Source organism: Coptis chinensis, chromosome 4 (assembly GCF_015680905.1).
Source record: "Coptis chinensis isolate HL-2020 chromosome 4, ASM1568090v1, whole genome shotgun sequence".
Taxonomy (NCBI): Eukaryota; Viridiplantae; Streptophyta; class Magnoliopsida; order Ranunculales; family Ranunculaceae; genus Coptis; species Coptis chinensis.
Window position 1 is genome coordinate 30,690,595 of NC_141459.1, and position 72,089 is coordinate 30,762,683.

At 38.2% G+C, this 72,089-nt stretch overlaps 1 long non-coding RNA gene across 2 annotated transcripts; it reads right to left on the reverse strand.

The window, feature by feature from the left end:
• Window positions 1–22,591: 22,591 nt before the first annotated feature.
• On the reverse strand, window positions 22,592–26,479 carry LOC147503154 (uncharacterized). 2 transcript variants are annotated; one of them, XR_015220132.1, is made up of 8 exons: window positions 26,246–26,479; window positions 26,086–26,156; window positions 25,254–25,355; window positions 24,241–24,303; window positions 23,501–23,692; window positions 23,221–23,284; window positions 23,046–23,144; window positions 22,592–22,947 (listed from the first exon to the last, which is right to left on the reverse strand). It is a non-coding gene; the product is annotated as an uncharacterized LOC147503154 (long non-coding RNA). The 2 variants fall into 2 exon arrangements; XR_015220133.1 differs by having other exon boundaries at window positions 25,250–25,355.
• Window positions 26,480–72,089: the final 45,610 nt, after the last annotated feature.

Below are 72,089 nucleotides of genomic sequence, written 5' to 3' on the forward strand. Positions count from 1 at the left end.
AAAGTCTCTCGAATTTCAGCAAAATTCTCATCAGGTTTATTCTTTGCCAAGCGTGCAGGAAACGGTGCTTTAGGGAGGAATTTGGCAAAGGGATCCGCTTGCTTGTTTCCTAAATTCTGAGATGTTGACTTTGTTGTATTTGGTGAATCCTCCGTAGGTTCATTATTGGAAATAGATTCATTTGAACCGTCGGATTCCTTTGGTTGATCATCTGGCATATATATTTGATTGTCTACAGTTTTTCCAGATCGAAGAATAGTGATTGCGTGCACCTCACCTTGGTTGGGAGTACTTGTACCAGGTGCATTGGTGAGTTCAAAGGCAATGTTTGCTAGCTTAGGGTTTGGAAGTGCTTGTCTAGGAAACACGCCTTTCTGACTGTTTTCTTACGCCAATTGTTGAAGTGATTGTTGGATAGACGTTAAAATTTGAGATTGTTGGTTCATGTAAGCTAAGAAAGTCTCACTTGTCCTATCCATAACGAGTGGCGCAGGTTGTGCAACAGGTACTAGATCACGATTATTGCTGAGAAGTTGTTGATTATAGTTGGGATTTGGATTGGCTGGAACAAGGCCACGGTTGGTTTGATAGTTAGCATCCGAAGTATTTTGAAATTGATTCTGACTTTGTTGGTATTATTGATTATTTCCTTGGCGGTATGGAATAAAGTTGTTGGTTGGTCGAACAGGTAGATTAGCGAAACCTGGAGGAGCCCCCAGCTGTTGGTTATTCTGGCGCCAAGCGAAATTCGGATGTTGTCGCCAAGGTGCATTAGGAATGTTGAATGCACATGCCTCTTCTGATGGTTGAGAAGGGGAGGCATATAACAAGGGACAATAAGCATCAGGATGGTCAAGACTGAGACAAAGAACACATGGGGATGTATCAACGTTCATGACCTGTTTTGGGAGTTGATCGTTTACTTGAACTGCAAGGGCATCTACTTTTTAAGTTAGGGATTCTATCAAATTTTTTTAATTTGGGATCGAGTTTTACCTCAAAAATAGATGTAGCCTTTGTTACAGTATCCTTTGATGATCTAGACGGCTCAGTGTTACCCTAGTGTGTACCTTTTTTCGCTTGTTTTTCAAGAAAAGTATATGCTTCAGTAGCTCCTTTGTCCATGAAGTAACCGTCGTTTATTATATAAAGAGTTTCTTTTTGATGATCAGAAAGTCCATTAAAGAAGGAACTAACAAGGACGGCTTTGTCCAGTTGGTGATGAGGACATTCTAAAAGAAGATCAGTAAAGCGACTCCATGCTTCCGTAAACGATTCATGAGGATTTTGACGAAAGAATTGAATTTTCTGAAGCATTTCAGTAGTTTTCTTTTGAGTGTAAAATTGAAGCATGAAAACTTGAACAAGTTTATTCCATGTGTCTATGGATTGTGGCTGTTGTCCTGCAAGCCAAATTGACGTTTTTTCTGCTAAGGTGAATGGAAATAGCCGAAGCAAGAGTTGTTCCATAGAGACAAATTTGATGGTGAAATGTTGTGGCCACTTGTTGAAGCCTACGAAGATGATTATGCGGTTTTAAGTGATCCAAACCATGATACCACGGGTAACAAACTAAAAACGTTTGGTGGGATAATGAAAATCACCGACAATGTCCTCAAGTTTGATCTGAGGAAGAAGGTCCTTCCCGTAATGCAAATATAGAAGTCCAACAGGGGGCTTCTCGGTGAGTGGAGGATCGTCGGCCATAATTGCAGAAGTTAATGGCGACGAAGGAACTTGATGAAGGTAATTAACAAAAGGAGAACAATTTTTAGGTGAGAACTTACGCAGTTGCTTATTGTATTTTTTTCGACGATAGGTATGTTCAAATTCTTTAATGGAACCAGACCTTAATCTCATGCAAGCATAAAATTAGATCTAATTGACAGAAGGAACTTATTATTACTTGAATTTTATGATTCTCTTAAAGATTTTGGAGTTGAACAACGTAGGCCTAAGCTACTGCTAATGTAGCAGTGAAGCGAGGAATACGTGTGTATAAATCAACGGCCAGGTTACAAGAGAGATATGAGGGAGGCTTTCCGTGCAAGCATGATTCTAATTAAGTAACCTCAATCTTTTAAGTTTCCTAGACACCGTTGGAATATGATTAAGATTTATGAAATTAAATTTATGCAAGGTCGTTCTTAATTTTTTTTTTTTTTTTTTTAAGATTTATGCAAGTGTGAAATTACAAGCATTCAAATATGATCTACTCATACGATACTAGATGCAGTAGCATCTGAGGATACTCTACTCATATGTATAGCTATACGAATAGGCAAAGTTGTATCATCGATAAATACTTCCATACATACAGGCAAATATACATCAGTAATACGTATATGTACTCTAATTTGTAGATCGATATTACGTAGACGTATATCAACAGTAACAGGAAAATTTGAATCACTCATACGTATCTAAATACAATAGCATGCGAATATAGTATACGTACGCATATAAATACGACAATGCTAAAACTAAACATGCAACGTATTATACATAAACTAAAATACGACTCTTGTATTGCATAATAAATCGATTTTGGCAATACTCAAGTAGTTTCACCCCGTAAGGTTTAGAAACAACTTATCCAACTCAGATTTTAACCATCGTTAGAATGTTCTCCTCTTTCTTGACAAAATCGAAGTATTATACAAGACGTGTACTTATACGTAGAGTAATACTAAACATGCAACAATAGACATTTATATGTAGAAAGACAGATAACCATGCAAAACAGTACCATTTATATGTATATATACATTAAGATGCAATTCATGCCCAGTTAATCGTATATAAATATTTACAGGTATATGAACATGATTCATGCATATTTCTAGGCTAACACGTAAATAATAATCCATAAACTAGCACATAATAACAACATACATGGCATTCATGCAAAAACAATAAAAAATTGGAACCTGTTGCTTCCCGCAAGTCTGCCAAAGAAATGAAACAGACGTTTCAATCCGTCGACGTAATTAATCCCAGGAGATATTCAAATTTTATGTCACAATTCCAGAGAGTTAGGCCTGGATATGGATCGGGGATTTATCGATGGATCTTTGGAGGTAGAAAGGGGAGCAAGAAAAGAGAAAATACACCCGCGGACGAGGGTTACACCTGCGGACGCGAGTCCAGTACCGAGCACGCGTGTCGATTATGCCACAATGAGTTCAAATTTTCACAGAAACCTTAGAATTTTGTGTAGTTTACTTTCCCGGTCCTAACTTTTTGTCCCTGGAAGAACAACAAAAAATTCGAGAGAGGTCAGGTCTTTTTCGCGGCAAAAATCAAGAAATAAAACAAAAACGTAGAAACCGCAAAAATGAAGGAAAGATAAGAGTGGGGTTCCCCTTTTGAGCAATTTCCAATCTGTAGCACCAGTCCTTGGTCTTTAGAATGGCAGCAACGCCATTTTGATATTTGCCTTTTGCTACGTTAGAGATTTGAATCTCTTCTTTGGCGAAAGTGCGAATTCAAAGATATTTTTCCTTACGATCTTCGTGTTCATATAAAATTGGAGTAGGGATTCGAACCAACCTAAATTTCTAAGACCACTTACAACTTGGTTTTTACTCTTTTAGGGAACTAGTGAGTAAGTTTAGCTATGGTTATATTAATACTACATACTTGGTTTCTTTACTACACAAAAATTAAAAGTTACGTAATCATGCAACTAAGACACAATAAAATTTTACTAAAACAAAAGTGGAGAGTTAATTCTCCTCATGTGAAGATAACTTTTGTTATTTGATTTTTGTAAGTGTATTTTTATCTTCCTAGAACTCATAGACAAGTCCTACTAAAAGAAAACTTGATCCCTAACATATATGACTCATCTCTAAGCTCATACATGCTAGCATGTGGAACCAAAGCAATGACTTATCTCTAAGCTCATCACTTGATCCCTAACTAGACTCTACACCAACTATCGTTTTGGGATAGGATGTAGGTCTAGTTGTTCTTCCTAAACAACTTACTAAACCAAAATAACAAGAATTTTCCCTCACATGAGTATTATTAACTCCCCACAAAGGGAAGGTTTAACTCATGATTCTTGGGCTAAAACTAAAACAAGTGTGGAATGTAAAAAGAGATAGAGCAAAAAGAAGAAGCTATCTATTTATAAACTCACTTACATGAAGAAGAGAGAATTTTTCAAGAGGAACACAAGGTTTCCTCCATTAAAACTATTACAAGCTATTTTTTTTCAAAACTAAAAACTAAATAAAAACTAAGGCTAAGGAACTAAAATAATACATGGTAAAGGAAAAGAAGTCAAGGGAGTAAATGGATTGTCCCCCCCTTGTTTTGTTTTCTTCTCCATATGAGAGAAATCTCATTTCCTCCCATGTGAAACACCAAACCACATTTACTTCATTTTTATCCACCACATTAAAACAAAGTGACACCTTGCCTTTTTTTTCACTATTAACACCTAATCTAATTAATTACATGCAAGGTGTCAACTTTGTACCAATAATTTGGCATTTTTGTCTTGACATGCTCCATGATTGATGACTCATCAAATCTTGCAGGCCCGCATAGTGGGTCAACGTGCAGTCCAGTGGCGGTCCGGTCTTTTGGCAATTTTACAACTTCCCACTTATGCGTAGAGTTCATCGCCTTGATTGTCTGAGCAGCTCACTTGTCGCATTCGGAGTCCTGGTTCAGGAGGTAGGAGCTTCGGAAGTTTGATGCTTCTGTGCGGATTTGTTGGGCTTTACATGGCTGATTTGGAAGAATTCATATATACGTCGTTCCCCATGCTTTAACGCAGGTTTAACCAATATTTTCATGTTTACTGCAAATACCTGCAAAAGTACGAAAATATATTTATTTCATGATTATTAAACACATAATTAACCAAATTTATGTCTCAATGGGGTTTCATATTACAGTTTTGGGTGCTTATCACACTACATGAATACAATGCTTCTTACACTGCACAACCCGACCTAGGACATCGCAATGTCAGGTCGTACAACAAGGGCAGAGTCTACAACGACTCAACTACAACCACGTAATGGTTAATTATCAATCAATTCAAACAAGGTCCCCCAAAAGGACCCTAAATCAACTTAACATCAACACCAAGGTTAAGTATGATTCAACTGTAATTACCACTCTAAGGCCAATTATCAGACAAATACAATCTAAGGGACCCCCAAAGGGACCCCAAGTCAACTTACGACCTCAAAAAGGGTTTAAATTAGACTCAACTATAATGGTCATTCAAAGGTTTATTATATCAATAAGAGGTTCCCCCTAAAGGAACGACTCACCGCATATACCTAAGGACCTGACAAAGCCTAGGAGCCAACTATGCAAATATATCAGGTCGTATACAAACGTTCTACGACCTGTTACAATCAGACGACCTAGCAAAGTCAAACAGCACATTAGTACTATTACTATACAACACAGGTCATCAAAAGCAATAATAGCAATCACATGCATGCTTCAAGCCAATTTCAACAAGTAAGTAATTTAAATATTTCTACTTAAGTACAAGTTCGGTTAGATATTGAGGCCCCCAGGTTATCCCAGGAAAATGACCTCAATATCCCCATCATAAAAATATATATATATATAAGAGAGTATCAGTATCAAAAACAAAGAAGTGTTTAAATATTGTTCAAAAAGCCCTCAACCCAAGATCAAACACAAGACGTTCAAGATCACAAAACATGAGAAACTTGCTCTATGTTCAAAGGATCCAACACACAGTCCTCTGCAGCAATAGAACTGCTAGCAGGATCAACAACCACTTCAGGCACATCCAAGACAGCAACAATAGGAGGAACAACTGGAGGAACGGCTGGAGCAGCACCTAGATCGGTTGGCAGGTCAGATCGTCTACTAGCATCTGCACCATTATCTTCAGCAGAAACACTATTGCAGCCCCGTGTTCAACTGACATCTTCAGGAGCTCATACTTACGATCTAGCTCCAGATAATCATCTACTAGAACGTAAGTATCACCACCCTCCACCAAATCAACCAGGTTGTTATATTTAGTTTCAGCTCGTTTAGCAACGGCCAACACCTTCTTGCATTCGGCAACCCACTACTGAACCTCCATCTTTGTAGAGTCAAGAGATGGTTGCAACAGAGCCACGTTCCCACCCAGCTTTTGCACCTGAGTCCTCATCCCTGCGACCTCCGCCCTCTCCACCTGTTGCTAGGCGACCAGCTTGTTATAAGCCTTTTTGCTGGCATCCAACTCCTTTTTGTACAGATTGGAGATAGATGTCATATCCCTCAACTTCCTGTACATGGCCAGAACCTGACAAATAACAAATTAAGATTAGATCAGATCTATATTGACAAAACCCAAAGAAAACAAGCTCAGAACGGAATAGCGCTCACATAGCACACTGACCGATCCATCTCCTTCAGGTTCACCTCCAGACTCTTACCATCCAGCTTACGCCTATCTCCATCAAGAACAATGCTCTCCATCAACCCTCCAGCAACCAATGTGGACTTGAAACTGCAATCCCCATTTTTCACAAACTTCCCTAGACAGCTAACAGGGTCCTTATACATGACGAACCTGTCCAGAACGTCATCTTCACTCTTGTCACTTGGGGTCGCACTCCCCGACCTTGCACTAATGAGCAGTAGGCTCACCATCACCAACCTTCTTCTTACCACGGGCCTCAGCTACCCCAGCGTCAATAGCCAAATCAATCAAATTCATCTTCTTCAAAGGTACTCGACCTGAAGAAGTATGACCTTCCACAATACTAGGTCATTCCTCCGACTTAGTTCGGACTTCTTAGCCCCCTCCGACTCCACCACTTCAGAGCACCTCTTCAGAATAGGCCTCCAGAACGAAGTAGGAGCATCACCCTCTCCACCAGCACTTCCACCAGCAGCAACACCACCAACACTTCCAGCACCCGCATCTCAAGAGGAGAAGCAGTTGGATGCAGAACGATCTGCATCACCAAAGGAGAAGCGGTTGGATGCAGAACATCCTCCATTCCCCAGCTCAGAACGTTGGGATGCCAAATGATTCACATCACTCCACCTTAGAGCGTCTGGATGCAGAACGGCTTTCAGCAGCTCCTCTAGCCGTCTTAACTGCCCCAGAGCGGCTATCACCAGCCCCTCCAGCCCTTTTCACTCCAAAGACAGGTGCTTTCTTTTGGCTCTCCCTCTCCATGGCAGAATCCGAGCTAGAATCAGAAAGAGCAACCACAGCCTTTCGATCCCTCGCCTTTTGCTCCAGCTTCTTACGGTTAATCTTCTCTCCTCCACGCCTCTTAAAATAATGAGCTACATCCCCCAACAAAACTCGTTTATCCTCCAAACTCAAACAAGCAAACCTTTCAATAACACCGGCCTTGGTATGAAAATGAATAGAAATCTCTGCAAAAACAAAACAAATAAATCAGAACATCCAAATAACAATATACCATACACACATTACGACCTAAAACCAACGACCTACCAGGCAATCGTACAACACAATTTTCAATTTCCAAACGAGGAGGACAATATCTACCCACAACCAACAACGGCCTACGCCCCCAATCCTCTTTACTCACCCCCACGATAACAGGAGATTTCCCCTTACCGACCTGAAAACTGAAATTCAGAGCACCCGATCTCCTCACAACAAAATGCTCCAACATATCTAATAAACAGATGTTATAGCCCCTGTCATTCAGCAAACCCAACACATGAAAAATCCTCCAACTATTCCCTACGAACTGACAAGGGGCTTTTCCCAAAAAATTCAACACCTCCACAGTAAAACGAGAAAAAGGCAACCTCATCCCAGCCTTCAACTGTCCATAGCAAACAACTACTCCTCCACCCTAAGGAACGTAGTCACTATGAAACATATTCCTCTCCCCCCTCAGGTCGTACATGGCCAGGTCGGCCTTCACCCAGTCAAACTCCTCCCTTAGAGAAGCATAACAATCTTCCAACCTAGGTCTCCTCGCATCCTCAGCCCTCGTCTCCAACAGCGGAGACGACGAGGCCTCATCACCATTACGAGACCAAACTTCAACACCTTCCTCTTCATCACTTACTGCTCTCTCTCTCTCTCCATTCATCAACTTCAATCTCACCACTCAAACCATATCACTAGTCATAGACATTGCAAAATCAAAGAAAGATTAAAAGGTCAAGTTTTTAAGTTGACAAACACGAACCTGATAGCAAAAGAAGAGAAACTTTCTTTCTTTCTTTTCTTTCTTTCTGTCTTTCGCTCTGTTTTTTCTTTTTCCTTTGCTTGAAAAGTGAACAAACAAAAATGTTTTACAAATCAAAACCCTTCAGCCACCAAAACCTCGAGACTACAAAAACGTTTCGTGTTCCCAAACACCTAAATCATTACTTGCCCACAAATCGCCGTAATTTCGGGCCCACGAATCCAGCCCAACAGTTCCCGCACATTTTCCAAAACCTAAATTCAAAACAAACAGCTATCAGACACGTGCTGTCAAACTTTACTTTTTAACCGTTCTTTATTCCATGCAACAGCTATCCAAAGAACGAATAAAAAATAAAAGGAGTTGTGTAAGTACTCTCCGTTCCACACTACAGTGCACGTGTTCACATACCAGGTCGTCCACCTTCAACTTGTCCCACACCATCAGACCATACTCCACAACACCCAGGTCATCCAACATCATCAGTTACAGCCATTTATGGAAGCAAACCAACTAGCGCAATCTTGGAGCTCAATTAATGCCACAATCATGGAGACATTAACTTTGTAACAACAAAGTAATGGGGAATCATCAAGATAGCACACAAGGTGGATCTACACTTCATAACGGCCTTGAGCAAATAAGGAAAGTTAGCTCAAACAGCTATAAGTAAAGAGAGATTAACTACATAAGGCTTGATTCAAGTTTACCCTAAGAAACTTGATACGTAGGCAACTCTAATCCCAAGAAGAGTGTAGCCATTCTCTACCACACGAATCATCAGGTCGTTGTCTAGTAAATACAACATCTACAAGCACCCATACCTCTTATCATCAAAGAATTAAAAACATCATCTATTTAAATGAACAAACAAAAAACCAAAAACAAAAACATCAAACATCAACGGTATTTTAACGGTTTTAGAGGGTTACTATTATTGTGTAGATATGCCAGGAAAATGTTTTTAAGTGTTGTAGAAGGTTTATGTAAATTTGATGATCTAAGAAATTGAGAGAAAACCTTCGTAAACAATTTATTGTCTTCGACTAACGTTCGTGTTTATATTCCTTTTGTTTTGGCATTTTTCAAGGAAGTATTAGCGGGTTGAAAATGAAAATTGAAAACAATAGAGAAATGAGCGGGTGACATATCTTTTTTATGTTCTATTGAACTTTTAATGTCTCATCGTATCCGATTGTGTCATCTTTTTACCAAAATCTTGCAGTTAATACAAGTTTGTATTTTTTTTTTAAATGATATTGGAGTTGGGCAGACCCCACCTGTATTAAGGCCTCAAATAAGTTGATATTACATCATCCTCTACAATAATACTTAATTAGAACATTACAAAAGGAGGAATGAAACAAATGTAATCATCAGACGAAAAGGAGAGCTTAGCGAAATGACTAGTAGCTCTATTAACCTCTTTGTACATGTAAGTACCCTCCATTCTCAAATCAATCACTACAACACACTAGGTCGTATATGCACAACTCGTATATCACTAGATCATACTACGCCACAAAGACGTAACCACGACCCAAACTCAGGTTGTCCAAATATCAAATGCAGCCATATATGGAAACAAATGATCTACCGTAATCCTGAAGTTCAGTCAACACACCAATGAAGAAGGCATTTATTTTGTAACAACATAAATAATGGTGAATCATCAAGGGAGCACAAATTATGAATCTACACTTGACAACGGCTTGGAGCAAATAAGGAAAGTCAGATCACACACCTATAAGTAGAAAGAGATGAACTACGTAAGACTTGATTCAAGTTAACCCAAGAAACTTGATACGTGGGAAACTTGATACACAATCAATCTCAACATCAGGTTATAGGTAGAAACCTATACATCTATATTGGTGCCGTCTACCGGTTCGTCTTCTTGAGAAAAAGTATTCACACCATTTTCTTAAGCCCACAAAACTTGGTAAAACCACCATGGAAGAACAACTTAAAGCATTAGTCGATCAAGTGAAGACTCTCCAAGATTCTTTTACAACCCTTTAGCAAGAGAATCAAACTCTGCGCGAACAAACAACGTCCAACACCAATAACATGGATCCCGACGCCATTGATCACAACGGCGTTGCAGCACTCATAACCACCACCAATCAACGCCTTGACGACTTCTCCCAGCGCTTGGAGAAATCAAGTGAAAAGGCCAGTGCAGCCCAGATCATCCAGAAGATGCTCCAATCTTGTATAGCATCACCATTCACCGCTGAAATCCGGGACAAGCATCCTCCCAATGATTTCATCCAGCCAAAGTTCCCAATGTACGATGGCAGCTCATGTCCAGGCCAGCACGTAACTCATTTCAGCCAAATCCTGATGCTCTATAGATCTCCAGACTTCGACTACCTGAGATGCAGACTTTTTCCAGCCAGCCTAAAAGACGGAGCATTAGACTAGTTCTATACGCTAGCACCTAATTCAATCCACAACTTTGACAAGCTAGCCAAAACATTCGCAGCAGAGTTCATCCATAACAGGAAAAAACAAGCCGACCTAGACTCATTGTTCCAATTGAATCAAGCACACGGCGAAACTATTCAGGCTTTCTTAGGCCGCTTCAAAAAGGAATTGTTATCAATGGAGCCAGGCCTCAATGATAGCTTTGCAACCTCAGCATTCACCAACGCCCTCCTCGACGATTTTAAACTAGCAGGGTCACTCATGTGGAATAAGGCAGATCGCCTAGATGACCTGTACCTCAAAGTCGAGAAGTACATAAAGTAGGAAGAATGGATAACCTAGTTCAAGGGCAAAGAGGTCCTCGTAGTAAGCGATAAAAGGGGACCCAAAGAAAGCAATCAGTACTCATGCAACAACAAGGGCACCAACTCTTAAAAGCCATCTTACACCAAGAGAGAATTCTCCAACTTCTCTAGGACGCCAGGCCACATCCTGAAAAAGATAAAGATAGCCCCTTACTTTAAGCCAAACATCAACAAGGTCATAGAAATCCCAGGACGCCCATACTGCCACTTCCACAAACTCCACCACCATGACACAGATGAATATTAGAGCCTTAAGCACTACCTCCAAGACTTGGTCGAAGAGAGAAAGCTGAAAGAATTCCTGCCAGAAAATGACCTCATGCATAAACTGAATGCCAACCGCAATAAAAGCAGGAGTCATAGTCATGAACGACCTGCACACAGAAGGAGCAGAAGCAAAATAGCCCAACGATCTAAATCTCCAGGTCGGTCAAGGCACAATAGGCAACAACACTACTATAATCATGAAGAGGGAAAGGTAATCCACATGATTACAAACACCTCCAGTAATGAGACCTCCAGTAGTGAAAAGCGCCAGCAGCGTAGGAACACTGCAAGAGATCTACTACCTATCCTACAAAGCCAAGATGATCACTCCTGCCAGCTCTCGATCTACGACCGAGATATCATTCACCGAGGAAGATGTCGACAAGGTGTGCCTACCCCATAATGATGCTTTAGTAGTGCACGTCAAGAACAACGGATGAACAGTCAAGGGGATCCTAATCGATCCAGGTAGCTCTTGTGACATCCTCTTCTACCAAACATACAAGGATATGCACCTACCAGACTCAGTGATGATAGATTCAAATGCACCACTCTACGGGTTCAATAGAGACCGCACAGATGCAATTGGAGACGTCATCCTACTAGCTCCATTGGAGAAAATGATGACATGGTTAGGACCTCAACACACTTCAGTGTGATAGATGCTAAGTCATCATACACGGCCATCTTAGGACGCATGTGGATTCACAAGATGCAAGCAGTTCCATCAACCTTACACCAAGTCATGTGGTTCCCCAGACTTCGAGGAATCATGGAACTCAGAAGCAACCAACTAGAAGCTCACCGATGCAATCAAGTAATCACAACAACCAAGGCCAAAACTCAGGTTGCCAAGTCAAAGGACATTCTGAAGCCACAAGATCCTCAAACTTCAAGCCTTCCAGCATCAGCAACAAGCAAAAGTCAAACCAGGTGAGAAAATAAATTTGGGCACAAATGAATTTGTTTATATAAGGACTGATTTAGACCCCAAGCTCAAGGAGCAACTTGTCAATTTTTTTACCTCTCAATAAAGATGTGTTTGCTTGGTTGTATATTGATATGCCAGGAATCGAACCTTAGGTCGTGATAAGAGCCCAAAACTGTAGTTTTAACCTCTTAACAATAACACCTTTAGACCAATTATGTGAGTAATAAATAAAAGTTAATGCTGATTATATGCTTTTATGTATTTCAGGCATTGGAGTCAATTATGTGCAGAAATGTATCACTTTGGTGAGATAAAGGAGCAAGGGTTGGTTGCTAAGAAGTTCTGTGATTAAAGGCCAAGATTCAAGGAGAAAAAGCATTTAAAAAGCCCGGTCAAAGCTAAAAAGTCAAAGTCAACGCATGCCGAAACAGCGCACAAAAGTCAACAGAACTTCGAAGACCGTATCTTTGGACTCAGACTTCAGAATTAGGCATACCTTATGTCAAAATGACCGGCTCGGAAAGAGCTTTCCAATGGTCCAAACCTTGACCCAATTAGAGGAGTAGAATTGGACGAAAAGTCTGTTAAAGCAAAATCCAGCTGAAAAGGCCTCTATGAATTGAAGAAATTTGGTTTTGGGCTCGATATTCTGACCCAAAATATGGCTCCTCAGCCCATGCACGAAAATGTGGATCTTGTCTCCTCCATTTGAATGGAGAAGACTTAACTCTTAAGATATACTTAGTTTAGGTAGCAATTAGTCATTAGAGCATAATTCTAGATCTAGTTTTACATTCAATTAATTAGTTTTCAATTATTATTTTAGATCTAGTTTTTACTTTTTCAATTAATTAGTGTTAGAACAAGTAGATTATTATTTTAGAATCAAATATTAGTTCATAATAAAGTATTCATTTTCATCTCAATTTAGTTTATTAATTAAATTCTTATTAGTTTTAGAATTGTCAAATTCATATCTTAGTTGTTAATCATTTCTTAGTGTTAATTTAGTTTTGAATTATTGAATTGAAACTTTATATTAGTAAAGTTAGAATCTTTATATGATGTATAGTTTAAATTCATATGGAAATGATAGTTTGATGAATCAAGGCTAAACCTCCATTCTGAGGGGTTTGATGAAGCCTTGATGAAAACTTGATTGTGTAGTGTAGAAATAGTTGTAAGAGTCTATTCCACTCTAGAAGGTAGTTGATTCGACATGAGAATGGGTTGAACTTCCTCACATGCTAGTCATTAGTTAGTAGAGATTGCTATGAATGATTAGGGATTAGAACTACTAATTCTTATCGTAAAAATGTAAGAATTGGATTATAACAATTTATGTTAGGCTATTAAGTTGGATTCAAGGTGGAATCAAATTTCCCTAATTCTTTATCTAGATTCAAACCGTAGTATTAGTTGATAATTTATCGTATCTTAATAGCATAATTTGCATCGTAGTATAATTCCCACCATTACTCTCATTAAACTTTGGATAGACTGATAATATTAGAAAACATTGAATACTAAATAACTAGGAGTGGAACGAATCTTTTACTCTATCTCTATTTCGATAGAATCGAGAGTAGAAATCTTTGATAAATATAGTACAAGTTCAGTTTTAGTTTTATTTGCGTTTGAATTTCATCGTTTATTCGTAGGTAAAACTATTCATTTTACGTTTATCAAATGGCGCTCCTGCCATCTTAGTTCCCTTTAGTATTATTTTCTTTAGAATTGTTAGTCTTCCAAAGTCTCATAGCCCCCACCCGTGTTTGATTCTAGCTGTGGTTGTTTGTTTCAGAATTGAATTTTTCCTCGCAGGAATACACGGAGTGCGACCCGCGCCTTGCCAAGGCAAAACTCTAGCTCCCCCCGAGCTGAAGCGCCTGGAACTTGAGTTTTTACCCTGCAAAACTTGAAGGCAAAACTTCGAAGCCCGTGTCACTGAACTTGAGTTTTTACCTGAGCGAGACCTATGCCCTCTACTCTGAACCACCCGATTTCCACAGGTTAGTTCAAACTTTCATTACTTCAAGTTATTCAGTGTTTCTAACTCGTTATACACACTAAGCACGCGTATACAAGATGTTATTCATAAGCGAAGTAAGGAGGCATTCATGTACTTCTTTCTTCCACACCTCGCATCTCCTGTTAGAGATTCATACTAGCATATCAAGATTGTTTGGAGTGTTGTCGTGTTTAGTTAAGATTGGTCTTAGCCTTGCATGAGATTAAGGTCAGGCCAAAGAAAAACACCTAACGTAATCAACCGGTAACGTCAACAAACACGCCTTTCTAGTATACCACTCACTACACCTCTAGCTAGCATACCGCACACCACACCTGAAATAATGGTTGAAAAAAGAGAGTCTCCTCTCTCTGACTTTTACAAAGCCTTGAATGATAGCCTTAAATCTTGCATCATTTTATCAGACCCAGTGGGGGGTTTCCGAATCCCCCCAAATATATTTAATTTGTTACCCATTTTTCATGGGTTAGACCATGAAAAACCTTATCAGCACATGCGTAGGATTGACCAAGTCCTTACTACATTCCACCATCCTACGGGTTGGTGCTGAACAAATCAAGCTGAGGGTGTTTCCTTTCACCTTAGCCGATAAGGCGGCGTCTTGGTTAACTGCCCAAACGCCTAATTCTGTGGACTCGTGGGCTAAACTTGTTCAACTATTTATGGAACATTTTTACCCACCACTGAAGACTGATGAAATGCTTTCCAAGATTCATTTCTTTCGACAAAATCCTCATGAATCATTTTCAGAGGCTTGGAATCATTTCACCGATCTTCTTATAGAGTGTCAACACCATAACCTCGCAAAAGACACGTTAGTTCGTGCCTTTTTCAAGGGACTGTTACACCACCACAAAGAGGTGCTTGACATAATGAATGGGGGTAATTTTCTCAGTAAGGGAGCCTCAGAGGCTTATAAATTTTTAGAATATCAAACTAAACATAATAATAACTGGGGGGTAGTGACGATATCTCTCATTCCGCTAGTTCTTCCACAACAGTAAGGACACTGGTATGATTGAGATGAAACCGGATCTTGAACTTAAAAATTTAATTGAATCTCTCACTAGAAAGGTAGAGGCTATTTCTGTTCAACAAAAGCCTATTCCCATCATGAATGTCAACTCTAATCCATGTAATTTATGTTTAAGTCCAGAGCATCCCGACTCCTATTGTCCTCTCACCTATGAACAACAACAATCACAACAAGATAATGTTTATTCCATTAATAGCGAGCCTAACGCAGCTTGGCGACAAAACCCCAACTTCGATTGGCGAAATAATCAATAACCTCCAAGGTTGTTTAACCCAAATGTTAGGCCAACAAACAATTACAACCAAGCTTAACCGAGGCAAGGGTAAGGACAAGGACAAGGAAATTATAATAATTATAACAATAATAATTATAATGCTAATAGAGGAATTGTACCGGTAAATAATAACTATCAAAATCCACCCATTAATAATCAATGTGACATAGTTACTATCACACAACCTATAGCTAATACTCCTCCACAACTGGATCATTTCGATGCCTTTATGCAAACCCAATAACAAATTTTACAAGCTATCCAACTTTCCTTACAGCAGTTAGCACAAGAGAAAGTACAACCCAAAGGTGTGTTTCCAGGTCAAGCGATACCTAATCCTAAAACAACAAACACAGTCTTTGAGGTAAATGGTAATACTAGTAAGGACAATGAAAATGTAGGTGAGCTAAATTCCATCACCACTCTCCGTTCAGGCAGAGTGGTTGATAACAAAGTAACTATGCCTATAGTTACCCAACCAATGGTCCCTACACTAGATATTGTACTAGATACCGACGTAGAAACTGAAGATCCTAGAGGTACCAGTTAAACCACAACCTAAGAAATAGGAAGCCAAGGTTAGACATTCAGTTGACCCATACGCTAAATATAGAGAGAAACAACCGTTTCCTCAGAGATTACCTATGTTAAATAAGGATACAAATTTTGAGGAGACTAGGGAAGTTTTTAAAAATCTAACGATAAACTTACCTTTTCTTGAAGCAATTAAAAAGTTACCTCACCATGCTAAGTTTCTCAAAGAGTTGTGCACTACTAGGCGTAAGACAAAGATTCCTAAAAATGTCTTTTTAACTGAACAGTTTCCAACTTTAATGGAACACAATGGAATCGTTAAGTACAAGGACCCTGGTCGTCCTACGGTACAATACACTTTAGGGGATACTCACACGACCACTGCTTTATTAAACCTAGGGGCGAGTGTTAACTTACTCCCTTATTATTTATATAAAAAAATAGGTTTACAGGAAATGCAACCTACAACAATGACGTTGCAATTAGCTAATAGGTTTATCAAGTATCATATGGGTGTAGTGGAAAACGTGCTTGTTAAGGTTCAGGATTTCTACTATCTTGCTAATTTTGTTATTCTCGATACAGAAGTAGCTAACGACTCTGTTCCGATCATTTTAGGGCACCTTTTCTTGGCAACTGCCAACGCACTTATAAACTGCCGGGATGGTTCGATGTCCTTGTCCTTTGGCCATCTTTTTATTGAGGTCAATGTTTTTAAAATGAGCAAACATGTTCCTGATACGAATATCGATGGAGAGGTTAGCATGATCGAGAGTTTAGCTCATGATTATTTCAAAACCACGTTTCCGGATGATCAGATGCACAAATTTCTTTCCTTTAGAAGTTCCAACTTCGACGCAAACTCCCTAGACGTCGAGGAAGATTTCCTTCGACTCTTTTGCAACTCTTCTTTGCCACCTCACGAGTCCCACCCTTCCAACATTCTTTCATCCCTTGACACTATGACAGAAGATGAATTTTTCACCCTCTATCCCAGTGATTCTTTTGACCCACCTATTGAGGAATGTCTTGCATATCTCAAAGCTTCTGATGATCTAGACTTGAGAGCTCTAGCTGACACTCATTCATCTTCCTTCACCAATTTTTCCCACCTTCCACCTTTTCAACGGAACCTGGAGTTTGCGCTTGACCCTCTTGCTTCTTCTGTGCTTAATGATTTTTTAAATCCTCCTAATACAGAAATAATTTCCAAAGGAAAGGCACTTGACACCTTCATTTTCTGAATTGAGACAGTTCCCACCTACACCATCAATGAAGTTTGTGTTAAACCCACATTCTCATTTCTTCCATTTCTTACTTCTAAAACTTATCCATATCCAACATATCTTCCACAAACATCCATTTTCTCATGATCCTTCACTTGGACACCCTCTCGGTCAACAATGAAGAAGATGGTGCATGCTCGGTTACGTTCTAGGTCTATCAGATCTCGCTTTCATTTCACTAAGTTGCGTCGTAGAAAATCTTGGTGCTTGATTCTGTTTGGAGGTGCATTTCATGGTAATTATTTATGGAACGATCCACAACTCTTTAGGTTGTTGATATATGGAAAATTGCAGGGTATATATTTATATATCCAGTTATTTGTTAAAGTCTCAGGAATCTGACTTTAAAAGACCCACTTTTAAAACAAATTTTCTAAACTCTGTTGTCTAAAATTTGTTTGGGGGTGAGGTGTCCATTTTTTCGTCCTTGATTGTTAAACTTTCCATTTATGTTGTTTAGACCGTTTAATCGTATTTCGATTAGGGTTGACATTATCTATGAATTTAGATTTCATTCGTTTGCATAACTTAAGTTACGCACGCACTTCGAGGCATTTTCTATCTTCTTATATGTCACCGACGGTTGGAATAGAGTATTTTATGGATCATTGGATTGGAAATTCTTTCCTAATCATTTTCATATCTCATTCACACAAATCGGACCGGTAACGAAGCGGCAATTTTAGTTTGAAGTTGTGCGAAAAATCAACGAATTTCAAAAATCGAATTGGGCTTAGGCCTAATCTCACACGCACATGCGTCTCTATATTCAACCCAAAAACAGAATCACGGTTTCTTCCCCACTGCCATTAACAAAGCTTTACAAACCCTAAACAAAAATAAAAAAAGAAAACCTAACTATACCCACGCCCAACAATTTAAAATAACCCTAAATCTTCTCCAAACTATTCCCACCACCATCTCCATCAATTTCACCCACCAAAAACATAAGAATATCCAAAAAATCGAACTGCCACAGCCACCACCGCGCCTCCCCCCATTAGTTTTAGTGAGTTGATTTAAAATTCCATCCCCACATTGCTTTTGAACCCTCAAATCCACCCCAAAACTTCAATGGCTTTAAGATGAAGAATTTTGCCGAAACAAGCTTTTACTTTCGCCCGCTTTACGCCGTTTTTTCGTGACGAGATGATTAGGAGGAATTAGAATAGGTTGTGGTACTCGACGAATGATTTCTACCACTCCGATTTTGTCGAACAATTCTATAAGAAGAGAGAGTTGGATGGTCAGAAAATTTTCATGAAAGTGGCTGGGACTAGGAAAGAATTATCGAGAGAGAAGTTGGTTGAGATTTTAAGCATTACGCCTGAACGCCACCTCGAAGCCATCGTGCAGGAATCCCAGTATACTGGAGTTCCTGCATTGATAGAAGACACTGTCATGGAGGGTCAATACAATCCGAATTCTCATTGTGCTTGACAGTCATCTCTGCGAACCAACCAACTGGTTGTAGTGCAGTGGATTAGTAAGAACGTCATTGGGAAGGAGAAAGTGAGTGACATCAGTTTGACATGTCTGCACGTTCTCTAGATATTGTTGATAGGGTTATATACTAAAAGCATTACTTTTGTATTAACTCTAATTCTTTATATTTTGAATGAGAATCATATGGGCTAATGTTATGCATATTATATATGTTATTAGTTATATGCATGTGTCTAATACTTTATGTTGTAGATGATATGGTGTGAACGCACAGAAGATCATATCATCAGTACTTTATAAAGTATAAGTAATCGTTCACAACCTAGATGGATTTGGACAAACCATTAGTACGGTTGTAGTATAATCTGGTATTAGTCTATCTTGACTATAGGGTTACACTAGTACACTTTGTGTGTATTAAACAGGACCAAGTGAGGTTGTTTCTTCTTATACTGACTATATAAGAAAACAAACACCTCTGTTATTATGGATGCTTGTCCTCTTAATTCGGATATAATAACACGCGCTTATGTGCATTGTATATTACTTTAAATCATCAATGAGTGAGATTCATTTGTGAATCAACAAACTCGATGAATTGGGTAATGACATTGTATGTAAGGTGTGCTGTTGATTATAGAAGGAATCTGTGCCCCGCAGGAAGTCGGGTTAATGATGTCCCCTTGAGGAGCTCAAAAAGATTGTCATGTAAATCCTGCAGGTGGATTTATTCTGACATGATAATGAGGTTGAGTGGTACTACTCAAGGACATAAGAAGTTGATTAATGTAGTTGTCAGTAACTTGACTTAATTAACGGACATTCGATATGTTAAACACAGGGAGATTAATGAGCATATAATATGGATCCCATAAACATTGACACGTAATTTGGGATTAGGGTGGTAGTGTAACAATGGCCTTTAGTGGAATAAGTCATTTGTTGACGGACTTGGGCCGTGTGTTCTGGGCGAACATGGGAAGCCCAAGCCCGTCAGGAGGCCCAACCCTAATTTCTCCTCATGGTCCCTGTTGTAGCCTATAAATAGAATACTCTTTCTCTCTGGCCGAAATTAACCTATTCAATATTCATTGTTCTGAAAAAGAGGCAAGAAAAGTAGATCTGAATTTGTTTCTGATCTTGAGAGAAAGAAAGGGGTTGGTAGATCGTTGTCCACACAACGTCCAATCTATTCTAAAGGAATACAACATAAGATCAAGGGGTTGATTTTGGATTTGATAAAGCTTTGATTCTCAGAGTTATCTAAATCGGATTCAAAGGTATGTTTCCAATCACAAATCGTTGACACCCATTAATTCTGCTGCGCGTGGTGTTCGCGGTTTGTAGAAATATTCGTTCTGAAATAACGGTTCCTACAATTGCAAGAGAAGAGGTATGAATTCTGTATCTTTGAGTTTTTGATAAATATGATTAGAGGAGTTGGGAAGAGTATTGCACCATTTCCTGCTTTAATTATGAAGATAATGTTGTCTTGGGGAACCAAGAACTGAGTGGAGTATGTTGAAATTGCATGCAAATAAAATTATTTATACAGAGTGTATCCAAAAGACTTGGATATTGCCGGAGGATAGGGTGGTTGATTCGGATGAGGAAATATAGGACATGACATGTTTGGATGAAGAGGCCTTGGAGAGGTGTACATCTGATTCAGAACACATGTTAGTGCTACATACTGGCGTGCGTTGCATTTATGGTATTTGTAAAGATGTACGGGATAGGCAGATTATAATTCGAAATAAACAAAAGAACCTTCAGACGAGTTTTGAAATCCTCGAAAAGGGTCAGGATGATCTCTTGTATAACATGGAGACACTCCTTCAGCGTCACAATGCGCATTATACAGAGATGAAGGCAGAGATGAAAGCAGCAATGGAAGCACAACGCCTGTTCCAAGTAGAGATTCTATGACGCATGCCACCCCTGGAGGGTTCTGTTTCAAATGAGTCTGAGAGGCATGAGCGTCGTCGTCAAAGGATGGATGGCTCTGGCCCTTTTTTATCTCAGGCCCTATCACAATCCCAGGCCTAATCTCCATCTCAGGGTCCATCTTCATCACGTGGCTAGTTGTTAAAAAAAAATTTGTTGTTTCGATGTTATTTAGTTGTTTTATTGTTTTTAGTAGTTTGGATGTTAAGTTGTTAAATTTAGTAGCTAACTTTGAATTCGGTAGTTAATTATTATTTGAATTTCTATTTTAATTTAATTTGGTTCGTGTCTAAGCATGACGATGATTTTGGTGTTAATCCCACCTTCCCGAATTGTTTGGGGGTGGTATTATTTCTTTTAGCATTGTTTTTATATGATCCACAATTTTAGCAGTAATTTTGCGATGATTGTTGGGAATGTTGTCGATATTGGCATAACTATGATTAGATATTGTGGTAGGATAAAATTTCAAAGAGTTAGGAAGTTACTATTCTAAATTCAATCTAAAAGATATTAGGTTTGTTTTAGAATCAAGAATATGGGTTGTTTTCGTTTTCGGTTTCGGAAATATTTTGTTTCTGACAATTGCCTTAAAACTTTTTGGCAACTTGCTGATTCGTTTTGGAAGCTCACAACCTATATAAACTTCTTTCATTCTACACTCACAACCCATACTACATCCCACTTTCAACTATCACCTTTCGCTTCCAAGTTTTCGCTTTTTCTTCGCTTTTTCAACTATCACCTGCGCCTCTGTAGAGTGCCACCTGCGCTTGCCCACCTGTAACTCAAAAATTCACCTGAGCGCGACCCGCGCCCATCCCAAGCAAAAAGTGAGCGTGCCCTGCGCCTAAGTGCCTGGAACTCAAAATTCACCAAGGCGCATCCCACGCCCTATCCAGGCATAGTTTGAGCGCCCCCTGCGCTTTGACATCCGTAGGCACGAAAAATTCCAATTTTTTGTGGGTTGTTCCAAGATCGTTCCAGCTGTTTTAGAGAGTAGTTTTGTGATGACATCACCTCGTATCATACCGGAATAGTCTTTTGAAGACTTGTTCCAAAGTGACGCTTATGGTGCTTGGTTTCGCGAGATTATAATACACGTAGGCTGGGAACCGCTAACGGTAAGACCTGATGAACTTTATTCTCCCGTACTTACATCTTATTTTTATGATAATTGTAAGTTCTTTGATAGACAAGATGGAGAACAAGTGTTTTCCATCACCATCGGGAATGAACTGATGGAAATTTCCAGGTTCTTGCTAGGACTTGTTATGCCCGTTGAAATACAATACTCATGGGCCTATTTGGTAGATAATATATACATGTATAACTATGAGGATTTGCATGAGCATTACGGGGCTGGAATCTTTAGGATTGAGGACCAAGGGGATTATAACGTCGCCCTTGGTAGCCTATCTATGAACGTGGGCACTGTTATGTTTTGGATCATGCTAAACATTAGAGGGGAATAGCGTTACTACTACAGAATGACACTTATACCACTGTTTTTAAGTGTGGTATAAATATATTTACCACTGTTATACAACCGTGACAATAGGTGGTGTGGTATATAATAATAACAAAACTGTGGTATATATGTTTAACAGATACCACGGTTTTTCAAAGAACCGTGGTTTGTATGCCCATTATATACCACGGTTGTCAACAGAACCGTGACATATAAGCTATTGAAACCGTGGTTTATATTAGTGTATGTGTTATAATACCGTGGTATATAGTTATACTAAACACTACGGTTTATGCCAAACCGTGGTATATATATATATATATATATATATATATATATATATTATTTTTTTAATAATAATGCTAGTAACAGTTTTCCACTTAAAAACCGAACCTGCATAACAAAATTTACACAGCCTGCCTACATACAACATTTCCATCTTCCCAACAAATTCCAAAATGTACAATAAACTATCAAACATTGCAAAAAAAGATAATAATAATAATAATAAACTTCCATTAATTTTTTGAGTGCACTAAGAAAACAAACTTCAAATTCCTTTTCATAAATTAAAAAGGTAAGACTCATAAATTAAACTGGAGTGGTCCGAACATAGCTAAAACTCATCCTCATTCGCTTCCGACTGAAACACCCCATTTTCCTGGATGAACTGAATAATATCGAGTCGAACACCGTCAAGTTCATCTGGCGTGTATGTCTCCTTCAGTTCTAAATTTGTCATCTGGATGAGTCAAAGCACAACATGTGGAGTTACTATATATATAAGAATAAGGCGAAGTCTTTGAGCCAAATAAAGTGTTCGTCAAAACTTTCGAATACCTTATTTTCAAATAATCTAGTTGAACATCCTTCTACTATTTCCCTCATAAACTTCATTGTATAATACCCACACTCTGTGCCACCTGGTTGATATGGGCCCTAACATATAGACTCACAACATATGTAAACATATACTTTTCAAAGAAAAAGACAATAATGTGTAGGATTTGTTTACCTTGATCTTGTCCCACTTCAGCGGAACTCGTTTCCCATCAACCCTTTGCAATGTGAGGACCGCACTTCACAATAAGATAAATGCAAAACATTTAATTCACAATCGCTAGTGGGAAGTCTAATTGGAGACGTCTTTAGTACTTCATTTAATTTAATCCTTTATGTACCTTCACTATGGTACTACTTTTACTTGTCTCTTCCTAAATTTTTGAAAATTCAAAATTACCAGGCATTAAAATCATAGCGAATCGGAAATTAAAAAATTGCATATAAGTGTGAACCTGTCGGGCAGTTAGCACGAGAGAAATGGTCCGAACGTAGGCAGCAGTGATGTCGATGCCAGAGATATGAATGCTGAATATGAAAATCTGGTACTTGGAAAAAGTAGGGTAAGTTGCAGTACTGTGAGCCTCAACAGGAGCATACTTTGGATGTAACTCCACCTTAACCAGATTCATTTACCAGAATAAGTACTGCTTCAAGAAAAAGGGAACTTTTGTTGTTATACTTCGAAATAGGAATCCCTCTAGTGTTAGTGATCATCGCTAGAGCCTTCTAGTGTTGGTCAAAACAACGCATTCTAAGGACGTACTTCCATTTCACCCGCTTAAGTGTGTGAACTGTTTGGTCGTAGGTCAGAACATATTTGTGTATATTGATTAGAGTCTCTCTATAAATTAGGTCGGTGAAGTTCTAGGAGCATGTGGGTACTGGAGAAGGAGAGCATTTATGATCTATTTAGGGGGGCAATAAGCAATCCAATCAGTGCACCCCTGCAAGTTGAGTTGGATGCTACCACCGGTTAACTAAAAAGCGGTAAGTTTTGCCAAAAATGTAGTATTTTTCCTTATTCAAGTGAAGAGACACTAACCAGCATTCATAATCATAACAAATACACCCTAGGTCAAAACAAATACACCCAAATCTGTCCAACAAAATAGTAAGGCCAATCACTATATAAGCACTAACAACTGATTTAGGACTACCCCTATAGAAAAGAAATTTGAGTAACTCAGCTCACCCCTAATCTTTCTTTAAGGCCTTACTGCAAGCAACTATCAACTAACCATCATGCTCACAATCCCTGTAAGAAAGGTACTCAATATCAAAATAAGTAATTAATCATTCAAAATAAGAAAGGTACTCAATAACAATGTCGAATGAGTAAGTACCTAAGTATGGTGACACCTTTTACCAATTTCCATAACACTGAAAAAAACACACTACTTCCATTTACCAATGATTCTTCTTTTAATAAAACCCATGACTATGTTTTCCATTTATTATTCATTACTGCAAGGCATGTTTTAATTGCCCATTTTAGCTATAATTATTACATATTAAAACAAGTCATTAATAAACTATAAACATATTTTACTCACTGTTACACTAAGACACCCTTAGGACATGGTTTGAATGATCTTAACATTAAGCTAAAACAAAAACAGGTCAAAATTATCCCAAACAAACAAATCAAACTCACAAATGAACCAACTTTAATTCTTTCAAAGAAAAAAATGTCAACCATACATGCCCTTTTAACCCCAAATTGAAAAACATAAAGTTTGTGCTATTACACATAATTTGGTGATAAATATTAGTAGTCGGATTTAAAGTACTAACTTAGCAACGCGGAAGAAATCGAAACATAAAAAGACAGGACATTCTACTTAATTGAAGCACACATATTTTATGGATTTAAGAGCGATGAAGCAATAAATCATTAAGGCACAAAATCAGGGCATTGATATGGAAGATTTATCAAATTGGAGAGTAGAATGTATGGCTAGATTCAAAAGTTCAAGGTTAAGTGTCCAAACAACTAACAATAACAGTCAATCCATGCAATGCATATAGTTATACTGTTTCAACATGCGGTCACAACTCTTGTTTCAACTAGCAATAGTAGCATCTCACAGAGATTAAACTAAAATTATTCAATCGAAATAATTGAAATAAAATGATTTCAAATTGAAATAACTCAATCGAACAACGAAATGAAATAAATATGAAAAATGAATGTTACATACCTACATAGCAGAGTATCAAACAACTACTTCAATCAACAGCTCGAAATCACTAATTTGATGAAGAAAACATATCGATCTACTCGAACAACTCAAAATCCAATTCAATCTACATAAACATGAAAAAACACTAGTTTGAAATCTTTGAATAAGAAAAATAGGGTGAAAATTTGAGAGAGAGAGAGTTAATGTAAACCTCCGTAAAACATACATCACGGAGGTAATGCGCACTTTCTATCTCAAGGTGCAACCAGAATGACAATTATCGTCTCAAAACGATGCAAAATGGTCAATCATCTATAAAGGATTTTATAGGAGCATTGCCACAACTCACAACAAGCATCTCAAGTTCCAATCTGTGCACTATATGCTTCTTTGTTTTACTTGGAAGCTTTTTTCTTATGCACTCTTAACCTCTGAAGTAGGTTACTACAACTCTGCTTTTCCATTGCTCTCCCCAGTCTCATTTGTTATTCTTCTACCGCGCGTTCCGGACTTCCCCCTTCGATCTCCAAATCATTTTTTCCTTTTCCTTTTTCTTTTCAATCTACATAAAAAAATGGTTGAAATCCCTAGTGGATAAGAACCAGACACTTAGTCACTTAAAGCATCGTTGTAGTAAAAGGGCGGTTTAAAATGGTGCTGCTAATCCCAAGTTCAAACAAAATTTTATGGCAAACTCGCATTAGTTGTCACTTGTCAGTCAATCATACACGTCCATGTGACTTGCTGGAAACTCATTTAGTTCATGACTGTCACCATATTAAGATCTTTGGAACTATCTAGGTCGATAACTCACTAATTTGACTCCTTAAGATCGCAGATTAAAAAAAACTTACATTACCAACGAACACCGACCGAGAATCAATTTCCTCCTTATTCGCTTGATTCGCAGCTGCATTAGCAGGATCTACATAAAAAAAAAGACAAAATAATAAATAACAAGAAATGAACAGTGTTTAATAAATAAATAAAAAAAAAAAGAAAAAGATTGGTGACCTTGAACAGCACCCATTTCTTTTTCAACTTTAGCTTGCATTTCTCTCAAAGCAGCTGCTTCATCTTCCATCTCTTTCAATCTTTTCTTCATCTCATCCAACTCCTGCAACTACAAACCAAAATATTTATTATTTTAACTAATCGAAATATTTATTTATTTCAAGAAAGAGATTCAGACCTTGGTCGAATCAACACCGTCGGCGCTTGAGAAAAAGAGGGAGAGAGTAGCGATTATGATTTGCCAAGCAAAATATATCCAGCCCTGACTTGGATTATTTTTTCCCGTGTGGAGTGGGAAAAAAGGGTCACGTGAGGGTTTTGCCGGTAAATTGGTTTTATTTTTGCCAGACCCATATATCGCAACAAGCAACGGCAAATACTGGTTTAAGTGGGAAAATATCGATTTGACAGCGGGAAAATGGGTTATCAAGCAGGCCCTTAGAGCGAAAAAAAATCAATTACCGATTTACCCTTTCTACAAAGAGCAAAAAAAAAGTGGCTGTCTAACTTTCCGGTACCCTTAGGATAAAAAACTTTGGTGTAAAACCGGGAATATGGGAACTAATTGGGAAATCTGGTATCCGCTTTATCTGACTATTTGGCAATTGGCATAAAGTCATAAACCACGGTAGAAAGTGGAAAATTTATATACCACTGTTTATGTTTAAGGTAGTGGGGATGTGGAGTACTCTCATGCTGGAAAAAAACCCAACCATGGTATATGGTCCAACTTATCCCACGGTTTTCATGTAACTGTGACATATACTAGTAAACCAATGACCAAAGAAATTTCCGCCGTGGTATATAAGTATTTCCCACGGTTTTTAGAAGAACCGAGGTATAAACGTTCTTATTGACCGTGAATGACGAAACTTGTGATATTTTCCTTGCTTTAGCTGGGGGACGTACACTCTATGATATTTCCCAGACCCTAATGTCTAGTTTAGCCTGATCCCATAGCAAGAGGCATAAGTACCTTCTTATGCCTGTTTTAATTTGCCGTATTATGCTATGTTTCTTCCCTGTTTTTTGTGCCCGCTTTACGGATTGAGTTGGGGTCAACATTGTGAGACCCACCAATTGTATTATTCGATCGTTCTGTGCAATGACTTGGCAAAGGTGGAGGATAAAACTTTATCAGGTTGCACCTTATACCCCATCCGACCAAGTGGCGCTTGACAGGTTAGCTATAGTAGATGATAAGTGGCATGAAGCCTGGCAAATCATCATGGCATGGCAGGATGTGAAGGAACCACATTTCTTTATTAAAGATGAGGAGGATGAGGCTTAAATGGGAGTTAAGGTAAGTTTTTAGTTTCAGTTAGTGTCTGCTTATGTCCCAAGCAATTTATTTCTTATTGACCCCATAACGGGTGGAACTCTTATAGAGTTGAGTCAGTTTTTTTTTTTTATATTAGTATGTTATAACCTTGTTTTGCAGATGTTCCAGAATTTCACGCGTTTCTATGATATTTTTCTACCCTTTAAATTTAAATATTTTGAGGACAAAACATGTTTCTTGTTTGGGGGGGGCATAGAAACATGTGTAATTAAGGCATCTGTTAGGATATAGATATGTACAGTATGCACTTGTTTTCTAGTAAAAATTCAAAAAATTTAAAAATATAAATAAAAAATTTATGTTATACACTTAGGAATATTGGTATTGTTTCCCTTCTCTAAGCCCTTGATAATCTAGAAATCTCACGTAGCTTTTGCATTAGAATAGTTTTTAGAAATTTAGATTAATATGTAGATAATAATCTTTGCATCTTTCTATAAATATATTGCATGAGTATCTAGGATTGTTTGGCAGTAAGTTTCTGAAATCTAGGCTAGAGTACTTATTCTACAAATCCTGTGAGAATATAGCCTAAAGACTTATACGAGTGAAACGTTTGAGAAATGACACAAGGGAGAAGTAAAATCCGGATAGAGAAATCACACGTCCACTTGCTTGATCACTATACCATATCCTAAGCGAGAATTTAGGCCATCTTTGGATCGATATAGACAGAAATTCAAACCTATGAATTACTTTCTACTAGTCGCCCCTCTGAGCCTTTCTTTAGCCTTTCATAAACCGCAAATCCTTTACCCAGTTACAAAAAAAAAAAAAAAAAAAAAAAAAAAAAAAAAAAAAAAAAAAACAAAAAAAACAAAAAAAACAAAAACAAAAACAAAAACAAAAAAAACAACCTACCCATTGCAGAATGAATCTGAGAATAGAGATGAAGAATAGAAAAGAGAAAGACCTTTGAAATCAAGAATTTGTTAGTCGCTTCAGATAAGAAAAAAAAGTTTCCATCTAAATAAAAAAATAAAAAGAAAAATGAATAAAAGAAAATAAAGAGTTAGAACTCCAAAAAAAAATATAATCAAAGGAGTCAAAAGCCAAAGATAAAAAAGAAAAAAATATGGCTAAGGATGGAAACAAAGTGTAGAAGCAAAAATAAAGAACAAGGTTTTCTCTAGTTACATAATATGAAGACTCTATTATCTCAGACTTGTCCTTTTTGAATATCCATTTCCTTCCTTCTTAAACCATCTCCTAATCTGCGCAACACCTAATAAAGACCTCTAGTTCAATTAGGAATAGGTTAGTGTGATACTAAGTGGCAGATGTGTTTGATCGACTCCAGCTTCCTTGTGTGTCATTGAGATTGTAAGGTAAAGTATGCCCACTGCACACTGGAGTAACGAAACTTGAGCGGAAAAATTAGAGTGGTTTTTGTCTTGACATTTATGTGAGGACCTACTTAAGGACGCTATTCCGAGTTTTCATAAACGGACCTGCTAGTGCATTTCATAGTATTACTCATTGTATATATGTTTATTCGTAGATGATTGATTATTATGCATATATTAGCTTAGGTTTCGACTTGATTATTCTTTATTCATTGCTAGTGAGATATATAGATAATTGGGAGCATAAATAAGGAAACAATAGTTTTATTTCTTAGTCATTGTAGTATAGATGAAGTTTGTGAGTACCTTCACTGGAAAACTCTCACGAGGCTATAACTCGTCCACTAGGGAATTCCTAGTAGTTTAAGGCCTTGTTGCATATGGTCAATGCAATCGCACTCGGCGAAACGAGATTAGTTAGAACTCCATTTTTGGTCACTTATACTAATTTCTCATATTTGCTTGAGGACAAGCAAAATGCTATTTGGGGGTGGTTTGATAAGAGCTCAAAACTGTAGTTTTAACCCCTTAACAATAATACCTTTAGACCAATTATGCGAGTAATAAATAAGAGTTAATGTTGATTACGTGCTTTTATGTATTTTAGGTATTGGAGTCAATTATGTGCAGAAATATGTCACTTTGGCGAGATAAAGGAGCAAGGGTTGGTTGCTAAGGAGTTCTGTGATTAAAGGCCAAGATTCAAAGAGAAAAAGTCTTTAAAAAGCCCGGTCAAAGCTGAAAAGTCAAAGTCAACGCGGGCCGAAACATCGCACAAAAGTCAGTAAAACTTCCGAAGACAGTATCTTTGGACTAAGACCTTGGAATTAAGCGTACCTTAGGTCAAAACGACCGGCTCAGAAAGAGCTTTTCAATGGTCTAAACCTTGACACAATCAGAGGAGAAAAAGTGAACGAAAGGTCTGTTGAAGCAAAATCTAGCTGGAAAGGCCTCTATAGACTGAAGAAATTGGGTTTTGGGCTCGATTTTCCGGCCCAAAACATGGCTCCTCGGCCCAAAACATCGCTCTTCAGCCCATGCACGAAAATGTGGATCTTTTCTCCTCCATTTGAATGGAGAAGACTTAACTCTTAAGATATACTTAGTTTAGGTAGCAAGTAGCCATTAGAGCATAATTCTAGATCTAGTTTTACATTCAATTAATTAGTTTTCAATTATTGTTTTAGATATAGTTTTTACTTTTTCAATTAATTAGTGTTAGAACAAGTAGATTATTATTTTAGAATCACATATTAGTTCATAATAAAGTATTCATTTTCATCTCAATTTAGTTTATTAATTAAATTCTTATTAGTTTTAGAATTGTCAAATTCATATCTTAGTTGTTAATCATTTCTTAGTGTTAATTTAGTTTTGAATTATTGATTTGAAACTTTATATTAGTAAAGTTAGAATCTTTATATGATGTCTAGTTTAAATTCATATGGAAATGATAGTTTGATTAATCAAGGCTAAACCTCCATTAGAGAGGTTTGATGAAGCCTTGATGAAAACTTGATTATGTAGTGTAGAAATAGTTGTAAGAGTCTATTCCACTCTAGAAAGTAGTTGATTCACCATGAGAATGGGTTAAACTTCCTCACATGCTAGTCATTAGTTGGTAGGGATTGCCATGAATGATTAGGGATTAGAACGACCAATTCTTATCGTAAGAACGTAAGAATTGGATTACAACAATTTATGCTAGGCTATTAAGTTGGATTCAAGATGGAATCAAATTCTCCTAATTCTTTATCTAGATTCAAACCATAGTATTAGTTGTTAATTTATCGTATCTTGTTAGCATAATTTGCATCGTAGTATAATTCCCACCATTACTCTCATTAAACTTTGGATAGACCGATAATATTAGAAAACATTGAATACTAAAGAACTAGGAGTGGAACGAATCTTTTACTCCATCTTTATTTCGATAGAATCGAGAGTAGAAATCTTTGATAAATATAGTACAAGTTCAGTTTTAGTTTTACTTGTGTTTGAATTTCATCGTTTATTAGTAGGTAAAACTATTCATTTTACGTTTATCAAGTCGCTTGCCACAAATTAAATGCTGATCCAACGATAAAACCTATCAAACAACGACCTCAAAAACTAGCACTCAAATTTTAAAAAGCCATCAATGAAGATATAGAAAATCTTAAAAAGGTTGGATTCATCATAGAGGTCGAGTACCCGACCTGGTTAGCTAACATTGTGGTTGTTCCTAAGAAAAATGGCCAAGTACGACTCTACATCGATTTCACCAATGTCAACAAGCATTGCCCTAAAGACTGCTTCCCCCTACCCAGGATTAACTTATTGGTACATCAAACTTGCTGCCATGAACTTCTATCATTTATGGACGCATACAGCAGATACAATCAGATACCACTTGCAGAAGAGGACTAGAAAAAGACGTCTTTCATAACCGAACAAGGGACATTCTGCTACAACATCCTACCATTCGGCTTAAAGAACGTCGGCACGACCTACCAAAGACTAGTCACAAAAATGTTTAAAGACATGCTGGGCGACACTATAGAAATCTACATAGACGACATGGTAGTCAAAAGCGCCAAGGTTGGTGACCACATTTCTCACCTACAAGACACCTTTGGAAGATTGCACCAAAACAAGATGAAGCTCAACCCAGCAAAATGCGTATTTGGAGTAGCCTCTAGGAAATTTTTAAGGTACCCGTCTCACAGCGACGCATTAAAGCAAATCCAGAGCAAATACGAGCCCTCCTTGAAATGCCAGAGCCAACCTCCAAACAACAAATATACAAGTTATCTGGCATGGTCTCAGCCCTCAACAGATTCATCTCACGAGCATCTGACAAATGCATACCATTCCTTCAGATACTAAAGAAATGCGCAACATTCACATGGACAGAATAATGCCGCAAAACTTTCAACGACCTGAAAGCCTACCTATCAACTCCACCCATTCTATCTAAGCCAAATGAAGGAGAAACACTGGGGCTTTACCTTGCGACTACTAATTTTGCCATCAGCTCGGTCCCCTTTCGCGAAAGCGAGGGAATAAAAAAGCCAGTTTATTTCACCAGCAAAACATAGGCAGATTCAGAAAAATATTACTCTCCAATAAAAAAAAACAATGTTAGCTTTGTTATACTTTGCTCGCAAGTTTTGACCATACTTCCAGGCTCACGACATCAAGGTCTTAACAGACGTACCCATCAAGCAAGTATTGAGTACCACCAACAATACAGCCCGCATGGCTAAATGGGTTGAAGAACTCAGAGAATATCACATTGAATTCTTCCCCAAAACGTCACGCAAAGGTCAAGTCGTTGCCGATTTCCTTGCTGACTTCTTAGTCGAAGATATCAACTAGGAACCCGAGCCTATTACCTCTTTCCATCAACCAACCACCCCAGACACATGGCACCTCTACGTAGATGTTGAGCTTGCAACAACAGTGGTAGTGGACTAGGGACTGTGTTAACTTCACCAGAAGGAACTCAGCTATAAAAGTCTATAAAAATCGATTTCGCAACATCTAACAACGAAACGGAATATGAAGCGTTAATTATAGACCTCCACATGGCACAACAATTAAAAGTACAGAAGATCAAAGCTTATAGTGACTCGCAATTAATCATCAAACATATCACCAAAGAGCATGTGACAAATTGAGCAAATTTATCCAAGTACGTTCAGGTCGTCAGCGACATAATTAACTCGTTCACAACATTCTCCTTGGAATATATTCCCCGAGAAGACAACAAACATGCTGACATCCTTGCTTTCTTAGCCTCAAATACCCAAGATGCATGTCCCAGAACAGTTTACATTGACATCCTGGAGAGGCCCGCCTACCAACATGAAAGTATCAACAGTCTCACGAACTTCCAGCCCTCATCCGAGGAAGAGATCACCGAATCTTTGATCGGTCCATTTCTAAACTTTATCTTACATGGCCAGCTCCTAGTGGAGGCAAAGAACGCTCGTGCCATACAATTTCGCGCTCCATGATACACCATTATCAAAGGATAATTGTTCTGAAAATCCCTAGGAGGATCTCACCTAAGATGCATCACTCCACGCGAAGGCCAACTCATCTTCGATAAAATTCACAAAGGCGAATGTGGTAACCATGCAGGAGCAAGATCTCTTGCTTACAAAGCAATCGCCCAAGGGTATTATTGGCCAGACATGCACATCAAAGTAAAGAAGTATGTTCTCAGATGCCATCAATATCAAACATTTGGTCATAGCCACCTAAGTCCAGCATGGGAATTGATCAACATAGCCAGCCTGTGGCCTTTTCCTATGTGGGGGCTAGACATCATGGGACTATTTATCCCACAAAAGAAGACAGGACTCAAATACGTCCTTACTGTAACATATTACTTCACCAAATGGGTTGAGGCGATCCCACTTGTTCAAGTCAAGAAAGTCCACGTCATCAACTTCATATGTACCAACATTATCACAAGATTTGGTCTACCCTACACCCTTATTCTGGACAATGGAACCCAATTTGCCGGCACACAAGTCAAGGCATTCCTACAAAAGTGGCACATCACTCAAGCATTTTCCACACCTAGATACGCACAAAGCAGTGGCCAAGTAAAGGCCACAAACAAATCCATCAAAGAAAATCTCCAAAAGAAATTTGAGAGCAAGAAAAGCTAATGGCCAAATCAACTCAAGAACATTTTATAGACATACAGAACAACAACCCGATCCAGTACCAACGAATCTCTTTTCACACTTTGCTTCGGAACTGAAGCAGTAATACCATCAGAACTTATAATCATAACCACATGTTCTGACATCATCGAATCAGGAGAAAACGATAGCATCTTATCCAACAAAGTCGACCTCCTAGAAGAACGGAGGAAGACTGCTGCAATATCCCTAGCTCGGTATCACCAAACCATCCAACGATCTTACAACAAGAAGGTCATCCCAAGATCTTTCCAAGCTAGCGACCTAGTCCTCAAAATGACCGTAGCACCAGCCAAGCTTGACCCAACTTGGGAAGGCCCATACATAGTTCATAGAGTCGTTGGAAATGGAGCTTACTGTATCAAAACTCAGCTCGGTGATATGCTTCTCGGACCTTGGAATACAGCTCTACTTAAGCGCTTTTACCAATAATTTTTCCCCAGATGTATCAATCAATATGAATAAAATTTCACGGTATTTTGCGCTTAAGTGTTCTCCTTGCATTATATGAATACCACGCCTGTTGCACTCGTTGCCCGATTTCATACAACAAAGTAATCAACCTAACACCAACGCCAGGGTTAAGCACGATTCAACTATAATTGCCACGCAAAGGCTAATTATCAATCCAATCCAATCCACGGTCCCCCAAAAGGACCACAAATAAATTTAGCACCAACGTATTGGTTAAGCACGATTCAACTATAATTGCCACGCAAAGGCTAATTATCAGTCAAATCCAATCCAAGGTACCTCCAAAAGGACCACAAGTCAACTTAAGGCCTTTGAAAGGGCTAAGTTTGATTCAACTATAATTACCACTCAAGGGCTAATTATCAGTCAAAAATCAATCATTGGTTCCCCCAAAATGAACCACTCAATCAACCCACACACCTAAGGGCATGAAGTAACCTAGGCATCAACTAGGCGCATCTATTAGGTCATACACAAGTACTTACGACCTACAAGCATCAGGCGATCTACTAATATACTACATACTACTATGCAAGACAAGTCGTAGAATAATAAAACAAGAAACAAGGGAAGCAATCACATTCATACCAAACTCACAGATATTCTCAATTCAAATCAAGTAAGTAAATTAACTATTTTACTTACTACAAAGTCGGTTAGACACTAGAAGCCCCCAGGTTATCCTGGGTAAACAACCTCAGCATCCCCATTAAATAATTAAGTTATCATTATCAACAACAAAAGCAGTTTAAATAGTTCACCCACCATCAACTTATGACAAGAAAAACTAATTAGTTCACACGAGATAAATTCTCCACATTCAAGGGGTCCAGATTGTAACCCTCTTCACCAATAGTGCCACCAACCGAATCACCACTTACAATAGGCACAACAGCAGCAACACCCTCAGTTGGTTTAGCAGCCGGAGAAGCACTCACATCGGTGGGTAGATCAGGCCATTTACTAGCATCTGCTGCAGTACTTTCTACAATTACTGCTACAGCCCCACTTTCAACAGACTTTTTCAAGGTTTTGTACTTACGTTCTAGCTCCATTTAATCATCCACTAGAACGTAGACATCACCACTTTCTACCAGGTCAACCAAGTCGTATTCATTTTGAGCTCGTTCAGCAATGACCTGCGATTGTTTGCTCTTAGCAATCCAATGCACTACCTCCACCCGTGAAGAGTCAAGAGATGGCTACAATAATGTCAACTTCCCAGCCAAATCACTGACCTGAGCCCTTAGCCCCACCACTTTAGTTCGTTCAACTTCTTGCACACCATCACCAATTTGTCCTAAGCCTACTTGGCAACCTCCAACTCCTTTTTATACATATCAAAAATAACTGCCATCTCTCTCAACTTCCTATACATCGCCAAAACCTGGCAAACCAACAAAATAAGTCAAAAGGCAATAACACAAAGCACAAAACAAAGATCAGGTCGGAAAGATACTTACAAAATAGATCGAGCGATCAATGTTTTTTAGATTTGCCTCCAAATCCTTCCCACTATCCAGTGTATTCCTATCTCCATCAAGAACAATACTTTCCAGCAACCCATTAGCAACCAAAGAAGACTTGAAAATACAGTCCCTGTTTCTCACTAGCCGGGACAAACCACTCACAGGGTCGTAATAGCTAACCGTCATATCCATGACGTCAACCTTACCACTCTCTTCACACTGAGACGCACTCCCATCCCCTTTACATTTTTGGGCAGTGAAGTTGTAGATTGTGGAAAGTATAATTCAAATATTTGTAAGAAGTTGAGGTTCATCCTAGATTGTTTAGAGTTGAGATATTGGGAGTTTAGGGAAGAAGGTAAACTTTTAGTTCAGGACTTAGCTAGTTTAGTTGTGAATGAAAACATTGAAAAGCAAATTGTTGAAGATTGAAATTACTCAAAACATTGAAAACAAATTATTGAATGAAAGATTGAAACAAGAAGAACAAGGAAATATTGATTGATTGAAATAAACAAGATAAAATAACAAGATTGAAATACAAGAAGATAAAGAATAATAAAGTAAAACTTGGATTGAAAAACAATACTAGAAAAGTAAAGCAAACCAAATGGTTTTGATCCTAATACAATGGATGGTTTCTCTCTCCCTTGCTTTTTGTTTATATACCCCTTGATAAATGTAAAATGAATAGTTTACCTACGAAATGAACTACGAATCCAAAACGTAAGTAAACTAAACTTGAACTTTTACTTGTCTATTATCAAAGCTTCTACTCTCGATCACGAATTGCACTAAATGGAGTCGAAGTTAGTTCCACTCCTAGTTCCCTAGCATGGATTGTTTTCTAAGTCTAACTAGTCGCTCTTAAGTCAATGAGAGTTTTATGAAGGGTGTTATACTTTACGATGAAACTAAAATGAGTCTACGTTGAATTTAACTACTGAATACTATGGAAATATGCTTGTTTTGAATCTAGATAAAGGATTAGAGGGAATTGAATCCACCTCGAATCCAACTTAATAACCTAGTATAGATTCTTGTATCTTTCTCACGTTCTTCTGGCAAGAAATTCGAGTTCTAATCCCTAGTGTTCATGGCATTTCTACCGAAAGTACTAACTAGCATGTGAAGTCGTCCACCCATTCTCATGGCTAAACACGACTTTCTAGAGTGGAATAGAATCTACAAACAATTCTACACTAACAACTAAGTTTTCATCAAGGCTTCATCAACCCCTCTGGAGGTTTTAGCCTTGATTCATTAAACTAACATTTCCCATTGAATCTAAACTAAACATAATATAAAGATTCTAACTTTATGAAATTTAACTAATCTAAATTAAATAATAACAAAAATCTAATTAACAACTAAGCATTGAATAACAAGTAGTAAATGAAATTAGATCTAACAATTGTAATTGACAAATCGAAATTGAATCAAGAACAACTATTTTATTATCTAATTCAAGGGAGAACAATCATTCAACACTAAATTTAAAACAAGAATAAAACTAATTACTTTAATATAAAACTAGATCTAGAACTAAGGTTTTAATGGAGGCTAACTAATCTAATTTATTTTCTAACCTAACTATCTACCATTAACAATGAACTAAGCTTTTTTTTCTCTTATACATTCATCCAAAATCGTGCATGGGCTTGGAGCCATGTTTTGGGCCGAAGAATCGGGCCCAAAACCCAATCTTCGATCCAAAAGGCCTCTTCAGCTGCAGTTGACTTCCACAGACTTTTCGTCCACTTCTGCTCCTCTGATTGGGTCAAGGCTTGGACCATTGCAAAGCTCTTTCCGAGCCGGTCGTTTTGACATAAGGTAGGCCTCAATCCGAGGTCTGAGTCCAAAGATATGGCATTCGAAGTTCTGGCGACTTTTCCTCCTTTATCTCGCTAAAGTGGCACATTTACGCACATAATGGACTTTGAAGCCCGAAATGCATAAAACGCGTAATCGGTGTTAACTCTTACTTATTATTCACATAATTGGTCTAACAAGATATGATTATTAAGGGGTTAAAACTACAATTACAAATTTGCCCTTCTCCATTAGTCTTGAGACTAGGGCAGAGAATCGGGTCGGGTAGATCCAAATCCGACCCGACCCGATTACCGAATACATCGAGTTCGGGTCTATTTTCATATCCGTTTATGTATTCGGGTCGGATTTGGATTTGGGTATGTCGGGTTCGGGTTTGGATTCTGATATAATTTTTGGGCTTTTTTTGAATTTTTAGTGTTATCCGATCGGGTTAGTCGGGTTCGATCAGGTTCGGATATTAAATTTCGGATATAATCGGGTTCGAGTTCGAATTCAGATACTGTGAAATTATTCGGATTTGGATTCGGATATAGCCATATCCGACCCAATCCCTGCCCTACTTGAGACACCTCACATCACCTTATGTTTTTGTTTTTGTTTTTGCTTTTACTTTTGCTTTTGCTTTTGCTTTTTGATTTCTTTCTCACCAAGATAGGTTTAGGAGAAGACCTACTTTTTAGTTAAGGACATCCATCTTGGGTATTTAGAGTTGAGGACCTTTGACCTTTGACTTTTGATCGTTGACTTTGATCGTTGATTTTTTGGCACTTTTTCCTAGCAACTTCTGGTATTCATAATAAGTATGATTAAGGCTCCTTTTGGTGCTAAGACACTGCTTTTATAATAATTGGTCAAAATATCTCTATAACTTAAAAAAAGCAATAAAAACTATGAGTTATCTTTTCATTAAGCGTAAAAAAAGCTGTAATACATTAATAAAGGGATAATAAAATGCATATTTGGGAGCTGATCACCACCCCTAAATAGCATCTTGTTTGTCCTCAAGCAAGGATGAGAGAAAAAACTAAGATCACAAATGTATAATTTATTATCAACTAAACATCTCGTTTTGCAGAGTGCGATTGCATTGACTATATGCAACAAGGCCTTAAACCACTAGGAATTCCCTAGTGGACGAGCTTTAAGCCTCATGAGAGTTTTCCAATGAAGGTACTCACAAACTTCTTCTATTTAATACAAAGAGTCTCGTTTCTTTATTTATTCTCAGATGTCCATACATCTAATTAGCGATGAATAAGGAAAAGCTCTTTTGAACGTAGAATAACATATGTATAGTAATTTAATCATCTAAAGGTAAATGTGCAAAACATGAACAATGAAATGCAAAAGCAAAGTTGTTTCTGAGACTTTTGAAGAACGTCCTTAAGGTGGGTTCTCACAGGGGTGTGTTGCAATCACAACTCTCTGATATATTCACTCAAGTTTCGTTATCTCAAGTGTAGCGGGCACTTATATTCCTCACATACTCAAATGACGTCCAAAAGAATCGGGGTCGATTGATCACGCTTGCCACTTACTATCACACCATCTTATTCCCAATTGAGCTAGAGGTCTTTTATTATGAGTTACGGGGCTAGGGTGATGGTCTAGAAAGAAAAAGAAAGGGAAAAACAAAATCTGATAAGTTGAGAAACTGGGTCTTCAAGATACTTGTAACCAGAGAAGAATCTCATTTTGTTCTTTGCTTCTGAATTGCGATTCATTATTTTAGCCCTATGGCTTTGTGACTCCATATGAATTTAAATTTTGGGAGTTCTAACTTGCTTTTGTTTCTCTTTTTATTTTGTTTTTGATATCGTCTCCTTTTGATTTTGAACTTTAGGAGATTCGATTTTTGACTCTTTTAAATTTTTTGGAGTTTTTGGTTTTTGACGGGTCTTTCTTTTCTTTCTTTCTTTTCTTTCTTTCTTTTTTTTTTTCGAAGAAACTAACTGATCTATTTTTGTACAAGGTCTTCTCTTCTCTTTTTCTGATATCTATTTAATTCTCAACTCGTCAGCAGGTAAGCTTTTTATTGGGTTTTGTAACAGGTTAAGATTTTATGGCGAAGAATAAAAAGGATTTTAGAAAAAGGTGAAAGCTCAAAAAGGGGTAACTAAAGGAAAACTCTATCTTATTGGGGTTTTAACGTTTATTTGGCTATATTGATCCAAAAAGGGCCTAAATTCTCTCCTAGGATATGGCATGGTGATCAAGCAAGTGGACGTGTGGTCTTTCTATCTGAACATCCCTTGTGTCATCACTCAATAATCATTCAGATGAGGCTTTTGGCTAGATTCCCACTGGATATGGAACTTAACTGTTCTAACCTTGGTCTCAGAAACTCATTACTATATACATACAAATGCTGATGTATGTCATTCATGAAAAGATGCAGAAACTATTGTGCGTATATTAGTCTAAGTTTGAAGAACAATTCCTTACTCTGTTGATATAATGAGACTTCTAGACTATTTATTCATCATAGAAAAAAGAAACAAGACTTTTAATACTAAACGAAAAAATATTTTTGGTCATTTTCGAAAAAAAATTAGAAAGGAAAAAATATACTATTATATATACTATATAGAAAATGCATAATTTTTGCAAAATGTTATTATACCACCCCCAAAGAAAAATATGTTTTATCCTCAAAGTATGAAAAGATAAGGAAAGAGATTACCATAGAAACATGAGCAAAAACGGCGATATCTCTGTATTCTGTTCTTCATGTTGAAACTATATCATCCCCAAATAGGTTTAGGGGAGTGGGTTGTTTGATATAGAATGAGAAATATATGGTTTATTATACTAACGATAAGTATTCTACTATGAAAATCTTTTTGGGTTTTTGTATTTTTGAAAACTTATGCAAATGCAGAAAAAATGGAAAGATAAAAACAGAAAATTTTGGCATGATATATCTGTATTAGCTTCTAGTTATATACCAAATTCCTCAAAAGAAATGAAACAAGCAGATAATAATAAGCATATAATTTAACTTATACTACGTCATACACGTGAAAAGAAAAATGCAAATAAGTATATCCAACTATACGGATACTAGGGAGATATCCTAGTCAGAATCTGTCCGTGACTCATTACGACGTCTAGAAGATCCTTCTTCTTGACGATGGGTCCTAGCATGTCTATCACTTCATGGAAAGATATGTACAGATAACATAAAGAAATTTTAATTACTTTTTTTGGGTTTTGAATAAGTTTGACTGAAATTTTAAAAAGTTGTGTCGTTTTAAGTCAGATCCCCAAGACTTAGAAGTTTTTGAAAACTTGAGTCATTCCCAACCAGATGGCTGTATTACTCTCTTAGACTGAGCGTAGTGCACTAGAGGATAACACGTGTAGACTTTATAAACATAATTGTTGTGAGGTTGAAGACCAGGGCAAGTTGGTGTTTAACAATTCAAGCACCAACCTTCTCTCATAGCGCATCTCTTACGTGCGTATGAACTCTTACCCAAACCAGGAATGATTTTTGGTATAAGTATCCATATCTTCAGCTGCAATTCTCTAGGAAGTGTTTGCATATGGTCATTGAAACTTATCCATCTCGTCTTGCTAGAAGGATGGTTTTTGTTTTTAAAAGACATTTTTGAAAGTTTTTAGAATGTTTTTAGAAAGGAAGATCTAGATGGGGAAAAGAAAGAAAGAGAATTTTTGAAAGAAAAGGAAATTTTTGAAAATTTTTGTACAAGTTGCGTCTTTTAACATCAGATTCTCAAGACAAATAGAGAGGTAGAGGCAAAAAGATATAATTAAACAGATAATAGTATCACTTTGGGTTACTCTATTTGTTTAATTCTCATTTGGAGACGCCTCGTCTATTTTTTTTTTAGTTGTTTTTCTCAAGCAAAGATATCTCTAACCATATAGAGGTTTTGACAAGAAAATAAAAATTATACGTGAGTCCGATATCATTTTGATTACTCTGGGCGTATAATTTTCATTTTTATATCCTCTAGTTTTGAAAACGATGGTGAGATGTTTTAAGAAACTCGTATTTCAAAAGTTGTGATTCTAGATGCTACTTTTTGAAAACAAATTATAACAGATAATCTTAGGCAACTTTCATGTCGACTCTGTGGCAAGCCCAGTCTAGATAGGCAGACCTTCAGCTACGCGAGTTGGGGGATTTACTGCGCAAGACATGGAATGTCCTGACCCGGCGAATAGCTCGGTGATATAGGCGACCCTTAGTAAGCAAAGCTGATCTCAAACTGCTCCTAGATTGCGTTGTTCTAGGAGTTGGTCTGTGTAAAATCCATTACCCATTTTTGAAAAATCACTTAACTATTAATGTATCGAGAATCTTACATTAAAATAACATAAAAAGAAAAAAAAAACAACTGTTTTTGAAAAGAAGTGTAAAATAAAGAAAGAAAAATTGTATACTCGCTCCACAGGTTCACACTTACTCAAACGACGAGTACAAAGTGTTTTATAAAGAATATACGAGATATATTGTGGACTAAGGCTCCAGCACTTACAACTACACCCTCCAAATGGAGAGGTCTGGTTACCTTATTGATGTATTCCCTTTAAAGCGGAAGATGAAAAGGAATGGGAAAGGAATACATCGGGGAAAAGAGAATTTAATCCTCGTAGATGGGATCTTGGAGAATGGTTTCATCGACATCCATAGACAGTAACTCTTGAAAATATTTGAGGCACTGACCATTTACTTGAAAAGTGTTGTTATCCTTATGATTTTTTTAAGTAATAACCCCATAAGGGGTAATTTCAGTTATTTTAAAAGGACCAGTCCATCGAGTATTCAATTTTCCTGGGAAAAGATGCAATCTTGAGTTATAAAGCAAAACTTTTTGACCAACTTCGAATTATTTTCGTAAAATATGCTTATCATGAATCCTTTTCATGTTAATTTTGTAATCTTTTGAAAAGTCATAAGTATCATTACAAATCTCTTCAAGCTCATTTATTTGTAATTTACGCTTCTCACCTGCCGCATCGAGATTATAATTAAGGGTTTTTATTGCCCACAGGGCACGATTCTCTAGTTTAACTGGCAGATGACAAGGTTTTCCAAAGACGAGCCTATAAGGGGACATCCCTATATGTGTTTTAAAAGCGGTTTTGTACACCCATAGTGCATCGAGACTAGTCTTTCCTATTTGGATTAACTGTTTTCTCTAAGATACGTTTAATCTCTCGATTAAAGACTTCTACTTGACCACTTGTTTGAGGATGATACGAAGGTACAACCTTGTGGGTTACTCCATATTTTTTCATGATATGCTCAAAAACTCGATTGCAAAAATGAGATCCGCCATCACTGATGATAGCCTTTGGAACCCCGAATCTTGAAAATATGTTTTCTTTTATGAAATTGATAACTGTTTTGTTATCATTATTACGACATGGTATGACCTCAATCCATTTAGATACATAGTCTACTGATACTAGGATGTAAATAAAATCATAAGAAGTTGGGAAAGGTCCCATGAAATCGATGCCCCAGACGTCGAATATCTCCACTATAAGAATGGGATTTAAGGGCATCATGTTACGGGCACAAATACAAACAAGATGTTGGCAATGAACACAAGCCTTGCAATGAACGAAGGCATCACGGAAGATAGTCGACCAGTAGAATCCACATTGTAGGCCTTTTGTCGTAGTTTTATTGGCACTAAAATGTCCTCCGCAGGACTGCTCGTGGCAAAAGGACAGGACTGCAGACTGTTCCCATTCTGGAATACAACGTCGAATAATCTGATCCGGACAGTACTTGAAAAGATAAGGGTCGTCCCAATGATAGTAATTCACTTGAGCTAGAAATTGTTTCCTCTGATTTATATTCCATAATGGCGGAGTCTCTTTAGTCACCAGATAATTCACAATATCAGCATACCAAGGTGCAGAAAGGATCGCATAAAGGTGCTCATCAGGAAAAGAATCTGAGATGTTTTCGGAATCACTATCACTATCATTGGTTAACATAGACAGGTGGTCAACCACTACGTTTTCAACTCCTTTTTTATCTTTTATCTCCAAAGTGAATTCTTGCAGGAGGAGAATCCATCGGATCAACCTCTTCTTAGCATCATTTTTCGTGAGAAAGTACCTAAATGCTGCATGATCGGTGTAGATCAAGATTTTACAACCTATCAAATAAGGACAAAATTTGTCTAAAGCATAGACAATTGCCAAGAATTCATTTTCAGTGGTCATATAATTCCGTTGAGCCTCATTTAGTGTTTTACTTGTATAGTAAACAACTGTAGGTCCTCATTCATGTTGTCTACCTAGAATGGCGCTAACAGCATAGTTGTTGGCGTCACACATGAGTTCAAACGGTTTTGACCAATCAGGAGGTTGAATTATAGGTGCAGTTATTAAGGTGGCTTTCAACTTTTCAAAAGCCTGCATGCAGTCTGAGTTAAACTCAAAGGGTGCATCTTTTATAAGAAGATTGGTTAAAGGTTTAGCAATTTTTTAGAAATCTTGGCTGAATCTTCGATAAAATCCAACATGTCCTAGAAAGGCTCGTATGTCACAGATGTTCTGTGGAATAGGTAGAGTAGAAATTTTGTCTATTTTAGCCTTATCGACCTCTATACCATTTTTAGACACAATATGACCTAACACTATTCCCTTTTTAACCATGAAGTGACACTTCTCCTAATTAAGGACCAGATTCTTTTCTTGATATCACGCCAAAACTTTGGAAATGTTGGATAAGCAGTCGTCGAATGAATCTCCATATAGGAAAAAATCATCCATAAACACTTCCATAAATCTCTCTACCATATCACTGAAGATGTGTAACATGCAGCGTTGGAATGTGGCAGGTGCATTACAGAGACCGAAAAGCATACGGGCATAAGCATATGTTCCAAAAGGGCAAGTGAATGTAGTCTTTTCCTAATCAGATTCATCAATTAAGATATGAAAATAACCTGAATACCCGTCCAAGAAGCAGTAATAAGCATGTCCTGCTAAGCGTTCACGCATCTGATCTACAAATGGCAGGGGGAAATGATCTTTTCTTGTGAATGCATTCAGCTTCTGATAATCAATACAAATCCTCCACATGATAGGAACTCGTGCTGGAATTAACTCGCCTTCCTCATTACGGACCATTATAGTCCCATACTTCTTTGGTACCACATGAATAGGACTAACCCACTTGCTATCAGATATGGGATAAATGATTCCAGCATCTAGTAATCTCTCCTCCTTCACTACCTCTTTCATGGTCGGGTTTAAACGACGTTGTGGCTCTCTAGAGGTTTTGGCATTTTCTTCCAGGTGAATCCGGTGGGTGCAAATCTTTGGATCAATTCCTTTTATATCATCAAGAGACCAACCAATGGCAGAACGATGTTTTTGAATCACTCTAACCAAGCGCCCTTCTTCCTCTTTTGATAGCTGGGATGAAATTATGATGGGATGAGTACCATCGTTATCAAGATAGATATATTTTAGGTCAGAAGGGAGAGGCTTAAGGGCAGGTGTTGGTATTTTGGGTAACAAGGTTTCCACAGGGTTCTGCTCTTCCACAGTAAACACTTGGGCTGGTGATGTCTCTTTATATGTGGATAACTCATCATCGAATTATATAAAGGAATGGATTCCAAGGAGGCGTTGGTATCTTCTTTGTAATGATCCATATCAAAATCTGAATCTCTAAAGGATAAAAACTGATGCACATTATTTTTTAGGAAAGTCCTATCACAATACTCTTGCACTACACTGACTATCAGACTGACCTCTTCATCCAACTTTTTTTCTATCTGTTGCTGCATCATCTTGAAAATATTGACTTCTACCGAGAGATTTCCGAAAGACATGGTCATAGATCCATTGCGGCAATTTATGAGGGCGTTGGCAGTCGCCAAAAAGGAGTGCCCTAAAATGATAGGTATGGAATTATGAGCGACTTCAATGTCAAGGATGACAAAATCGACTGGGTAGTAAAAGTCTTTAACCTTGACGAGCACATTTTCTACTACACCTTTTAGGTATTTGATGGAGCGGTCAGCTAGTTGTAAGGTCATAGTTGTAGGTGTAAGTTTATATAAATCGAGTTATTTGAATAAGTAGTATGGAAGGAGCTTAACACTTGCTCCAAGATCAAGCAAGGCAGTGGCTGTGTACTTGTCTCCTATAGTGCAAGGGATGGTGGGATGACCATGATCTTTATATTTGAGGATTCCGTTGGTCTCTGTGAGGGATGGAAATTGTTCTGTAAGGAAGGCATTTTTTGGAATGTTAGTTTTTCTTTTGTTGGTGCACATATCCTTAAGAAACTTGGCATATTTGGGTAAATGTTTGATGGCATCGAGAAATGGCAGATTTATGGTTAGGCTTTTGAATGTTCTCTGATTTCATCAAAATTTTCATCCTCCTTAGGTGTCATTAGGCGAGCTGGAGAAGGTGCCCTTGGTTTATATTTCTTAGCTGGGTCAGGGGAATGTGTTACTGGTTTAGGGACTGGAACATTGATAGGGATACTTGAAGGTATCTGGCTTTCAATTTCTGGTTCTAGTACTGGAGTTGGTACTTCTATAGGTGCAAGGTTTTATGGTAAGACTACTTTGTTGTCGACTGTTTTGCAAGATCGCAAGGTTGTGACTGCCTTAAGTTCTTGCTTTTTAAGGTCTGAACCTTTTGGCTTGTAGATGCATTTGTCTAGGTTAACAGGTTTAGAGACTATTGCATGGATGCTAGGATTTGGGTTTGTTGTTGCAGGACAGATAGCATTATTTCGGTGGGCTTATCTGTTTGGACGCTAGTTGATGGTGTGACTGGAACTAGGTCTCTTTGGTTGTTGATAGGTGGGTTTTGGAAGTTCTGGTTAAACTAGGATGGAACCAATGCTCTATTTTGATTGTTATAGGTACCTTGTCCTTGTCTGAATGCATTTGGTGGTTTGTTGAAACCTGGAGGTGGATGGGTTTGTGGATTATTCGTCCATGTGAAGTTTGGGTGTTGTCTCCATGGTGCATTTGGTATATTGAAAACACACACTTCTTCTGGTTGAAGTGATGTTAGGTTTGTGATCAAGGGACAGGTGGCATCTATGTGATTTAGGCTTAAACAAAAATTGCATGGTGAGGTATTTATGTTCATGACATGCTAAAAAGTTTAGTCTTTTGGTTTGGTTGTGAGGGCATCTATCTTTCTTATGAGGGTTTCGATTAAGGTCTTGATCTCAGGATCTAATTTCACCTCAAAAATACCACTAGCATTAGCTGTACTGGGTTGGTTTGTTATGGAATTGTTTATGTCTCCCCAATGGGTACTCTTTTCATCTTGGTTTTCAAGAAAAGTTAAGGCTTCGGTTGTACCTCAATCCAAAAAATTCCTATTTTTTTTAAAAAAAAAAAAAATTAAGCTAGGGTTAGGCAGACCCCCACCTGTATTGATTCAACCGTTTCGTACATATATTTGTCCACTTACATCCTCATTTACAATACATTGTAATCTATGATCTAGTGGAGGGACAAACTGTACAACAAAATTAGTTGCAGCATGATGTGAAGCTAAGTAGTCCGCTGCTCGGTTCACTTCTCTATAGACATGGGAGAAGGATAGAAAAGTGAACTCCGATCGTTTCATATCTATAGCTTTGATCATGTCCATGCATAACCAAGGAGGTTTCTCCAACTTGTTGATGGCATTCACAGCTCTCAGAGAGTCAGACTCGACCTCCACTTCCTTATAGCCTTCTGCAATACATCTCTGTAGGCATATGTTGATAGCTTTGATTTCCTGAAATAGCACAGACGCCATGCCTCCACTTCCACTGAATCCTGCTAACACATGACCCTCTTTGTCTCTGATAACTCCGCCATGTCCTGCTCCCTTACTGCTCACTGCACCATCGGTATTGGCCTTCACTCGCCTGCCATTTGGACCCCTCCATACACATTCTACTTGCCTTTGTATCATATATTTGGGGTCGATGTTAAGACTCTGAAACAGGTTCCTAACTCTTGCCGTATCCTTGACTGCTGGCCTTAAGACTTGCAGGTAATTCCTTGTGTCTCGCATCATCTTCTCATAAAGGTTTTGGGCTGTCCTGGCAGCATGCTGAAATCTTCTATCGTTCCTTTCCTTCCATAGGTATGCCACTGCTGCACAGAAAAAGACCTTGTAGATCTCCCCTAGCTCCTCCTCTTTGCAAATGCGAAGGATAGACGACCACTCCCTATTTGCTGTGCGGTTATCTGTGCTGATGCCGAGCAGTCGCTTGACTCTAGCTAGGACTTCCTCAGAGTATACACATTCAAAGAACAAATGCCCTGAGAATTCGCGGCTATTGTTGTATAGGCAACAAGCTGAAGTTTGGAGGATTTTCCTGTGTACGAGTCTGTCTTGGGTGGGAAGACTTTGGGAGAACAGCTGCCATGTAGAGAAAGAGTGTCTAGGCATCACCCACTTACCCCACACCAACTTATGCCATCTCATCTTTTCCTTCTCTCGGTGACAAATACCGGTACGCGCATTGTGTGAGGTGAATCGTCCACTTTCGAATCGGTGTCCACACTATATGATCGTGAGCGAGATGTTTGTTGATGTCCACCTCTTGGATCACCGCCTTTAAGGTTTGAGATTGCATCTGATTGACTGCATCAGTCCATTCCCCATTAGAAATGATAACACTGACCTTAGCATCTAGTGGAAAATCCCATTCTGCCTTTGCTTCAGTGTCTTCGAGTAGCGGTGATCTTGAGCACCAAATGTCGTGCCACAGCAGCGTTTCTTCCCCTTTTGCAATGGAATATCTGATGAGTTTCTTGGCTGCGGTTCTATTATTCAAAATACTTCGCCATGTCCAGGAACAGTCTCGAGGCACTCTCATAGTCCAAAAGAAGTTGGACTTGATGTGTTGTTTCCAGATCCAATCTACCCAGATGGTGTCTTCTTTAGAGATTATTTTGAAAATCAGCCCACAATGCGCACCCACGTTCCATCTATGAACATTCATAATTCCCAGCCCACCTTCTTCCTTTGTTTGACAAAGCGTGGCTCCAAACCGCCTGGTGCAGCCCTTTCTATTATTTGTGCCAGTCCAAAGGAATTTCGCACAAATACTTTCCACTTGCTCGAGTACTGTCTTGGGCAGAATGAAGGTTCTTGCCCAATATGTGTGAAATGATAGCAGGATGGACTTTATCACCTGTAATCGACCCGCATGAGATAAAACTCTTGATTTCCAGTTGGTAATCTTGCGTGTGACCTTCTTTACCAGAGGTTGGCATTCCTTGATACCCAATCGGGCGGAGATGAGGGGAAGGCCGAGATATTTCACTGGGGGTTTGATCAAGTCAACCTCTAAAATGTTAGCCAGAGCACTCGCCTCTTGGTCATTTAAACCTCCCACAAGTAGAGTTGTCTTGTGCTTGTTGATCTGTAACCCAGTAGCCTTTCCAAAAATTTCCAGACAGTCTTTCATGGCTTGCATGGACGCACCCTCACCCTTACAGAACAGAAGAACATCATCTGCGAAAGCCAAGTGAGACAGCTTCACCTTTTTGCATTTGGAATGGTACTGGATAAGCCGATTGTTGAGCCTGTCTTGAATCACACAACTCAGGATCTCCATAACAAGGACAAATAAATATGGAGATAAGGGATCTCCTTGTCTGACACCTCTGCCACCCTTAAAATATCCTTCCGGTAGCACCATTAATCATGACGAATAGGAAGGGGAGGAAATGCACATTTCGATCCACCCGACACATATTGTCCGAAATCGAAGGTCCCGATCATTGCCTTGATAGACTCCCAACTGACCATATCAAAAGCTTTCCGAATGTCCAATTTAATGGTACATCTAGGTGTGCTATGCTTCCTGTCATATCCTCGGAGGAGCTCATGGGAAAGCAGAATGTTGTCTTGAATGGATCTACCAGAATGAAAGTGATTGGTTAGGTGAATCGGATCATCAATAACTAGCTTAATCCTATTTGCTATAACCTTAGAGATACATTTATACACAAGATTATACAAGGCTATAGGCCTAAAGTCTTCAACTGCATTGGGATTATTGACTTTAGGAATAAGACATAAGAAAGTGGCGTTTATTCCTCTAGGAAAAATCCGTTTGCGAAAGGCATTAAGGATAGCTAGAGTGAAATCATGCCCAACTACATCCAAAGACTTCTTAAAGAAAGTGGGGTGAACCCATCCGCCCCGGAGCTGTATTTTCCTTCATCTCAAAGAGTGCTTTTTTGACTTCAGCCGCTGTAACCTCCTCTTCCAGGATAGTCTTCATATGTTCAGAGATGGTGTTTCGGACTTGCAACTGATTGAAGAAGTTCTCTCCGCTTATCTCCGGTGCCTCAGTGCCTAGAATAGAAGTGTAGTAATCGATGATGGTTTTGGTCACCGCCGTGTGTCCAGTGATAGCATTCCCTTGAGCATTCTGTCGAGCGTTACTTTGTGTTCTAGGAGAAGGCCTTTGAAGAAACATTGGACAAGAGTTGATTTTTCTAGTTTATGGTGAGGACATGAATAGAGTAGGTCAGAGAATCTATCCCATGCTTCGGAAAATGTCTCACTCGGACTCTGTCTGAAGAACTGTATCTGACTTCTTATCTCTTCTGTTTTCTTCAGCGGAAAGTACTTCTTCATGAAGGAGAACACAGCCTTTTCCCATGTATCAAAAGAGTCGGCCTTCTGTAAGAGAAGCCAAGCATGACTCTTACCATCTAGAGTGAAAGGAAACAATCATAGCTTAACCTGATCATCGGTGATTCCCAGATGATGAAATGTATTACATACTTTATGTATCCGGCGTAGATGCTCGTACGGTGGCTCGTGTTCAAACCCGTGAACGATGGGTAGAAGATTGAACACGTTCGGTGGAATCCTAAAATCGCTCGTGAGTGGTGTGAGTCGTATGCAAAAAAGTTTATGACTATTTAGTACCACGTACTTTCATTTTTTTTCCTAAATGGTACCCGTACTTTTTTTCTCTCCTATTAGTACCCCGAACTTTCAATTTGTTTCAATTTAGTACCTCAGTTGCTTTTCCATCTCATTTCGTCCAATTTTGCTAACGGATTTACTATTAAAATTAACTGTTTTTTTTTTTTTTTTTTTTTTTTTGAAGCAGAATGTCTCATATGACCATTTTCAGAAATCGCTAATTTGATAGCTTTGTTTGGTTTCAAAAATTGACTATTCAAATCGCTAATTTGACAGCTTTGTTTGGTTTCAGAAATTTCACCATTTACAGTCGTCTCATGATTCGATGCACAAGAGACGTGCAACTGGTGGAAAGAAGAAGAGTTAGAGGAAGAAACGAAAGTATGAGCTCGGTCGCCAACCTGCTAACACTAAGCTTTCCAACAACAGAACTGTGAGAAGAATTTGTGTCAGGGGAGGCAATGTTAAGTGGAGGGCTCTCAGATTAGACACTGGAAACTTCTCATGGGGTAGTGAGATTGTCACTAGGAAGACTCGGTCTTCTTGATGTACGTGGTTTACAATGCCTCCAACAATGAGCTTGTCAGGACTCAGACTTTGGTGAAGAGCTAGCTATCAATTTACCAATATCATTCAATTTGAAAACAACAAAACAAACCCAGTAATAATGAAAAGATGATTCCTTTGGAGCAACGATAGTAGCAAAACAAGTCGTTTAAAGTTAATTACTAGTACTAATGAATGATTGTTCATTGCATGTGAACAAGTAACTAACTCACTGGCTTAGTGATAAATCTATTATTCTGGGATGAAGTCATCCTCCTGATTAAGTTCGATCTTTGGAATGTGGGAATTGGTGGTCCAGCTTCTCTATTTCTGCAGCGTTCTTCCAGAATTGGACAATTATGAATTTCTAGTAGTTGAAGCTTGGGGAGATGCTTCAAATTTTCTGGCATGTAGTCAAGGAATTCACAATCATGAAAGACCAATGTTTGAATTGTAGTGAGTCGGTTGAAGCCTTGGGGAAGTGACGACTGTCTAGAATCAGATATGGAGAAAGAGTGAAGATTTGGGTAATCATTTTCGTTGTGATCGGGGGTACCAATTCCACTGATTATTGACTTTGAAAAAATACAATATCATCCTTGAATTCCAAGTTTTCAAGGAGGGGAGGAAGGCAAGGTTTCAACATTCTACTTCAAAAAAATAAAATACAAAATAAAATAAAATAAAAATAGTCAATTTGAATAGTAAATTCGTTAGCGAAATTGGATGGAATGAGACGGAAAAGCGACTAAGGTACTAAATTGAAACAAATTGAAAGTTTGGGGTACTAATAGGTGAGAAAAAAAATACAGATACCATTTAGGAAAAAAAATGAAAGTATGTGGTACTAAATAGTCATAAACTATATGCAAGATGGAGGCCCATCTTGCAACGGTGTGTAGAAGTTAGAGAGAGGCTCTTCAGCTTGCACTACCTCGTCTGCCATCTTATGAGATGGAAAACAAGCAACAAGAGATTGTCTAGAGCGACGAGCTCTCCTACGTGAGTATGTTTTATTCCTGCTAATACTAGAAGTGCCTGAACGCGGTATCATATACTTTTAACAATCCTAACATGTGCAAATGGTGCAATGTATGCTCAAGAATTCAAAATTCGTTTTTGCAAGTATGGAGTTTTGAAAACTTTGCTTTTGGTATATATTTTACTATGCCCTGTTCAGAGGAACAGTTGGGCGCGAAACTAGGATTTTGACTCTACACGCATCGAAGGAGAAGATCACTACTTCACCAAATGGTGTGCCACCAAGAATCTCACCCACGCTATTTCTGAGGGAGGAGAGTGAGGAAGGTGGTTGGTCCACTGGAATCTGGTAGTTTTTTACTCTCTTTGTTCGTGCTAGATGTTTGTCCACGTGACTAAATTGGCTCTGCTTGGTTTATTTTATATTTTTATTTTGGTCTATGTAACAATCATTTCACGCAACGTCCGTTCTAAAGTGGGTCTTAACCCCCACTTTTGGTTCTTTTAGGGCTCGGGTTCAGCCTTCACATTAAATGTAAAGGTGAGACTAAAATGTAAATCACACAATCATCCAAGCATACTTAGTAACACACAAGTATCCTTTTACACTTTGTAGCGAGGAGGTTTAGAAATTACCGCCCAAGGTGTGCATACAAGACCCTTGGGGTGAAGGCGATGTCGGTCGGTTGGCGCCTGATCTGAGAATCAGACCCAACCTTTCGAGCTTTACCCTGTTTTAAGTTACAATAAAGGTCCACTTAAAAAGACCACAAGTTGGGTTTATCACAATTTATACAACTTTGCCTTCAAAGGCCCAAACTTAAAACTAAACTAATATTATACTAATCTAATTAAATAGTTTTAGATTAATCTTTTAGATTAACTAGAGTCAAATGGACTTAGAGTGTTGATTAATGATAATAGTAAAATGATAGTTTTACCTACGAATAAGCTACGAAACTCAAACGTAGGTAAAACTAAAACTATTTTATGCTTGGTTATCAAAGTTTTCTACACTCTCGATGCTATTGCACTAAGTGGAGTAGAGAATTCGTTCCACTCCTAGTTCTTTAGAATTAACGTTTACTACGATTATCAGTCTATCCAAAGTCAATGAGAGTAACACGGAAATTATACTAACAAGATACAATAATTCAACTACGGAATACTAAATTGATAATATGATAAGGAATTAGAGGGGGATTGATTCCACCTTAACTCGACTTAATCCACTAGCGAGGTATTGTCGTAATCCGAATTGAAATGCTTTCGCATAGCAATTGGGTCTTCCTAATCCCTAATTGTTCATGGTAATCTCTACCAACTAACAACTAGCTTGTGAAACAATCAAACCCATTCTCATGGTGAACTAATTGCTTTCTAGAATGGAATGGAATATTACGAACTATTATACGCTAATCGAAATCAAGCTTCATCAAGGCTTCTTCAACCCCCTCTAATGGAGGTTTTAGCCTTGAATCATTATGCTATCATTTCTCAAACAAGAACTCATAGAGCAACCTATTATTGAATAAATGATTAACTTATAAATCTAATTTGAATAATAATAATAATGATTTTAATTGAATTAAAACAAGATTTAAAACTAAATTAGCACTAAGATTATGAATACTAATTATCAATGGAGAGAAGCTAATTATGAATTTAAGACAACTAAATCTAAATAAGAATTGAATCAATAATCTAAATTGAAATGAAAAACTACTACTTTATTATGAAACTGAAATCTGATTATAAATAATAATCTACTTTGTTCTAACTAATTAATTGAATGTAAAAAAAACTAGATCTAACACAAGTTATTGGATCCTGGCTAACTAAAAAACTATATGCTTAAGAGCTAAGTCTTGTGTCTTGAAATGGAGGAGACAAGATCCACTTTTTCGTGCATGGGCTAAGGAGCCATGTTTTGGGCTGGAAAATCGAGCCCAAAACCCAATTTATTCAGTCCATAGAGGCCTTTTCAGCTAGATTTGACTTCAATAGACTTTTTGTCAACTTTTGATCCTCTGATTGGGTCAAGGTTTGGACCATTGGAAAGCTCTTTCCAAGACGGTCGTTTTGACATAAGGTACGCCCAATTCCGAGGTCTGAGTTCAAAGATACGGTCTTCAGAAGTTCTGCTGACTTTTATATGCGCTGTTTCTACTCACTTTGACTTTTCAGCTTTGACCGGACTTTTAAAAAGGCTTTATCTCCTTGAATCTTGGCCTTTAATCACAGAACTCCTTAGCAACCAACCCTTGCTCCTTTATCTCGCAAAAGTGACACATTTCTACACAGAATTGACTCCAATGCCTGAAATACATAAAAGCACGTAATCAACATTAACTCTTATTTATTACTCACATAATTGGTCTAAAAGTATTATTGTTAAGGGGTTAAAACTACAGTTTTTGGCTCTTATCAAACCACCCCCAAACAGAATTTTGCTTGTCCTCAAGCAAATATGAGAAATTAGCATAAGTGACCAAAAATGGAGTTCTAACTAATCTCGTTTCGCCAAGTGCGATTGCATTGACCATATGCAACAAGGCCTTAAACCACTAGGAATTCCCTAGTGGACGAGTTATAGCCTCGTGAGAGTTTTCCAGTGAAGATACTCACAAACTTCATCTATACTACAACGACTAAGAAATAAAACGATTGTTTCCATCCTTAGCCTTTTTTATTTTGGCTTTTTTACTCCTTTATTCTATTTTTTTGAAGTTTTTATTTTTCTTTTCTTTTCTTTGGATGGAAACTTCTTCTTTTTTTCTTTTCTGAAGCAACTAACTAATTTTTGTTTACACAGGTTTTTCTCTTCTCTTTTCTTCATTCATCCTATTCTCAAACTCATTCTAAATTGGGTAGGTTCATTTTTTATTTTGTTTTGTTTTTGTAAAAGGGTAACGGATTTGCGGTTTATGAAAGGCTAAAGAAAGGCTCAGAGGGGCGACTAGCGGAAAATAATTCATAGGTTTGAATTTCTGGCTATATCGATCCAAAGAGGGCCTAAATTCTAGCTTAGGATATGGTATAGTGATCAAGCAAGTGGACATGTGATTTCTCTATCCGGATTTTACTTCTCCCTTGTATCATTTTTCAAATGTTTCACTCATATAAGGCTTTAGGCTATATTTTCATAGGATTTGTAGAATAAATACTCTAGCCTAGATTTCAGAAACTTACTGCCAAACAATCATAGATACTCATGCAATATATTTATAGAAAGATGCAAAGATTATTATCTACATATTAACCTAAGTTTCTAAAAACTATTCTAATGCAAATGCTATGTGAGACTTCTAAATTATTGAGAGCATAGAGAAAAAAACAATACCAATATTCCTAAGTGTATAGCATAAATTTTTTATTTATATTTTTGAAATTTTCATATTTTCAAATTTTTACTAGAAAACAAGTGCATATTGTACATATCTATATCCTAACAGATGCCATAATTACACGTGTTTCTATGCCACCCCCAAACAAGAAGCATGCTTTATCCTTTAAGTATTGAAATAAAAAGGGTAGAAAAATACCATAGAAACGCGTGAAATTCTAGAACATCTGCAAAATAAGGTTAAAACATACTAATATAGAAAAAAGAAAAACAGACGCAACTCTATATGAGTTCCACCCGTTATGGGGTTAACAAGAATCAAATTGCTTGGGACATAAGCAGACACTAACTGAAACTAAAACTTACCTTAACTCCAGCTTTTAAGCGTCATCCTCATCCTCTTCTATAAAGAAATGAGGTTCCTTCGCATCCTGCCACGCCATGGTGATTTGCCAGGCTTCACGCCATTTATCATCTACAATTGCTAGCCTGTTTAGCGCCACTTGGTCGGATGGGGTGTAGAGGGCAATCCAATGAGGTTGCACCTGCCATCCTGGCCAAGTCATAGCATGGAAAGATCGAATAATACAATTAGTAGGTCTCATAATGTCGACCCCAACCCAATCCATGAAACGGGCACAAAAAACAGGGAAGAAACATAACATAATATGGCAAACTAAAACAGGCATAAGAATGTACTTATGCCTCATACTCTGGGCTCGTGCTAAACTAGACATTAATGTCTTGGGAAGGTCATATAGCAGGCATCCCTCAGCTAGAGCAAGGAAAACATTGCAAGTGGCGTCATTCGCAGAAGAAAAACGTCACTCCCCTAATATGTTTAGCATGATAAAGAACATGACCGTGCCCACGTTAAGGGACAAGCTACCAAGGGATACGTTATATGTCCCTTGGTCCTCTACACGAAAAATGCCGACCCCATAATTCTCATGCAAAAGCTCATAGTTGTAGGCAGAGAAATTATCAACTATGTAGCCCCATGGGTCTTGATTCTCAGCAGGCATAGGAAGCTCAACAGTAAAAGCCAACAAGAACTTGATTATTTCCATTGTTTCATCATCAATGTTGATGGAGAACACGTGTTCTCCATCCATCCGATAAAAGAATTTACAATGGTCATAAAAATACGAGGTAAGTGCAGGAGAATAAAGTTTATCAGAACTTACCATTAAAGATTGCCATCCTGCTTGTATGATTACTTCGCGAAACCACGCACTATAGGTGTCACTTTGGAACAAGTCTTCAAAAAACTGTTCCGCTATGATATGAGGGGATGTCATCACAAAACTACTCTCTAGAACAGCTGCAAACGATCCTGGAACAACCCACAAAAAATTGGAATTTTTCGTGCCTACGGATGTCAAAGCGTGGGGGGGCGCTCAAACTATGCCTTGTATGGGCGCGGGGTGCGCTCTGGCTATGATCGAGTTCCGTGCACTTAGCGCGGTAGCGCTTTACTTTTGCCCGGATGGGCACGAAGTGCTTCGTACCTTGGGCAAGTTCCAGTGTTTTGAGCGCGGGTCGCGCTCGGATTTGGTCTTGTTAGGGTGCGGGGTGCGCTCAGGTCTAAATTGAGTAACAGGCGTTTCAAGCACAGGGTGCGCTCACTGAGGCGCAGGGCACGCTCCGTATGTCTTAAGTGCTGAAGTGAAGAAACAAAAGAGAAAAAATTGAGAGTGAAAGGTGAGAGTGCAAGGTTTGTAGTGTGGGTTGTGAGTGTAGAATGAAGGAAGTATATATAGGGTTTTAGTTTCTAAAACGAATTAACAAGTTGCTTTAAGGCAATTGTCGGAAACAAAATATTTCCAAAAACCTAAAACAGAAACAAACCATATTCCTTATTCCAAAACAAACCTAATATATTTTAGGTTGAATTTAGAATAGCAACTTCCTAACTCATCGAAATTTCATCTTACCACAATATCTAATCATAGTCATGCTAATATCGGCAAGCATTCCCAACAATCATCGAGATATCACTTCTAAATTTGTGGATTATATAAAAACAATTCTAAAAGACATAATACCACCCCCAAACAATCCGGAAAGGTGGGATTAATGTTAAACTTATCGCATACATAGAAAAGAGCCACATTAAATTAAAATCGAAATTCAAATTAAAATCAACTACCGAATTCAAATTTAGCTACTGAATTCAACCACTTAACATCCAAACTAATAAAAACAATAAAACAACTAAATAACATCAAAACAACAAATTTTTCTAAACAACTAGCCATGTGATGAAGATGGACCCTGAGATGAAGATTAGGCCTGGGATGAAGAAGGGACCGAGCCATCCGTCCTTCGGCGACGACGCTCATGCCTCTCAGACTCATCTGAAACAGAACCCCCCAGGGGTGGCATGAATCGTAAAATCTCTACTCAGAACCGGCAATGTGCTTCCATCTCTGCCTTCATCTACGTATAATGTGCATCCTGACGCTGAACAAAAGTCTCCATGTTATACTGGAGATCCGCCTGACTCTTGTCGAGCACTTCAAAACTCGTCTGAAGGGTCTTTTGTTATTTCGAATTATAATCTGCCTATCCCGTACATCTTCACAAATACCATAAACGCAATGCAAGCCACTATGCAACACTGACATGCGTTCTAAATCAGAAGTACACCTCTCCAAGGTATTTTCATCCAAACATGTCATATCCTCCATTTCCTCATCCGAATCAACTACCCTATCTTCTGGCAACTTCCAAGTCTTTTTGATGCACTCCGCATAAATAATTGCATTTTATTGCAATTTTATCATAATACGAACAGATTTTGTAACAGCTCTAAAAGACAGCATGATCTTAGTGAACAATATCGGAAAGGGCGCAACACTCTTTCCAACGCCTCTAATCATAGTTAAAATAAACTCGAGTATGCATAAGTTATACCTCTTCTCCTGTAATATCCAGAGAACGTGTAGACATGTCAGACCGATGTCGCTGACTTTCTCTTTCCCGATGACGTTCTTACCAATCCACTGAGCTACAGCCAGTTGGTTGGTTCGCAGAGATGACTGTCGAACACAATGAGAATTGTACTGACCCTCTATGACAGTGCCTTTCATCAATGCGGGAACTCCAGTATACTGGGATTCCTACAAAGTGGCTTCGAGGTGGCGTTCAGGCGTAATGCCTAAAATCTCAACCAACAACTTTCTCAATACTTCTCTCCTAGTCCCAGCCACCTTCACGAAAATTTTCTGACCCTCCAACTCCCTCTTCTTATAGAATTGTTCGACCAAATCGAAGTGGTAGAAATCATCTGTCGAGTACCACAACCTATTCCAATCCCTCCTAATCATCTCGTCACGAAAAAAATGGCATACAGCAAGCGGCAGTAAAAGCTTGTTCCGGCAAAATTCTTCATTTTAGAGCCATTGAAGTTTTGGAAATGAATTGTGGGTTTGAATAAGGTGGAGGAGACGAGTTTGAGCAAACTCACTAAATATTTAGGAGGAGGTGCGGTGGTGGTTCAATTTCTTTTTTATAGTTTGGTGATTTTTTTTTTTATTATTTTCGGTGGTGCAAAAGGTTGGAAATGGTGGTGGAGATGTTTTGGAGTGGGGTGAAACTATTTTGGCGTGGTGGTGTTTAGGTTTTCCATTTTTCTTTTTTCTTTTTTCTTTTTTTATTTCGGTTAGGGTTTAAATTTTGGTAATAGCGGAATTGGAAAGATGAAGAAGAAGAACGCGATGCGTTCTTGGGTTGTACTGTTGGCTAGCTTGGGCCCAAGCCTAATTCGATTTCCAAAATGCCCATTTTTGTCCCTATGCGCGCAAAAATTAAAATTGGAATTCTCGACTCGTTACTGGTCCGATTTTTGCGAATGAGATATGAAAACAATTAGGAGAGAATTTCCAACCCAATGATCCATAAAACACTCTATTCAAACTGTGGGTAACATATAAGAAGATAGAAAATGTCTCAAAGTGCGTGCGTGATGTAAGTTATGCGAACAAATGAAATCTAATTTCATAGATAATGTCAACCCGAATCAAAATAAGAAATAAACAGCATAAACAACATAATTAGAATGTTTAGCAATCACGGACGAAAAAACCGACACCCCACCCCTAAACAAATTTTTGACAACAGAGTTTAGAAAATTTGTTTTAAACGTGGGTCTTTTAAAGTCAGATTCTCAAAACTTCCTAGATTACTATTTATGGTTTTTAAAATTTTTTACTTTTTATGAATAATATTTAATATAAGAAAAACGAAAAGCCATAAAGACATAATTTACACCATAGAGGAACATGACTCAAACCCTGAGAAAACATGCAAGAGTGGAAAATGTGAATTATGTTAAACGTGGACTTAGGATCCGGTACTTACAGCCACACACTCCATATGAAGAGCCCGATTATCTGAATGGTGCACTTACCAATATATGGACGTGAAAGGAAGTACACCAAGAAACAAAGGTCAGTCCTCATAGACAGGGTCCTGTAAAAGGACTTCCTCCACATCAGGGAACATTAGCTCGTGAAAATGTTTTAACTGTTGGTCATTGACTTGAAAGGTACTGTTGTCCTTGGGATTTACCAAGGTGATTTCCCCATAAGGGGTGACTTCAGTAACCAGAAAAGGACCAAACCAATGGGGTTTTTAATTTCCCTGGAAAAATATGTAGACGGGAGTTGTAAAGTAAGACCTTTTGACCTACCACATACTCCTTGTGCAAGATTTGCTTATCATGAACACGTTTCATGTTAGCTTTATAATCCTTCGCGAGATCATAAGAGTCGCTACGGATTTCTTCAAGCTCACTCAATTGCAACTTGCGTTTGACACCCGCCTTATTAAAATTGAAGTTAAGGCTTTTTATAGCCCACATAGCACGGTGCTCCAATTCAATGGGCAAATGACAAAGTTTCCCAAATACAAGTCTAAAAAGAGACATACCTATAGGAGTTTTGAAAGCAGTCCTATACGCCCATAAGGCATCAGATAGACGCTTCGACCAGTCTTTCCTATCAGGATTTACAGTTGTTTCTAAGATCTTTTTGATTTTCCTATTAGAAACTTCTACATGTCCGCTAGTTTATGGATGATAAGGAGTTACTACCTTATGTGTAACTCCATACTTTTTCACTAGAGATGCAACAACTATGTTGCAAAAATGTGTTCCACCATCACTGTAGCCCACATAGCACGGTGCTCCAATTCAACGGGCAAATGACAAAGTTTCCCAAATATAAGTCTAAAAGGAAACATACCTATAGGAGTTTTGAAAACAGTCTTATACGCCCATAAGGCATCAGATAGACACTTTGACCAGTCTTTCCTATCAAGATTTACAGTTGTTTCTAAGATCTTTTTTATTTCTCTATTAGAAACTTCTACTTGTCCACTAGTTTGTGGATGATAAGGAGTTGCTACCTTATGTATAACTCCATACTTTTTCACTAGAGATGCAACAACTCTGTTGCAAAAATGTGTTCCACCATCACTAATGATGGCTTTAGGAATGCCAAATCGACAAAAAATATACTCCTTAACAAAAAAAAACAACTGTCTTATGGTCATTGCTACGGCAAGCCATAGCCTCTATCCATTTAGACACGTAGTCCATAACAACTAGAATATATATAAAACCGTGGGAAACAGGAAAAGGACCCATGAAATCAATGCCCCATACATCAAAAACTTCTACCACCATGATTGAATTTAATGGCATCATATTACGCTTCGTGATTCTCCCAAGTTGTTGGCAATGAACACACGTCTTACAATGCATTTGGGCACCTTTAATAAGAGTAGGCCAATAAAACCCACATTGAAGAATTTTAGCAGCTATTTTCATACCACTAAAATGGCCACCACACTTTTTGTCATGGCAGAATGAGAGAACCTCATTATATTCCCACTGGGGAATACAATGACGAATAATCTGATCCGCACAATACTTAATAAGGTAGGGCTAATCCCAGTAGTATAGCTTAACTCTGGCCAATAACTTCTTACGTTCATTTCTTGACCAATCATCAGAAATAATATCAGACACTAAATAATTCACAATGTTAGCATACCATGGTGTAGAAAAAATAGCATATAGATGCTCATCAGGAAAAGAGTCCAGTATGGACTCAAAATCACTATCGTCGTTATTTGTAAGTCTAGATAGGTCTTCGGCAACAACGTTTTTTTTTTGTCCTTTATTTCTAATGTGAACTCTTGCAGGAGAAGAATCCATCGGATTAGAAGGTACCTAAGGGCTGCATGGTCCGTGTAAACTAGAGTCTTAGAACCAACCAAATAAGGACGAAACTTATCTAAAGCATAAACGACAGCTAAGAATTCTTTTTCAGTAGTTGTATAATTCATTTGAGCATCGTTTAAAGTTTTACAAGCATAATAAATAACGGTGGATTTATTATCTAGTTTCTGTCCCAAAACAGCACCAACAGCATAATCACTAGCATCACACATGAGTTCAAAAGGTTTAGACCAATTGGGAGGCTGTATAATGGGTGCAGAGGTTAAGGCGGCTTTTAAAGTTTCAAAAGCTTATTTACAGATAAAATTAAAATCAAAGATGGCATCCTTTAAAAGCAGATTCGTTAAAGGCCTAGCTATTTTTGAAAAATCTTTGATAAAGTGCCTATAAAAACCTGCATGGCCTAGAAAAGTTCTAATATCACAGACAGTCTGTGGTATAGGTAGAGTCGCTATCTTATCTAGTTTGGCCTTATCTACTTCGATGCCATCACTAGATACAATGTGACCTAGCACTATACCCTTTTTCACCATGAAATGACATTTTTCCCAATTCAAAACCAGACTTTTCTTTTCTTACCGTGTCAAAACCTTAGACAGGTTAGACAGGCAATTAGTGAAAGAGTCTTCATAGATAGAAAAATCATCCATGAAAACTTTCATGAAGCGTTCTACCATGTCACTAAATATATGAAGCATACACCGCTAGAAGGTACTAGGAGCATTACAAAGGCCAAAAGACATTCGTTTATAGGCGTATGTTCCAAAAAGACATGTGAAGTTAGTCTTTTCTTGGTCATCAATATCAATAATAATTTGAAAATAGCCAGAGTAGCCATCCAAAAAAGAGTAAAAAACATGACCAGCTAGACATTCGAGCATCTTATCTATAAAGGGCAAAGGAAAATGATTCTTTCGTGTCATTGCATTTAATCGTCTGTAATCGATACAGATCCTCCATTTCATGGGACCATGCGTGGAAACATATTCACCCTTGGCATTACGTACCATGGTAATCCCTGATTTTTTAGGAACTACATGAATGAGACTTACCCATTCGCTATCAGAGATTAGGTATATGATACCAACATCGAGTAACCATAAGACTTATTCCCTGACCACCTCTTTCATGGCAGGGTCCAAGCGACGCTGAGGTTCACGAGAAGTATTTGCGTTATCCTCCAAATGGATACGATGAGTGCAAACATTAGGGTCAATTCCCTTAATGTTGGCTAGGGACCAACCAATCGCAGAACGATGTTCCTTAATCACCCTAATCAAACGTGCCTCTTCCTCCTTAGATAACAAAGATGATATAATTACTGGATGACTACCATCCGGATCAAGTTGAATATATTTTAACTCAGAAGGAAGAGGTTTAAGCACCGGGGTGGAAGGAATGTCGATAAATGCTTCTGGAGGGTCCTCATCTTGAGTAATGAATACTTGCTTAGGCAACAGGTCTTCAAACTCAGTAGATGGAGCAACAGAAGGGTCTATGATAGGTGTAGACTCAAAGATAGTGTTGACTTCCTCTAAGTATGAGTCATCGGCGAAATCTAAACTTCCAAAAGAAAGGAATTTATGCATCTGGTTTTCTGGAAACGTGTTATTAAAATAATCTTGAGCTAAGCTCTCAATCATGCTAACCTCCCCATCTACAGACAAATCTGGTAACTGTTTTATCATTTTAAAAACATTTACCTCAATAGAAAGATGGCCAAAAGACAAGGACATCGAACCATCGCGGCAGTTTATGAGCGCGTTGGCAGTAGCCAAGAAAGGACGCCCTAAAATGATCGGAGCAGAGTTGTTAGCGACTTCTGTATCGAGGATAACAAAATCAATAAGATAGTAGAAATCCTGAACCTTAACAAGCTTGTTTTCAACCACCCCCTTAGGATACTTAATAGACCGATCCGCTAATTGCAACGTCATTTTAGTAGGTTGCATCTCCTGTAGACCTATTTATTTGTATAGATAATACGAGAGTAAGTTAACACTCGCCCCCAGGTCTAATAAAGTGGTGGTCATATGGGAATCTCCTAAGGTGCATTGTACAGTAGGACGACTAGGGTCCTTGTACTTAACAATTCCATTATGTTCTGATAAAGTTGGAAACTATTCAGTTAGGAAGGCGTCTTTAGGAATATTTGTCTTACGCCTAGTAGTGCACAACTCTTTAAGAAACTTAGCGTGGTGAGGTAACTTTTTAATCGCTTCAAGAAAATAAAGGTTTATTGTTAGATTTTTGAAAACTTCCCTAATCTCATCGTAATTTGTATTCTTGTTCAACATAGCTAATCTCTGGGAAAATGGTGGTTTCTCTCTATATTTAGTGTATGGATCAACTGGATGTCTAACCTTGGTTTTCTGTTTCTTAGGTTGTGGTTTAACTAGTACCTCTACAGGGGTAGGATCTTCAATTTCTACGTCAGTATCTAGTACAATATCTGGTGTAGGGACCACTGGTGGGGTAACTATAGGCATAGTTACGTTGTTATCAACCACTCTGCCAGAACAGAGAGTGGTGATGGCATTTAGCTCACTTACGTTTGCATTTTCCTTACTAGTATTACCGTTTACCTCAAAGGCTGTGTTTGTTGTTTTAGGATTAGGTATCGCTTGTCCTGGAAACACACCTTTGGGTTGTACTTTCTCTTGTGCTAACTACTGTAAGGAAAGTTGGATGGCTTGTAAAATCTGTTGTTGGGATTGCATAAAGGCGTCGAAACGATCCAGTTGTGGAGGAATGTTAGCTATAGGTTGTGTGACAGGAACTATGTCACGTTGATTTTTAATGGGTGGGTTGTGATAGTTATTATTTACCGGAACGATACCTCTATTAGCATTATAATTATTATTGTTATAATTATTATAATTATCCTGACCTTGTCCTTGTCATGGTGGAGCTTGATTGTAATTGTTTGATGGCCTAACATTTTGATTATTAAACCCTGGAGGTGTTACTTGTTGATTATTTCTCCAACTGATCGAAGTTAGGATGTTGTCTCCAAGGGGCGTTAGGAATAGGATAACTATTGATTAAGCAAATGTTATCTTGTTGTGATGTTTGTTGTTCATAAGCGAGAGGACAATAGGAGTCGGGATGCTCAGGACTCAAACATAAATTACATGGATTGGAGTTGACATTCATGACGGGGATAGGCTTTTGTTGAACAGAAATAGCTTCTATCTTTTTAGTTAGAGATTCGATTAAAGTTTTTAGTTCAGGATCGGGTTTTATCTCAAACATACCGGCGGCCTTAACTGTTGTAGAAGAACTAGCGGAGCGGGAAATATTGTCACTACCCCCCCCCCCCCCAGTTATTATTACGCTTTGTTTGATATTCTAAAAATTTATAAACCTCTAAGGCTCCTTTACTGAGGAAACTACCCGGCCCCCATTCATTATGTCAAGCACCTCTTTGTGGTGGTGTAACAGTCCTTTGAAAAAGGCAAGAACTAACGTGTCTTTCGCGAGGTTATGGTGTGGGCACTCTATAAGAAGGTCAGTGATATGATTCCAAGCCTCTGAAAATGATTCATGAGGATTCTGTTGAAAGAAATGAATCTTGGAAAGCATTTCATCTATCTTCAGTGGTAGGTAAAAATGTTCCATAAATAGTTAAACAAGTTTGGCCCATGAGTCCACAGAATTAGGCGCTTGGGCAGTAAACCAAGACGCCGCCTTATCGGCTAAAGTGAAAGGAAACACCCTTAGTTTAATTTGTTCAGCACCAACCGTAGGATGGTGGAATGTAGTAAGGACTTGTTCAATCCTACACATGTGTTGATAAGGTTTTTCATGCTCTAACCTATGAAAAACGGGTAACAAATTAAATATATTTGGGGGGATTCAGAAATCCCCCACTGGGTCTGCAAGAACGATGCAAGATTTTGGGCTATCGTTCAAGGCTTTGTAAAAGTCAGAGAGAGGAGACTCTCTTTCTTCAGCCATTATTTTAGGTGTGGTGTGTGGTATACTAGATAGGTGTGTGTGTTGACGTTCACGATAGATTACGTTAGTCATTTTTTCTCTACCTGACCTTAATCTCATGCAAGGTTAAGTCCCATATTGAAGAAACACGACAACAATCAAAACAACCCTGATATGCTAGTATAAGAACTGCTCTGATAGAAGATTCGAGTGGAAGAAAGACGTACCTGAATGCCTCCTTGCTTCACTTATGAATAGCGTCTTGTTTACGCGAGCTCAGTGTATGTAACAAGTTAGAAACACTGAATAACTTGAAATAATGGAAGTTCGAACTAACCAGTGAAAATCGGGATTTTCCAGAAGAGGGCGCGGGTCGCGCTCAGAATTAGCCTAGGTATGGCGCGGGTCGCTCAGGTCCAACTCGAGTTCCAGGCGCTTCAGCGCGGGGGGCGCTCAAAGTTTGCCTTGGCAGGGCGCGGGTCACGCTCAAGTCCAATTCAAGTTCCAGGCGCTTCAGCGCTAGGGGTGCTCGAAGTTAGCCTTGTATGGGCGCGGGGCGTGCTTAGGCTTGTTCTTTGAAAAAAATTTAGTTTCTGAACCAAACAATCACTGTTAGAAACAAACAAGGGTGGGTGGGTTTAATGGGATTTTGGGAAGACTAACAATACTAAAGAAAACAATACTAAAGGAAACTAAGATGGCAGCGACGCCATTTGATAATAGTAAAATGATAGTTTTACCTACGAATAAGCTACGAAACTCAAACGTAAGTAAAACTAAAACTATTTTATGCTTGGTTATCAAAGTTTTCTACACTCTCGATGTTATTGCACTAAGTGGAGTAGAGAATTCGTTCCACTCCTAGTTCTTTAGAATTAACGTTTACTACGATTATCAGTCTATCCAAAGTCAATGAGAGTAACACGGAAATTATACTACGATGGAAAGTATACTAACAAGATACAATAATTCAACTACGGAATACTAAATTGATAATATGATAAGGAATTAGAAGGGGATTAATTCTACCTTAACTCGACTTAATCTACTAGTGAGGTATTCTCGTAATCCGAATTGAAATACTTTCGCATAGCAATTGAGTCTTCCTAATCCCTAATTATTCATGGTAATCTCTACCAACTAACAACTAGCTTGTGAAACAATCAAACCCATTCTCATGGTGAACTAATTGTTTTCTAGAATGGAATGGAATATTACGAACTATTATACGCTAATCGAAATCAAGCGTCATCAAGGCTTCTTCAACCCCCTCTAATGGAGGTTTTAGCCCTAAATAATTACGCTATCATTTCTCAAACAAAAACTCATAGAGCAACCCATTATTGAATAAATGATTAACTTATAAATCTAATTTGAACAATAATAATAATGATTTCAATTGAATTAAAACAAGATTTAAAACTAAATTAGCATTAAGATTATGAATACTAATTATCAATGGAGACAAGTTAATTATGAATTTAAGACAACTAAATCTAAATAAGAATTGAATCAATCATCTAAATTGAAATGAAAAACTACTACTTTATTATGAAACTGAAATCTGATTCTAAATAATAATCTACTTTGTTCTAACTAATTAATTGAATGTAAAAAAACTAGATCTAAAACAAGTTATTAGATCCTAGCTAACTAAAAAACTAGATGCTTAAGAGCTAAGTCCTGTGTCTTGAAATAAAGAAGACAAGATCCACTTTTTCGTGCATGGGCTGAGAAGCCATGTTTTGGGCCGAAAAATCGAGCCCAAAACCCAATTTATTCAGTCCACAGAGGCCTTTTCAGCTGGATTTGACTTCAATAGACATTTTGTCCACTTTTGCTCCTCTGATTGGGTCAAGGTTTGGACAATTGGAAAGCTCTTTCCAAAGCGGTCGTTTTAACATAAGGTAGGCACAATTCCGAGGTCTGCGTCCAAAGATATGGTCTTCGGAAGTTCTACTGACTTTTGTGCGTTGTTTCTGCCCGCGTTGACTTTGACTTTTCAGCTTTGACCGGGCTTTTAAAAAAAGGTTTTTTCTCCTTGAGTCTTGGCCTTCAATCACAGAACTTCTTAGTAACCAACCCTTGCTCCTTTAACTCGCAAAAGTGACACATTTCTGCACATAATTGACTCCAATGCCTGGAATACATAAAAGCACGTAATCAGCATTAACTCTTATTTATTACTCGCATAATTAGTCTAAAAGTATTATTGTTAAGGGGTTAAAACTACAGTGTTTGGCTCTTATTAATTACAAAGTTGATCCATAGTGTGTGAACTATGATTCTCTCCTTGCCTCACATACTTGAACTTCCCAAGGCAATTAAAACTCTAATCCCTTGGTAAGTGCATAACTTTAACCAAGTTTAACCCATGTTCATCATAAGAAATCAATCTAAAACCACTTTTCCTAAAAAAAAATCATTTTTCTTTTTATCTCTAACTATTACAAATAAGTTATACTGATTTATCCTACTCTATTACACAATCTGGGCTCTGTGTACCACTGTTCATAAAAAACCAACCACGCATCCAAAAAATTAAACCCACATCACTGGAGGTGATTGGGCGGTCGCCCCTGGCTAGCCCACGGACGCCCCTTGACTCCGGCCAAAGTCGATCGTCTTCCGGCTACTTCTTCAGCTCCTTTTCAGGTTCTCGGTTCCGCACCCTGATTTGTAAGAAAATAGATCAGTAATGAAATAACAGCGAAATAAAAGAAATAGAAATGAAAGGGTGAGAAGGGTGCTTCCTCCTTAGGTGCTCAACCAAGCTCTTCTCCTCCTTCAATCCATGACGGTGGCACCATTTGAAGTTGTAGATTGTAGAAAATATACTTCAAAGATTTGTAAGAAGTTGAAGTTCATCCTAAATTGTTTAGAGTTGAGAGATTGGGAGTTTAGGGAATAAGCTAGACTCTTAGTTTAAGACTTGGCTAGCTTAGTTGTGAATGAAAACATTGTAAAGTAAGTTGTTGAAGATTGAAATTACTCAAAACATTGAAAGCAAATGATTAAATGAAAGATTGAAACAAGAAGAACATGGAATATTGATTGATTGAAATAAACAAGATAAAATAACAAAATTGAAATACAAGAAAATAAAGAACAATAAAATAAAACTTGAATTGAAAAACAAGACTAGAAAAGTAAAGCAAACCAAATGGTTTGGATCCTCATACAATGGATGGTTTCTCTCTCCCTTGCTTTTTGTTTATATACTCCTCATTTTGCCAATTACATATTTGCCCTTCTCCATTAGTCTTGAGACACCTCACATTACCTTTTGCTTTTGCTTTTGCTTTTTGATTTCTTTCTCACCAAGATAGGTTTAAGAGAAGACCTACTTTTGAGTTAAGGACATCCATCTTGGGTATTTATAGTTGAGGACCTTTGACCTTTGACTTTTGACCGTTGACTTTTTCGACACTTTTTCTTAGCAGCTTATGGTCTTCATAATAAGCATGATTAAGGATTCTTTTGGTGCTAAGACACTGCTTTTATGATAATTGGTCAAAATATCTCCATAACCTGAAAAAGGCAATAAAAGCTATGAGTTGTCTTTTTGTTAAACGTAAGAAATGTTGTAATGCATTAATAAAAGGGTAATAAAATGCATATTTGGGAGCTAATCAGGCAGTAGGCTCAGTATCACTAGCCTTCTTCTTGCCCTTAGCATCCGACACAGCAACCTCAGCCGCCAGGTCTTTCAGATTCATTTTTTTCAAAAGAGCCCGACCTGATGAAGTTCAACCTCCCCTTGTAACAGGTCGTTCTTCACTTTCAGTCTCAGGTCACATTCTCTTAGCCCCTTCTGGCTCACCACCTTAAGTTCGCTTCTTCAACGCAGGCCTCCGAACTGAAGGGATACCCTCACCACCAGCCCTAACATTTTCACTAACATTCCCACCCCTCCCAGTGTCACCACCTTCCACAGGACGTCAGGATGTGTCATGACTGCTAGCACCACCACCAACTCTAGAACCACCAGTCGAGCTCCTCCCCCTTGACCTCATCTCTCTCCATTTCAGTAGTTGAACCAGAGTCATAATCCACACAAATCAACCGATGAGCCCTCTTCTTCTGCTCAACCTTCTTCAAATTTATCTTCTCACCACCTCGTCTTTTGAAGTAGTGTGCTACCTCTTCCAACAAAGACGTTTTCTCTTCCCAACTCAGCCTAGCAAACTCTTCAATAGCTCCCGTACGTGTACGACCTCGAATGACGACCTCTATAAAAACAAAGGAAAGTCAGAACATGGTAATATCTATATCAAATCATATCCATATCATACAACCTGCATAAATAAACGACATACACAAGAAACGAACCACACAAATAATAACCTACCATTAGTCCTCACACAACGATTCTCCAACACACATCTAGGAGGACAATAATTTCCCACAATCAACAGAGGCCTATGCCACCATTCCTCCTTACTCATACCAACAATCACCGATGATTTACCCCTCATCACCTGGAAACCAAAATTCATTGCAGATGACATCTTAACAGAGAAATGCTCTAGCACATCAGACAAACAAATGTTATAACCCCTCTGTCTTAACAAATCCAGAACGTGTAGCACCCTCCAACTGTTGCCCACAAACTACAAAAGTGACTTCCCACAAAAGTTAAAAACGTCTAAAGTCAGGCGTGAGAACGACAACCTCAATCCAGCCTTTAGTTGGCCATAGGTAACCACAATCCCACCATCTCGAGGAACATAATCTGGACCAAACATTCTTCTCCCTACTCAGGTCGTATATCATCAGGTCAGGTATCTCCAACCCAAACTCCCTCCTCAAATCACCAAAGTTGTCAAACACCGACCTGGGTACCACCTCCTCAGTCATCGTCTCCACTGAGGAAGATGATGACACCTCATCTCCACTACATGCCCTAACACCACCATCTCCACCACTCACAGTCATCTCCCTCGAATGGCTCAATGACACTTCCCCGCTCACACTACCAGTAGTAATCGACATGACAAACATAAAAGGGAAAAGGGAAACAAAAAAAATCTAATTTTATTAAAGATAACGCACCTAGAAACTAAAGGTTGGGATTTTTTCCTTCTCTTTCTTTTTCTTCCTTTTCTTGATGAAATGAGAAGGCGAATGACCTACAAAAACAAAACAACCCTTAAGCCGCACAAAAATCAAAGCAACACAAAATGTTTGCCTTTCCCACAAAACACAATCATAACCCATCTTTACCTCGCCCACAAAACCGTCGCGAATTGGGCCCATGGATCAAATCCAACCACTTTCCCACATAATTCCCAAAACTGTTCATTTTTTCAAACATACCAGCGGTAGGACACGTGTCAGAAAGATCTTTATTTTATCTTTTCTTTTTAATTGTCTGTCACACCAACGCCTATCCAAAAAAATAAATAAAATAAAGGGGGTTGTGTAAATACCCTCCGTTCTCAAATCAATCACTACAGCACATGTGTCCACATACTAGGTCGTATCTGCACAGCTCGTGTACCACTAGATCGTACTATGCCACAAGGATGTAATCACGACCTAAACTCAGGTTATAACACCCCATTTTTTTCTTTTATTTTTCCTAGTATAATAATAATAATAATAATAATAGATAATAGACAAAATAAAATAGGATAGATATTAGTAAGGATAGGAAACCCAGTAGGGTTAAGAGATAAACATTCCTTCCTTGTTTTTAGGAGAGTTTGAAAACAAAAAAAAGGAGTTCACACGGAGTTTTTAAAAACACAGAGAGTTTTATACCAAAAAAAAAATTATACTGAGAGAGGAAAAGGAAGATTTTTCGGATAGCTGATATCAGCGGGTAGCAGGAGCGTATCACGGGTGAGTAGATTAGTTTTCTATTTCACATCTAACTTTACTATTCAAGGTTTTCGCTCATGTTTTTGGCTCATTCTTCTGTCATTATTATTCGTCTTGTCGTTGTTAAACTGGTTAAACTATCTGTTGAAACTCGAAAATCAACATTGAATTGTCGAAGCTTGTTTGGGCCCGTTAATGGCAGCGCGAGCCCAAACTAACATTTGTACTGTATATCATTGAAATTGTTATACTGTTGTTGTGTGGGTTGGTTTTTTTTTTATTTGGTTGATGTCGGGGGTTTAGAGATGGATGTCGGGTTTAGAATCGGTGGTTGGGTGTTGTTGGGTTGAAATTGGGTGGGCTGTTGGAGCTTGAAAGGTCGTTAATGGCGGCCAAAGAAATCGCCCAGTAGCTTAGATTATTTGAACTTTGTTGTTGTGGTTTTGGTTAAGTACTGGAATGGATTGTTGGTGATGGGGTAGTGTAGTGTGTGTGTGAGGGCTGTTAATGGTGCTGTTAAAGCTTCCAAGCTTTGTTAATGGCGCCGACCACGAATTTGGAGGAGTGGGGGAATCGGGTTATGATGGTATCGATAGATGGGGGTTTTCATGAGGGTTAAAACCGTTGGGTTTAGAGGGGCCAAATGTGGGTGATTGATGGTGGTTGATCGGTGGAAGTGGTGGAGGAGAGGCTGCTGGTGAGGGAGGAAGACTACCTGTTTGGTCGGTTGGGCTTGGGCCTAACATTAGTTAGTTATTGGGCCGGATTCTATTATTGTTTGGTTCGGCCAGTTTCATATCTTAAGATATTTGGGTCGAAACTCATTTTTGTTATTTGGGCAGGACCACATTAGTTGTTGGGGCCA